This window comes from Cajanus cajan, chromosome 11 (assembly GCF_000230855.2).
Source record: "Cajanus cajan strain Asha chromosome 11, NIPB_CcT2T_4, whole genome shotgun sequence".
NCBI lineage: Eukaryota > Viridiplantae > Streptophyta > Magnoliopsida > Fabales > Fabaceae > Cajanus > Cajanus cajan.
The window spans coordinates 24,692,980-24,765,068 of record NC_138527.1 but is presented as its reverse complement, the minus strand read 5'-3'; the positions used below and the strand labels follow the sequence as shown (position 1 = coordinate 24,765,068).

The window sequence follows — 72,089 nt, the reverse complement described above, 5'->3', positions numbered from 1 at the left end:
CAGCGCCCCTTTCGGGTTCCCTATGACAGATTATTTCTAAAAATAATAGTGCGAAATTACTAAATTACCCCTATTTATTCTAAACAATTATAACTTAACTATCTACATGATGACAGTTAAATATACACACAGAAAGCAGTAAAAGGAAGGTCTTAAGAAGAAACCTTTGAAGCGTGCTTTTATATTCAAGTAAAACTGGGAAGCTTTTTGGCGTTCCCTCGCTCTACAAGCCCGCTCGCTCCCTCCTAGAAAATTTTAACTATGGAAATCCGGAGGATTTCCCTTCGACTCAGTTCGAGACTCAAGCAAAAAGCTCAGAACTCGAGAACTTTGTCGGATCAACTCTCCGAGTGATTTCTAGGCAGAGCACTGCTCAAAAAAACCCAGAATACTCAAGAAGAGGGTTAAAACTCAGTGTAAAAGTGTGGAATGACGTCCAAATGACGTCCTATTTATAGGGATGAGGCGCAATACGGCCCCTGGGTTCAATACGGCCCGTATTGAGTTTTTGTACTTCAATACGGCCGTATTGAATTCAGTACGGCCGTATTGAAGTTCAAGAAATCTCAATACAGCCGTATTGAGTTCAGTGCGGCCGTATTGAAGTTCAAGAAACCTCAATACGGCCGTATTGAGTTCAGTGCGGCCGTATTGTAGTTCAAAATGTTCAATACGGCCGTACTGAACTTTTGGGAGGCCGTATTGGGCTTCATTCCCTCCACTTCCTTATTTTGAGCTATTACAAGACCTCTAGACCTACAGAGAATCCTCCTAGGGCCTTCCATGAGTCCTTCTGGCTGACTTTCCTTCAGTCCTCAAGAGTCTTCAAGCTTTATTTCCGACCCGGACAATTTTTGGGGTCTACAGTCGCCGCTCTGAGGGTGGACCTTGCGAAGATGGCTGCGAAGAAGGCAAGGCTGGAGAAGAAGCTTGAGGAGATTGAGCGAGCTGTCGTGGTTGAGCATAAGAGGGGATTCCTCAAGGCAGCTCGCCAGGCAAGGTTACTTGCACCAGGTTTCGACCTCTCCGCTATGCATGTGGAGAAAGAGGTACACTTTGGGATACTGGTGAAGGAGGACGACCTTCAAGATAGCTCGAGCGACAATGCCTCCACCTAGGCCATCTTTGTAATAGTTTAGTTCATTTTGCTGTGTTTATTGTTGTTTGGATTCATATTTTGAACCGACGAACTTGCTCTGTATATATCATTTTCTTTGAGCTTTTCGACTTACGCTTTTGATGAGTTTATTTGGACCTTTGGTTTTGCGTTCGCGCTGTAGGCTCAGTTTTCGCCTGTTTGTGTTATTCTAAAACACGTTCGTAATTTTCTTTGTATTTTGCGCTTTAGAGTTTGGATTCGACATAGGGCCAGATGATTTGTACCAAGGTTCGAATTCGACCTTTGGTGAAAGCAACATATTTCGCAGTGAGGTTCGAACTCGACCTCAGATTAGAGTAATCCTGCTGAGGTTCAAATTCGACCTCGTCTTGAAGTAAAATGAATCGTATGGAGGTTCGAACTCGACCTTGAGTGGATCACACCAAGGTTCGAACTCGACCTCAGATTAGAGTAATCCTGCCGAGGTTCGAATTCGACCTCGTCTTGAAGTAAAATGAATCGTATGGAGGTTCGAACTCGACCTTGAGTGGATCATACCAAGGTTCGAACTCGACCTCGGACTAGAGTAGAATGAATCATATGAGGGTTCGAACTCGACCTTGAACTTAGAGTGATATGAATTATATCAAGGTTCAAACTCGACCTCGGATTTAAGAGAAACGTATTAAGGTTCGAATTCGACCTTGTTTTTAGGTAAAGTAAAGCGTATCAAGGTTTGTACTCGACCTTGACTAAGAGAGAGATAAGTCGGACCAAGGTTCAAACTCGACCTCGACGTAAAGTAAAATAAATCGCGTTAAGGTTCAAACTCGACCTTGGATTAGCATAAAGCGTCTCATTGTAAAATGATGCAAAATTAAGAGAATATGAATGGAAAAGGATGAGTTATTTTATTGATTGTATATAGGTGCCTCGTTAAAAACCCTCTCAGCCAAAACCCATTTTTCTATTTTTTGGGACAAAAGACTGAGGCGGGAAAAGAGTGCACAGCTCATTCTTACAAGTTTAGCTGAAATAGAATTTAAGGTGTGTGGCATTCCAAGTCCGCGGGATAACTTTGTCGCTGAGTTCTTCTAGCCTGTATGCTCCATTTTCCAAGTCTTCCACAACTCGGAATGGGCCACCCCAGTTGGGTGCAAGCTTTCCGTCCGACGCGTCTCTCCGTGCTTCGCCCAAAAGTCTCCATACCAGGTCGCCAACTCGGAAAGAGCGAGGTCTCACTCGCGTATTGTATCTTCTGGAAGCTCGGATTTTGCAGGCTTCTTCATGAATCTGAGCTTCGTCTCTGAGCTCATCAATCAAGTCGAGGTCAGCTGCTAACTCTTGAGAGTTCTGCTCGCTGTTGAAGACCTGGCGTCGGTGATATGTCTCTCTGATTTCCACTGGGATCATTGCGTCGGCTCCGTAAGTCAGCCTGTAAGGAGTTTCTTGCGTTGTTGATTGGGGTGTGTAATGGTATGCCTAGAGGATGCTGGGAAGTTCGTCAGCCCATTGCCCCTTGGCATTCCCGAGTCGCTTTTTGAGTTCTCGGAGTATCACCTTGTTTGCAGCTTCTGCTTGACCATTAGTTTGCGGATGTTCCACCGAGGTCAGGAGGTGCTTGATTCCGAGTTCCCGAAGGAAGTCATCAAAGCTCTGCGCAATGAACTGTCGACCGTTATCAGTAACAAGGGAATGAGGGATTCCGAACCTGCATATGATGCTCTTCCAGGTGAACTTCCGTATGTTCTCAGTGGTGATCTTAGCAAGTGGACATGCCTCGATCCACTTGGTGAAGTAGTCGATTGCCACCAGGAGGAATTTGAGCTGACCCTTTGTTGGGGGGAATGGTCCTAGGATGTCCATTCCCCACTGGGCGAAAGGCCACGGCGACATCATCTGGTGGAGAGTTTCGGGTGGCTGTCGATGTGTGTTGCCGAACTGTTGGCACTCCTTACATCTTTGTACGTAGGCTTGGAAATCCGACTTCAAAGTAGGCTAGTAGTATCCAGCTCGGAGTACCCTGGTCGCCATTGAGCGTGCCCCGGAATGCATGCCACATATACCTCGATGGATCTCTTCGACGACATAGGCCGCTTGAGGTGCAGTCAAACATTTGAGCAGTGGGGTGGAGATGCCACGCTTGAATAGTTCGTCGCCAACAATTACGAACTTAGCCGACCTGACCCTCATCTTTCGAGCTTCATCCTTATCCTCGGGTAAAGTTCCTTCCTTCAAGTAGTTCCAGATGCCTGTCATCCATCCTTGGTCTTCGCTATTGCTGGTGTTGACGACCTTGTCGTCTAGGCTGGGTGAATGCAGGGTTTCCTGGATGATGGTCCGATGTTGTCCAGGGCGTTTGGTGCTAGCGAGTTTTGATAGGAGGTCAGCCCTGGTGTTCTGTTCTCGCGGTACATGATGTATGGTGAACTCGTCGAAGGACGAGATCTGTTGTGATGCCATATGGAAATACCGTTGCAGGAAAGTATCCTTGGCATGGTATGTTCCGTTGAGCTGCTCTACCATGAGTTTTGAGTCGCTGTTGCAACTCAATCTTCGTACCCCGAGGTCGTGAGCCAGCCTTAGCCCCGCGAGAAGCGCCTCATATTCCGCCTGGTTGTTGGTTACCTTGAAGCTGAACTTGAGGGATTGCTCCAAAGTGACCTGATTTGGTCCTTCCAAGATGATTCCTGCACCACCACCCTTAGAGTTTGAAGACCCGTCAACATGCAAAGTCCATACCTGTGGTTCATCGGCCAAGGTTGGCGTTAGTTCGGCTACGAAGTCGTCCAAGCATTGAGCTTTCAGAGCCCCGCGACTTTCATATTGGATGCCGAACTTAGACAACTTGACTGACCACGCTATCATCTGCCCGGCGAGCTCTAGCTTTCTCAAGATTTGCTTGATGGGGTAGTCGGTCTTGACGACCACTTGGTGGCTCTAGAAGTAAGGTCGGAGACGCTGAGCTGCAGTAACAAGTGCTAGTGCCAGCTTTTCGATCATCTGGTACCGTTTCTCCGTGTCTTGGAGTACGCAGCTGATGAAGTAGATTAGTGTCTGCACTTTCTGGTGCTCTTGTACTATAACCGCGCTGATGGCACTTTCTGCTACGGCCAAGTAGAGGAGGAGTTTGGCTTTGTGATCCGGCCTCTGTAGGATTGGCGGGGTTGTGAGGAAGGTTTTGAAGCTTTTGAAAGCCTCTTCGCACTGGTTCGTCCATTCAAAATTTTGTGACTTACGTAGAAGGGTGAAGATGGGCCCCGCTTTCTCCGCCAGCTTGGGGATAAAACGGGACAAGGAGACCAACCTTCCTGCCAAGCGTTGGACTTCCTTGATAGTTTGAGGGCTCTGCATCTGGATGATGGCTTTGCACTTCTCCGGGTTGGCCTCGATCCCCCTATTAGTGATCATGAATCCGAGGAACTTACCTCCTTGGACGCCGAAGATGCACTTTTCTGGGTTGAGGCGCATGTTGTGCTTCCTGATCTGGCTGAACACCTCGGCCAGGTCGGCAGCATGAGCTTCGGCTGAGGTGGTTTTGACCACCATGTCATCGACATAGATCTCCATGTTCCGTCTGATCTGCTGGTGGAAAACCTTGTCCATCAGCCGCTGGTAGGTGGCCCCTGTGTTTTTGAGACCGAAGGGCATCACTCTGTAGCATTAATTGGCATGATCGGTGATGAATGATGTGTGCACCTCGTCTGGTGGGTACATCATGATCTGGTTGTACCCAGAGTGAGCGTCAAGGAAACTGAGCAGGGCGTGCCCGGATGCTCCATCAACCAGCCTGTCGATGCTCGGCAAGGGGTACGAGTCCTTGGGGCATGCTTTGTTCAGGTCGGTGTAGTCGACGCACATGTGTCACCTCCCCGAGCTCTTTTTTACCAATACCACGTTTGCCAGCCACATGGTGTATCTGACCTCACGGATGAAGTCGGCGTTCAATAACTTTTGCGTCTCGGCGGTGATGGCCTCCCGCCTTTCGCTGCCGACCTTCCTTTTCCTCTCGGCCACTGGCCTTGCCTCCTTGTGGATTGCCAACTTGTGACAGATGAAGTTAGCATCTATACCTGGCATGTCGGCGCTGGACCATGCAAAGAGGTCGGCATTCTTGGAGATTTCAGCTTCGAGCTGTTGCCGTAACTCTGAGTTCAACTGGCTGCTGATTTTTGTACACTGCCCAGGAAGCTTCCCGATCTGTAAGTCATCGAGCTTGTCGATGGGGCCCGGTCGTTCATCATGGGAGTCGACCTCGAGTCGAGGTCAGTGATGTCCACGTGGGTGATGTGAGCCACTGTGGGGGGATTGCTCTGGCAACGCTCGTCGGAAGGAGAAACTTTTAGACTTTTGGCATAGCACTGTCGAGCCGTCTTCTGGTTTTCCTTGACAGAGATGATCTTGTCATCATTCCCTGGGAATTTCATGGTGAGATGTGGGGTAGATACCACTGCTCCGAGTTTGTTCAGCGTCGGCCTTCCAATAATGATGTTGTAGGACGTGTTGGCTTCTACGAGGAGGTATCGGACCATAATCCTCCTTGTGGAGGGAGATGTTCCGAAGGTTGTCAGCAGGTCCACATAACCTAGAGTGTGTACTCGCTCTCCTGCAAAACCGACTAGGGGCTCTGTGTGAGGTTGGATGAGAGAGTGAGGGATATCTAACCTGAGGAACGTCAGCCAATACAGGACGTCAGCCAAGCTCCCTTGGTCGATCAACGTCTTGTGGACCTCCCAATTGGCGACCTCCACGGTGATGACCATTGGATCATCCTGGTTGGGGCTGACGCCAGCGTTGTCGTCGTCAGTGAAGGTGATTGGCGGCGAGCTTTGATGCAAGGCCGAGGTAGCGGAGTGGACATTGTTGATGCTGCACAAATGTCATTTTCGCGCCGAGCTGCTAGAGCCTCCCCCTGCGAAGCCACCTGCAATTGTGTTGATGACACCCCGCAAGGGGGCTGACCCTGTTTCCTGGCTTACCTCAGCCTGCACTGCGCCATCGGTGTTTTGTTGAGAGCTAAAAGGTTGGTCTGTGCGAACTCCTGAACCACGACCTCTGCCTCGTCCTCGTCCATTGTATCCTCCTCGGTGGCCTTGCTGTCGCTGGACATATTGCGCGAGGTGTCCCGCCTGGACGAGTTCCTCTATGCGATCTTTGAGGGTGCGACACTCCTCAGTGGTGTGACCATGATTCCTGTGGTATCGACAGTGCTTGGATTTGTCTACACTGTTGGGGTTGTGTCCTGGTGGTGGCAGGGTGAGTAGGTTGTTGTCGGCGATTGAAAAACCGAGTTCCCCTCTTCCTCGTGTAGGTTACTTGGTTGAGGGGGTTGATCAGAGGGACGCCAAGGGAGCTGAGCACGAATACGCTCATTCTCGGTGCACAGTGCCGCTAGGTCAGCTTCATTAGCGGTACGCATCGCTGCTAGGTCAGTTTCGTTCTTGGCACGCATGTTTTGGAGATCGGCGGTGTGTTGCTACCGCATCTGCTCGACCTGTTCGATCAGTCTCCTCAATGCTGCTTCGTTGTCCATGCTAGTTGTGTGATCTAGGTCATCTGTTGCGCATCTGCTATGGCTTCTGGTGAAAACCATAAGCATGGCCGATAAGAGCTGTCTTGATTGGCCCCACGGTGGGCGCCAAATGTTCTTACCGGAGATCGGTCGTAGGGGACGATCTGCTGGGTAAGATCGACGGGCCTCTTTCACTGGTACGTTTGATGCTCCAAGATGGGGGTGGTACCTAGAAAAGAGACTCTGATGCTAAAGTTAGTATTTGTGGGAGTATTAGTCTTGTATAAGTAATGCACGTACCTTAGTGTGAATTAGGGTTTCGTTGGGCCTTGGGCCTGAGATCAGTTACGATCTTCTTTGGATGTCAAGCTGACGTCACCTAGCGCGTGCCCGAGGTCGCCTCGCGCTAAGATGCCGAGCTCGAGCTCGGTGTAGCGGTACGGATAGTACAAAAGTTAAATGGTTTCATAGTGCACAATGTAACTAGCTCGCATACCTAATTCACTAAGAGAAATCAACCGTTGAAAGATTTTAAGAAACCTCAAAACATGATCAATCATGTCAAAAACACTAATGAATAGAGATTCACTTGGTGAAAATTGGCTTAATAGTAACCCTTGTCTTTGTCTAATTTTCTTCACTTTCTGATTTTTTCTTGGTGAAGGTGAACTTCATTGAGAAAAAATTCGACAGAGAACTTGTGTGCAGCTAAATCATACACAAGAACGAAGATCAATCGTGTTTATTAAAAACCAACAATTTTTTAGAATACAACAAATAAAGGGACAAACTAAGAGATAAAGATGAAACATACTTGTTGGGGTCGTTCGAGTTAAAGCCTGTAAGAATTAATTGAATAGTACAAAGATAGAAGGGCAACTAGATCAAGGAACGTTGTTTTCCTAAGAATATAGAAAAGTTTCGAGGAAGTCAGAAAGTACACATAGACAATACTCGAAAAATAGAGAACAAGGGAAGAGGTTATTAGCAGTTATGGACAGATAAGAAGTTGTGACAGATCATCATGGTAGTTACCAAATAGATGAGCACTAATCGTCCATGAGGAAGTTGTTTCGAGAGTCGAATGAGAAGACATAGGATGAGCGATTATAAGAGGTTACACAAGCAACGTAGTGGACAGCAGTTATACATCCTACGACGAACTTTCATGTAAATAATTGCTTCTGATTATCTCTATAAATAGGAGAAGCAATCTCGTACACGAGGTCGGAAAATCATGCTTGAAAACTCGCATAAACACTTACTGCCTACGCATATGACTTCCGTGCACGAGATCACTGGGTATGATTTCTTGGCCGCATTTTTCTTGCTTTCTAGGATTGTGTTAGTGTAGTTTAGCCTAGGTTGGTAGTTTGTTTTCTTCTCAAGATATTTTACGGATTGTAACTCAACAATTATGTGAATCAGATCATGATTTGTATTGCCAATATATATGTTGTTCACTCAATATACTTGAATGTTTACATGCATGAAAATCGTTTTTTGATACCTATTGATGAATATTTAGAAATTGATGCATGTTGAGTTCAGTGTAATTATCACCTTCTTAAGTGTTTTGACAAAATTCTGGTTACACATACCTAAATTGAAAAACTTTCGCTAATTCGAATAAAAAGAACCCATATACGAAATTCCCCACAAACAATACTATACAAGCATTTATACTAACTCGTACGTCCAATTTGAATCTACCCAATCAAATTTCATTAACTGATCGAAGTTACAAACATATTCTTTCACAAGTTTTTACCAATCGAATTTAAGTAGGTTTTGACTTATTTTTTAAAACAATTGCCTAAATATTCTTTATCATAAAAAATCTTTCTAAACTTCAAAATATCTAAGTACTCATAATTATACTAGAAAAGAAAGAAACATACATTCAGTTGTTCACTTGCGTGATGCTCAACATGTAACACCACCTTCTTTCTTGACAACGTGCCATTGATGCGAGTTACGGAGTTTGTCGACAAACATCGAAGAAGGATGAAGCATTCATTGACTTGTTTTCTAGGCAACCTGGTAATGATTTTGGACCCATTTGCTTAACAAAATTTTTAAAAATATTTATTTAATGAAATAAGTAGTTTTATATTTTTGATGTGTTTTCTAAACTTTTTTTTTTATAATATTTTTTTATCAAATATAGTTTTTCTTTTGCATTTTTTAAGAAGCAATTATATTTATTTCTTAAAAAAGTAATTTTCATAAATCATTCTTCTAAACATTTTTTATTTTATTTTAAACAAACAGACAATGATAGGTTCACAAATTCTGTTCTCATTGGTCCAACTCTCAATTTTATTTTTTTTTAATCTTTTGCAAGAACGATTAATATCTTATACCTCGACAAAAATCACCTGTTGGAGATAAGAATGTTCGCCATGCAGTTTGGTTAATTTTTTTTATTTATTTAAAAATCAATGGAATAATTTAAAAGTCACTCAAATTAAACAGGAAATTCAAGTGTAATCTGAATATATTACAAAATTCAAATCAAATCAAACTAATTTTTAACGATTTAATTTGATTCGAATTCTCTGATTTAAAAAATTTGTTAACATTATGTAATATTAAATTATCTGTTTAAGATTCATACATAAACAATAAAAATAATTCATAATTGTTCATTCTAAAATTCAATTTAATAACTTATCATTATATAAAATACCTTTAAAATCAAATATATTATAGCGTAAGAAAAAAGCTTTTTAAAAATTAACAATTTAGTAGCGTAGAATTCTATAAAACATTTATTTTATATATCAATATCTGATGGAGCTACTTGGAGAAGAATGTTGATTCTTCAAGTTCTCCATGCAAGGACCGAAGAAACTCTTGAGGAAACCTTGGAATGAAGTCCGAAACTCCTTGAAGCAAGCTCCAATGGAGTAGAAGTACTTGAAGTGATTCGGTTACTCTTAGTTTGTTGTAGAAGCTTGAGGAACCAAGTCAAAGGTAGAAGAACCTTTGAGAGAAACCTTAGAGAGAGAGTTCTCTACGGTTTTGGGGACTCTTGAGTGAGAGAGAAATCTGATTTCTATTCTCTAAATGTTCAAAAGTGAGTACATGAGAGGTAATTACAAATATATAGGGAGAGGTAGCTTCTAGGAGAAGCTAACCTTAACCATGGTTAAGCTTAACTTCCCACGGTTTGGAAAGTTTATAGGAGAAGCTAACCTTGACCATGGTTCACTTAAGAACCATGGTAAGGTAAGCTTAACCTACTAAGGTTTAGAAGCTTGCAAGGCAAGCTTCAAAAACCTAGAGGTGTAACTTAGAAATTCGGCCAAGGAGGAAGAAGATGAGCTAGGCGGCTTTGGTTCAAATTGCTCCATGATTTAATTTGAAAATTCTTGATTTGGTTTAGTTAGGTTCATCATATGATGATGAGACCTAGCTAAATCAAATCTATGAAAAATTAGGAGAAAAATGAGTCCAATATGCAAAATTTTGCTTAGGCCCAACTCAGGCCCAATTTCTAAACACACTCCCTAGCTTTGCTAAATGCCACCCCTTTTTCCCTACTGAAAAAATACAAAATGAATGTATCAACTAGGGAGGTTAAATGGAGTTAAACTCTCCAAGTAACCTACCTTAAAAACAATATACAAACACTAGAAAAAGAAAATAAAGTGCCTCACAAATACAAAGACAAAAATAACCTATACAAGAGACTATGTATAAACTGTACAATATACACAAGTAGAACTAGGCCTTCTCTTCATGATAGAGCATTCCAAGTGAAGAATACCTTGGGCTTGACAAGCCCACAAGTCTTCACAAGGTCCAACTCTTCCTGTACTCTTCTAGCCATAGCTCTGGTAACTGGGCCCTTGGCCCATGGTCTATCAATATCATATACTTACATCGTGAGTTTTAGAAGAAGAAAAAAATTACATATTGTTAGGGTCTCTTCGAGAGATTCTCTCATAACTCACTCGAAAAAAGAATAAAAAAAGGTGCTTTCCATAAATAAAGAGCAGGGAGACTATAGGAATGTGCATATTCGAGAGAAAATCGGAATTTATAAAATGGAAAGAGGTTACTAGAGATTTCCCGAGCAGTTTTGGTAGTTACACCAAGGTGGTTACTAAGCTAGCAAGTCGAAGAAATAAAAATCACGTGGGTTGAACGGTTAGGAGAAGTTACATTTAAGTCACGTAATTGGCATAAATATGAGAAGCAAGTCACTTCAAAGGGGTCGAAAAACATCATACTTGCATTCTCAAGCACTCACCGCCTGCGCATATGGCTTCCGTGCATGGAATTGTTGGATATGACAACTTCTTGGCCACATTTTTCTTCTTTTTCTAGGATTGTTTTAGTTTAATATAACTTAGTTTCGTAGTTTATTTTCTTCTCCAGATTACTATACATTGTAACTTGATAATTATGCGAACTGGATGATGATTTGTATTGCCAATTGTACTATCCGTACCGCTATGCCGAGCTCGAGCTCAGCATCTCAGCACGGAGTGACCTCAGACACGCGCTAGGTCACGTCAGCCCGACATCCAAATAGGTCATAAACTGATCTCAGGCCCAAAGCCCAACGAAACCCTAATTCACACAAAGGTACGTGCATTACTTATACGAGACTCATACACCCACAAACACTAACTTTAGCATCGGAGTCTCTTTTGTAGGTACCACCCCCACCTTGGAACAACAAGCGTACCTAGTGAAGGAGGCTCGCCGATCTTACCCAGCAGATCGTCCCCTACGACCGATCTTTGGTAAGAACACCAATATATGTATTGTTTATTTCGTTTATTTGAGTATCTACATGCCTGAAAATTATTGCTTGATAATCATTGATGAAAATCTGGAAACAAGTACTTATTAGTCACTATGTCTCGTATTACACTACTTAATAATTTTATATCAAATATGAATTTTGTAAATTCAACTATTAGATTGAAAATTCATATCACTTTATATGTTTATATCAAAATTTGTTAAAATTGAACAACAACTTGAAGGTAATCCAAGTGTTCATATTTTAGTATATTTTGAAATGTATATATTACGTCAATTTTATTTTATAAGAATGAAGAATCAAATCATCTCGAATTAATACAAAATTTTGTATATACGATTGAAGAATAAAGAACTTACAATCTAACAATTAGTTTTACATAATTCACATTTAATATAAAATTATTAAATAATGTAATACTTAATAAAAATTACGTAGATATTATGATAACGTTCCCCAACTTTATAAAATTGATAGAAATTTGATACTTTTGAAAATTAATTTTCCAAGACAAATACTCGCTAAAACTCTCTTATCACAAGCCTTAATTATCTAAGGTGTACACCAACTACCATCTTTATTAAACCAAACCAAACTACCCACCAATTCTCATCTATATTCAACACACATACTTGGCGCTTATTGCAAATACTCACGTACTTGACGCTTATTGCAAATGCTTCTTTAATAAATATATATCAATTACTACAAATTTAGTAAGAATAGTATTTTCTTTTGAAAATTAATTTTCGAAAGTATTAAACTTCAACATTTCTATAAATTGATTTGTAAAAATTTATTAAACATATTTTAAAAAAAAATTTCAAAACACCTACATATTCTCCAAAACTATGTTTTGACAATTAGTTTTCAACGAAGATATTTTTATGGCAATACAAAAGAGCAAAGGGAAGAAAAAAATAAAAATAAAGTACAAACGAAACCCTATAAAAATATTTTATTTACGAAGAAGTAATAAACCCTTAATAAATCAAGTTAACTAAATAATAATATCTAGCAGCTTCTTGACAAATACACGCAACAGTAGCATAGCTGGACTTTTTTTCTCAAATAATATTTTTTTTAAAAAAAATTACCAAAAAAACATCTATTACACATTATTTACCTAAATAGACGTGTTTATTGTTCACACTCAGAATTCGGTTCCGGGGAACCGAATTCTGAGCAGCGTATTTTTATTTTTATTTTTTTGGTGCTCAGAATTCGATTTTCGGAGAACCGAATTCTGAATAGTGTTTAATTTTTTTTTTTTTCGTTTTAGGCTCAGGAATGTGTCAATTATGCAACTGAAACAGGTCGTTCTGCTTGGAGAACGGTCCATTCTGATCCATTCGTCATGTGTTTATTTTTTTATCTGAAACGGGCCGTTTTGATTGCAGAACGGTCTGTTCTGAATCCAGATTTCCTCTTCCTTAAAAACTAAAACGTAAAAAAAAAAATAAATAAATAACACTGCTCAGAATTCGGTTCCCCGAGAACTGAATTCTGAGTGAGAACAGTAAAAAGATCTATTTAGATAAATAATGTGTAATAGATGTTTTTTTGGTAAATTTTTTTTAAAAAAAATATTATTTGAGAAAAAAATTCGCATAGCTGTAGTACACCAGTAATATTTAGAAAGATGGTCCAACGTTGAAAAAGTGGGACTCACTTCAACGAATCATAGGAAATTGCAGTGTTGCGTCAGCAGCATCAACCTTGTTGTTTAACAGGAAGGTGCAGCAATGCTTTGACGAGGTGATGGACGTGCATGGAAGATTCCCCACTTTCACTCACAGCCTTAACCGCTTCCTCTCTCATTAACTTGGCTCTTCTCTTCTCAGGACTCTCCCCACTCATAACCGCAGCCACCACCCGACCCAACTCATCCGGGTCGGGCACAGAATCCGCCCCGGAACACACCCTCACGGCCACCCCTCTGTCCTCCACCAACATCCTCGCATTCACGAACTGATCCGCCTCCATGGGCCACCCCACCATCGCAACCCCACTCACCATCGCCTCCATCACCGAGTTCCACCCGCAGTGACTCACAAACCCTCCCACAACTCGGTGACTCAGTCTATTGTGCTGAGCGAGCTGAGATATGGGCTCAGCGTGAGTCTACTGAAAATGTCAGCTAGCATCACTGGAGTTCAATCGAGCTTCTTCTATTTGACATGACTTCTTCCCACATGATTACCTATCCAAAAAATCACAAAAAATGAGGATTAAATATGTATAACCCTGTATGTGTAACCAAAGTGTCTTTACTTACAAAAGAGAAGTTAAATTGAGGATTACATAAGTCAAAAGTTAGAAAAGAGTTGAATGTGTTAACAAATTTGGTACTAGAATGTAAGTAAAAATTAACATTATCAATTAACGATTGAAAATATTTGTTGCTATACAAAAAAAACTCGTCGCTATAGTATTGGTCACCTGGCTTATGTGACCAAATCTGCAGTGACTGGTGATGATTATGACAGAAGACTAGGGATGTGTGGAGCGAATGAAGTCATCACCCAATCCAGCAAGCCCATACAAGTTTCCCTTCACATTCTTCTTAACAACTTGCAAATAAACTTCATTATCACTGATAGAGGTAGAAGCAGAGCCCTGTGTGCCTTCATGTATGGCTTGTTGCTTGACCTCATTTAAACGTTGGTTATATTTCTCCTGCACCAAATAAAGTCAAATATTTTTTTGTTTATCCTATTTAAACTCCAAAACAAGCTATATTTATATGAGCATCACCATATAGACATCAACAACATCAATATTCTATTTTTGCGCGTTTGACCCAGTCGTAACCAGGAACGCCCGACTCTGGGCCCCTAGGTGGCGGCGAATCTTTCTTCTCAATAGTGACCCTTCCGGCGGCCACCACCTTGCCACGCGCCTTGCCCCTGGCAGACGCAGAGGATCCGACACCACTTCCACCGGCCATGAAAAAAGAGAAGAAGCAAATAAAAAGGAAGTACCTGGTACTCCTCCTCAGAAAACAACCCTACCAAAGAAGGGACTACCGGAAACGACGACGGCGACGGAAGCGCAAAAGAGAAATGAGGTAAAGGGAACCAAGAAAAGCTCTCGTACTCGAGAAGTCAGAAGAAAGACAGGGAAGAGGCGCGAGAAGAGAGAAAGGCTAAAACTCTCCCCGAAATTCAAAACCGACGCGACACGTGTCAGTTGAAAGGCACACCCGATGACACAGTTATTACAAAACCATCATTAAAAAACCGTCACTGCCCCCAATACGTCAATGAAACGTCTCTAGAGCATGAACAGTCGCGACACGTGGCGAGCCTCCAGCTAGCGTACGCGCAAAGCCACCTCTCCTCTCACGAGCCCGACCTTAACTCTTCGGCCTACGGCCTTCGGAGCTCGGGGGGCTAGTGTACTAACCGCATTTCGCACCCGGGCTCTCAGCCCGGGTTGACATTATAAGGGTCATCCCGAGCACGCGTTGAACAATGTCAGCCCAGAATCCGAACAGATCACGCCCGAGCCCGGAGATCTCGTCCCAGGCCAAAACCGTTCTCCAATTATACCATATTATGTCACAACGTGATCGTATCATATTATATGATATCGTATCATATCATATCTTATCTCAGGCCCAAGACAACCCTAATTCACACAAAGGTATGTGCATTATATATACGAGACTCATACTCATACAAACCCTAACTTTGGCATCGGAGTCTCTTTTGCAGGTACCTCCCCCATCTTGGAGCACCAACAAACACATCAAGCAAAGAAGGCTCACTGATCTTACTGGGCAGACCATCCCTACGGCCAAATTCCGGTAAGAACAGATGACATGTAAGATGCGTAGCCTTTGTTTCTCTTTTATTTTATATAAGAAATCAAGAAATATTTTTTATTAGAAATCAACGCTAAATCGTACTAGAAAAATTAAGCTGAGAAGAGTGTATACTAATAATAATTTCTTAACGAAAATTACAGTTTTAAATTCATAATCTTTGGTCTCAGAATCCAGTTAACATTATTGGTATCTTGCAGCTTCTTGACAAATACACGCAGTAGCAGTACTACAACTAGTAGTAACGTTGAAAAAGTGAAGCAGAGGGTCTCACTTCAACGAATCATAGGAAATTGCAGTGTTGCTTCAGCAGCATCAACCTTGTTGTTTAACAGGAAGGTGCAGCAACGCTTTGACGAGGTGATGGACGTGCATGGAAGATTCCCCACTTTCACTCACAGCCTTAACCGCTTCCTCTCTCATTAACTTGGCCCTTCTCTTCTCAGGACTCTCCCCACTCATAACCGCAGCCACCACCCGACCCAACTCATCCGGGTCGGGCACAGAATCCGCCCCGGAACACACCCTCACGGCCACCCCTCTGTCCTCCACCAACATCCTCGCATTCACGAACTGATCCGCCTCCATGGGCCACCCCACCATCGCAACCCCACTCACCATCGCCTCCATCACCGAGTTCCACCCGCAGTGACTCACAAACCCTCCCACAACTCGGTGACTCAGTATCGCCACCTGTGGGGCCCAGCCCCTAACCACCAACCCCCGACCCGATACCCGATCCGCAAAGCCCTCAGGAACCAAGCCATAGCCTTGCTCTATTTGTTCCTTTGTGGACGCCGTTTTCACAACCCAAAGGAAACGCGTTTGGGATCTCTCCAATCCCAACGCCAAGGCCTCCATTTGATGCTTATTCAACAGCTTCTGACTCCCAAAGCAAACGTACAACACCGAACCTTCTTCTTCCACCCCATCCAGCCACTGCAGCACTTCGGATCCCTTCTCCGGGTCGGACTCCACCCGGTTAGAGCCCAACGGCCCAACCGCGAAGACCCTGGGCTGGCCCAACTTAATGTGATCCAAATAAGGACCTTCCAACGCGCGGAACGTGTTGAAGACAGAGCCCCAGCTGGAGGCGTTGGAAAGGAAACTCTCCTTCACGAACTCCGACTCCGGGTCTGATTCCCTGTAGCGGAGGAACACGGAGGGAAGGTGGTCCCGCTCAAACGACGGCGTTCCCGGGAGTTGGGGGAAGTGGAGGAGTCCGTTTGAGTTGCGAAAGTGTGGATTCTGCCAGCAGTGGTTGAGGACGGTGGTTAGGAAGGCGCCGACGCCGTAAAAGGCGAGTCTGGGGATGGTGAGTTGGGTAGCGAGTTGGTGAGTCCAGCCGAGGAAGAAATCGGAGATGAGGGCCACAGGGGGGTTAGGGTGGGTGGCGAACCAGTGGATGATTTGGGGTTGGAGTTTAGAGAGGGCGTTGATGAAGGGGTAGTTTCCGGTGTTGCCGACCTCACGCACGTTTTCTACGCCGGCGGGGATGTTTGGGTGGGGAGGGAACGGGAGGACGAGCGTGTGGAGCGTGTTTGGATGAGAGGATAAAAGAGGGTTGAGAATTGGAAGGTTTTTTGGGGTGATTACGATGGTGAGGGTTAAGCCTGCAAGGGCTAAGTGATGAGTGAGATCGAGAAGTGCGAGAATGTGACCCTGTGCTGGATATGGGAACACCAGGATGTGAACTTTGGACATGGTGTGTGTTGTGTGCGAATTACAAGATGAGTTCATTCGGAAACAATTTGGACTTCATTTATGACCTACAACGTACTAGTGTCTTGTTCTTCGTCAACGACAGTGGGGACATGCTTCCACGAAATTATTGACCTCTTTTATTATTCAATCAATTGTTGATGCTCAACACTCTTCACTTCTTCTTCACTCCTTTCCCTTGAAATATGTTTTCTGATTTTGAGGAAAAACTTGATAGTTTTTAAATTAGAAAGATTTTAGATCTTTAAACCAAAATTTACTTTTATCATAAGCTTTCCACACATGCTACAAACTTTCTCTTAACATCATTTCCTTTCTTAACCATGCATTTTCTATTTGAATATCATTGAATTAGTATATAGATCAGTAATTAACAATTAATAATTCTAACAAATGATAAACTTTAAAAAAGCCTATTTCAGGACCTAATTATATTTTCTCCAATTTCAGTGTCTATTTCATACATCCTTAATCAAATAATTAAGAATTTAGAATTTTGGATTAGCATTAACCAAATTAATGAAATTACTAACTTGATAAGAGTTATAAAATGACACATGAACTCGCAATTTACAAAGTCAAAGACAACTTGTAAATGGGCAAACACTATGACTTGAACACAAGTAGAGGAGTGATGATTATGATAGAAGACTAGGGACGTGTGGAGCGAATGAAGTCATCACCCAATCTAGCAAGTCCATACAAGTTTCCCTTAACAACTTGCAAATAAACTTCATTATCACTGATAGAGGTAGAAGCAGAGCCCTGTGTGCCTTCATGTATGGCTTGTTGCTTGACCTCATTTAAGCGTTGGTTATATTTCTCCTGCACCAAATAAAGTCAAATATTTTTTTTTTATCCTATTTAAACTCCAAAACAAGCTATATTTATATGAGCATCACCATATAGACATCAACAACATCAATATTCTATTCTTGCTAATAGAAAAAGGGATATGCACAATAATTACATTATACACAAATTAATTGAACCAAATAAAAAATCATAAAGACAAAGGAATATCCATCTCACAAGACAATCATGGCATTACACCTAAAGAATGCAGTTTATTATGTCTCTTTAGGAAAAAATGGAATTTATTACACTCTTTTAAAGAAAAATGAATACTGAGTGAGATATATTGTGACTCAAGCAGTTACGGTGGAAGCATGTTGCTGTCACGATGGAGCCAGCAATCCTTGAACGATGGGTCTCAAAAATCCTTGAACGATGGGTCTCGGAAATCCTTGAACGATGGAGCTAGCATTGCCACGATTTGGGGGTTTAGGTTTTTTGCTACGGGTGAGTTGAAGTTGAGCGTAATAGGTATTTAGGCTCCTGGGGGTATGTACTTGAAACGTTTTACATTTTATTTTTTACTTTTTTTAGAGGGAAAAGTCATAATTATAAGAGGGAAAAGCATTCTTTTAGTATACATTTTGTTTTATTTCAAAGAAAAATATATTTAAGCGGGAAAAAATATGTTAACATAGTAAATTAATTTAAATATTAAATTGATACTTAATATTAATGTTAAATTTTGAAATTATTATTAATATAAAATGAATTTAAATAATTTTATAAAAATGATGAATAAAAATTTATTAATATAATGTTTTTTTAAAATATTTTTATGGTTTATATTTTTAAATTGTCTGAATGTTAATTTTAAAATGAGTTTCATATGTATAAATGTTACTATATTTTTATCTTTTATTTTAAATTTTTATATCTATATTATATTATTAAATTATTTTTTTAATAATATGATGTTTGAAGATAAAAAATTATACAAATAAGAGTACATTACACTTTCGTTCTTTAATATATATATATAAATGTTAATTTATATTATATATTGACGTATATATGAAAGTATAATATACATAAACAATAATTTATGATTAAAGAATATTTTAGAATATTTGTTAAATCAAAAAATTAAAAATATAAGATTACATATAAATTATATTATATATTTACAATCAATAAATTTAACAAAAAAAACAATTGCTTAAGATATGGTATAATTAGCATGCGCTAAAATTACTCAATAAATCAATTACTTAAATTTTGGTATAATTAGCATAGTAAAATTAAAAATTTAAGAAGATGAATTTAAAATAAATAAAAATAAAAGGATAATTAATTATTATATTTTAAGAAAATTGATGTGTCACAATATATTCGGTATAAACTAATAGAATTTTTATTGGGTAAGTACTAGGTTAAGGATTTCATTACAAGAATTTGAAATAATAAAGATATTTTTAATTAGTATTTTGTACTATAAAACCCTAATAAAAAGGTTGTAAAATATTTAATGACTTATTTTAGCATAACAAATATATAAATATAATATTTTTTAAGTATATCTTTAAAAGAGAATTTTATATTTTTCTAACTTTGCTCCTCTTTTCCCCTCTGAAAAACTTATATTTTTCTAACTTTACTAATTTAGTGGTTTTTGTTAATAACATTTATATACTATTTTAGTCTTCTTGAGATCACTTTTTAGTCATAGGATATTTAATTTTTGGGACAAAAAATAATATTTATGTATTATTTCTTTAATTAATTTGAATTATTTGGTTGGTTATCTTATTGCGCATTATAATAGCTTAAGAAACGTTATAGAAGTAAGTTATTGGGCCAATTGATTATAAAATAAATAAATATTTAGAGAAATAAATAATTTTTTTAAATAATTCAATAAAAAATATGATTAATTAATATTTATTCAATAAAAAATAAAAAAAATTAGAATAAGTTAGTGAATATTATCCACAATTTTTTAAATTTTAAACTTAAAAGAAACTTTTAATTTTAAAATTTTGATCTATACATTAAAACTTTTAATTTGAGAAGTAATATTATACGTATGTAATATACTATTCAACTTTTAATTATGAAAGTTAGCTACCTTTGTAGTCTAAATTATAATTTCTATATTGATGGTCCTGGGTTCTAATCTTTATTAGACCATTATTTATCATTTTCTTAATAAAATGAATATTTTCTTGTCATTTAAATATCACGTCATGAAATTCTTTTTAACAATTTAATTGATAAAGAAGACTAACAATATCAAATTATGAAATGTTTTTTTAGCAACTTCAAAGACCAAAATTTCATAATTAAAAAAAGTAGGATAAAACACTATAGGGGACCAAAAGTGTATTTAGTCACACACACACATATATATAGTGTTTAGTTTCTTGGGTTTGCTTAGTGGTTTTTTTTGGTAAAGATAGGAAAGATTACAAAGATGGCCACAATGAGGATTGAACCTAGGTCCTCATGCTTCTAACTACCCCAAGCCCTCCCCACCCAACCACTAGGCTAACCCTAGAAGTTATAGCTTAATGGTTTAGCTACCTTGTGTCTTATTTAAATATAATTTTTAAATTAAAACTTTAGTTTTGTTTTTCTTTTTTAATTTCTTGTTAATGATAGAATAGCGACCGAAAAATTCGGTCGCTAATATTAGAATGTGTTGCGACCGATTTTATATTCAGTTGCTATTATTGGATTTTTTTGCTACTGAATTATATGCGGTCGCTATTAGTCATCAATAGAATTTTTTAGCCACCGAATCATCATCGATTGCTATTTATATCTAAAATTTTAACAATTTGGCCGCTAATTTGGTCGCAAAGCTTAATTATAAAAACTTTTTAAAATAGTGACGGATTCAGCGACCAAATGTCTTGTTACTGATTAATTCGATCGCTAATTCGGTCGCGAATGAAATGTAATGACCAAATATTAAATCGGTTGCTGATTCGGTCGCAGATTAGATACTGATTTTTTCTATCGCTAAATTTGGTCACTATTTTACATTTTTTTTGTAGTGCTACATGCATGTGATGCAAGTAAAACTCATGTACGATTTTCTGGAAGCTAAAACTTAGGTGTATACTCATGTACGATTACTCGAATTTTAATACTCATGTATGGTTGTCCAAAGGTTAAAACTCATGTGCAGTTGTCCGAAAACTAATACTCATGTACAGTTGTCTAAAGGTCAATACTCATGTACAATTTGCTAAAGGTCAGGCAATACTCATGTACAATTGGCCTTAGGCTAATACTATGTGATTGTCCTTAGGCTACTCATGTGTGGTTACCCAAAGACCAATACTTATGAACAATTATAAAACATTTTCTACACATGATACATGTCACATATATAAAGCTCTGTACATCATTTCATCCCATGGACTAATGTCATTCACATAGCACATCATTTTTATGTCAATCTCATGCATACACATCATCATCACATCAATATTTGACATACACATTATCATCTCCTATCACATGCTTGACTCAGTTAAAAATATAGTTCACAAGCACAAACATCTCAAATGCACATAACAATTTATAGCACAATAGTTTATCACACCACATCTCAAACACATAGATGTGTCCCTTAACACTTCTCATATACACATTATAATTACTCTTTAAACTTTCATACAACAAGTCGTAGGACTAAGTCCCTCTTAGTTTGCTCATGGTTTCTAATACTCACCATTATAACTCATAAACTAGTTCTTCTTTTCTTAAGCTTCAAAGACATTGTGTGGTCTAAATGCGAGACTGGGAGTTATACATTTCTATCAAGTTGATATTTATCTTGTTATAAATATAAGACAATTATTTATAACATCTATGTTGACCTCAAAAGTTAATTTTGTCATCTACTATTTTTAAAAATTACAAAATCGTAGCATTTTAACCTAATTCTAATAGCATGACCTCAACTCACTAATTTGATCATAACTTGAGTTCTAGATATCCTTTTTGGGTGATTCCAAAAACATTGGAAATATAACATCTAGGTTGGGTCATGCATGACCAGGTTCTAAAAATCATTAAAAAATTGTTATTTTTTAAATGAAAATGAGACAAAAAATGTCGACGGCGTTCCCGGGAGTTGGGGGAAGTGGATAGGTCCGTTTGAGTTGCGAAAGTGTGGATTCTTCCAGCAGTGGTTGAGGACGGTGGTTAGAAACGCACCGGAGGAGTAAAAGGCGAGTCTGGGGATGGTGAGTTGGGTAGCGAGTTGGTGAGTCCAGCCGAGGAAGAAATCGGAGATGAGGGCCACAGGGGGGTTAGGGTGGGTGGTGATTCTGGTGAACCAGTGGATGATTTGGGGTTGGAGTTTGGAGAGGGCGTTGATGAAGGGGTAGTTTCCGCTGCTGCCGACCTCACGCACATTTTCTGCGCCCGCGGGGATGTTTGGATGGGGAGGGAAGGGGAGTAGGAGCGTGTGGAGCGTGTTTGGATGGGAGGATAAGAGAGGGTTAAGAATTGGAAGGTTTTTTGGGGTGATTACGATGGTGAGGGTTAAGCCTGCAAGGGCTAAGTGATGAGTGAGATCGAGAAGTGGAAGAATGTGACCCTGTGCTGGGAATGGGAACACCAGGATGTGAACTTTGGACATGTTATTCTTCATGCAAGACCAAGAAAACAAATTAGTTTTCGAAATATGGTGCAAGTGTTTATCTCTGTACAATATAACTATTAGAGGATAAGGAAATAGATAAGGTACCTGCTCTTCCAAAGGGATTGAATGCTCTTTTAGTTATCACAAAATCACACATTGGTACCTTTGTTGAAAAAAGTGAGTCATGATGATTGATGACTTCCCACATGACTACTCAAGGTTATTTATGAAATTTCACTTTACTCTCTTTTTCTTTCTTTCATTTCTAAGAGCATCTGTAATGGCTCCCTGTACCACATTACTGTCACATCAGTTCTGGCTTATTTTATGGGTTACTTAAATTTTAGCAAAGTTGTTTGTAGAAGCCTCTCTTCATTTCCAACGAGGAGTTTTTATGTTGCTTCTATAAGATAATTATGTCTAATGTAAAAAATATGTGATATATAAAAGGATTAATAAATAATTAATTAAATAATTAAATACTAAATCATAAATGAGTTTAATGGAGCATTTATGAGAATAATTATTATTTGACGGAAATAACAATCTTTCTACTATGGAGAAAGGTACACACTTTCTTATTATTATGTGAGTATCATGAATTTCAAAGATCCTTTAATTTTCTATAATTGATGTATTAGAAAATCATAAAACTTACATGTGGTATCAGAACCTGATTTTGAAATTAAATGATTCTCCGTGAATGACATGTGTTGTAAAATTGTATAATTTTCCATGAATGTTATATATATACATATATAACAATTTTGCAATGATCCATAAGACATTGTCAAATTAAGAAATTTCAAGCAATTTTTTTTCTCACCGGAAGTGAGATAATTGTACAACAATGAAAAATAAAAGAATATTTTTTCACCATAAGTGAGATAATTGTGCAATAATGAAAATACAAGGATATGTTCTCACCCGAAGTGAGATAATTGTACGACAATAAAAGAAAAGAATATTTTCTTCACCTGAAGTGGGAAAATATTATGAAAAGTGAAAAAGAAAAATGATAGATAAATAAACGAATATTATATAAATGTTATGTTTGATCCTTTGAGTACCACCAGAAGTGGAATAATTCTATCAAGGTCATTGTTGCAATATTATGTTTAATTTTCTGTTTCATGTTGTTTGTTTGGATCATGAATGTAATTCTTAATTTTAAATTATGATTAATATATTAAATTCCACATTATCCAAATCTTAGTGGTAATCGTGTAAGAATTATTTTCTTGAAAGTTTTTTTTTTTTTTTTTTGAAATACCTAAATTTGTATTTCTAATTGGAAAGATTTGATTTTTTTTTAAATCAAATTTTGGAATTAAGTGTACGATGAATTTGTTAGTCACCAAAGTGACCAAATTTTATATTTATTTAATTCTACATTAATGATGATTTAATTCAATTACCCATAGAATAACGGATGCTAAATAAAATAATTTGTTTGTTTATGGGTATATTAAAATTCATTATTATAAGACATTTATGTATCGCCCAAAGGTTGATTAGTTGTTCTCATAATTAATGAATATAATTATGTGTGACTTATGTGTGCTATTAGATTATTTATATATCCAAAGGTATTAGATAATTCTAATTGGTACATGTTTAGTTGCAAAATAATGATTAAATTTATTAGCATCATTATGTTTGTACATTGTATATTGATGTATCACCCAAAGGAAAGCATCAATATACTATTAATTGATATTTGAATATATTATATGTGTAGCATGTATTTTGTCTCAAAACACTCATGTGAAAATTTTTATTATGCAGTATCTGTTCCCAATTCACTAAATTCTCTTGTAGCATCTGTTCCAATTTTTAATGGGCTTAATTTCTCAGACTGGAATGAGCAAGTCCAATTTCACCTCGGTATATTGGATCTAGACCTTGCTATATTGGAAGAGAAGCCTGCTACTATTACTGACTCTAGTAGTAATGAAGAGAAAGCCTATTATAAAGCTTGGGAAAAGTCTAACAGACTCTGCCTAATGTTCATGAGAATGACTGTTACTGACAGTATTAAGACAGCTCTACCCAAAACTGAAAGTGCTAAAGAATTTATGGGTTTTGTGGGAGAGCGCTCTCAAACAGCTGATAAGTCTCTTTCTAGGACACTAATGAGTACATTGACCACCATAAAGTTTGATGGTTCACGTACTATGCATGAGCATGTCATTGAGATGACAAATATTGCAACAAGACTTAAGTCCGTGGGAATGGCTGTGAATGAGAATTTCCTTGTACAATTTATTCTTAACTCATTACTGACTGAGTATGGGCCGTTTCAAATGAGCTATAATATCATGAAAGACAAATGAAATGTGCATGAATTGCATAGTATGTTGGTTCAGGAGGAAACAAGACTTAAGAATCAAGGAAGTCACTCAATTCATTATGTAAGCCACCAAAGGAATCAAGAAGCTGGAAAGAAGTTTGTTAAGAAACATGATAAGGTCAAAAAGCCATTAAAGATTAATGAGGCATCTATGCCAATCCAGAAGAAAGCATCAAAGGGTAATAATTGCCATTTCTGTGGGAAATCTGGACACTTCTAAAAGGATTGCCCAAAACGTAAGGCTTGGTTCGTAAAAAAAGGTAAGCTTAATGCTTATGTATGTTTTGAGTCAAATTTAATTGAAGTTCCCCATAATACATGGTGGATCGATTCTGGATGTATGACTCATATTTCTAATACGATGCAGGGATTCACTACAATCCAAACCATAAGCCCAAATGAGAAGTTCGTCTTCATGGGGAATAGAGTGAAAGTTCCAGTGGAAGCAATCGGGACTTATCGTTTAATCCTTAACACTGGACATCATTTAGATTTATTGGAAACTCTTTATGTACCTAGTTTATCTAGAAATTTAGTTTCATTATCTAAACTTGATGCTATTAGATACTCTTTTACTTTTGGTAATGGATGTTTCAGTTTATTTAAGCATAATCATCTCATTGGTACTGGTATTCTTTGTGATGATTTATATAAATTGAATTTAGATGGTTTGTATGATGAAACCCTCTTAACTCTGCATCATAACATTGGTACTAAACATAGTTTAGTAAATGAACGTCCTGCTTTCTTGTGGCATAGACTTTTAGGTCACATTTCTAGAGAAAGAATGGAAAGATTAATAAAAAATGAAATTCTTCCAAATCTAAATTTTACGGATCTAAATATTTGTGTGAATTGTATTAAAGGAAAACAAACAAAACATACAAAGAAAGGAGCTACAAGAAGCACTCAGCTTCTTGAAATTGTGCATACCGATATATGTGGACCTTTTGATGTCAATTCTTTCGGAAAGGAAAAATACTTCATTACCTTTATAGGTGACTATTCACGTTATGGTTATGTCTATCTATTGCATGAGAAATCTCAAGCAGTCGATGCCTTAGAAATTTACTTGAATGAAGTAGAAAGGCAATTAGACAAAAAAGTGAAAGTTGTAATATCTGATAGAGGTGGTGAGTATTATGGAAGATATAATGAAACTGGGCAACACCCAGGTCCATTTGCTAAACTTCTTCAGAAACATAGCATTTGTGCTCAATATACAATGCCAGGTACATGATGAAGGCTTTTCGCAACCCACCACTTGGCAAGTGAACCAAGTTTCGAAGTAGTATTCAAATATCGTCCTCAGGGATTTGAGTGTTTAGTAATTCTTGCTCTAATAATTTAAATGAGAATGTTGTTATAATTGCAAATGAGTAAAGAAAGAGTAGAACAACACAATAAAATAAACGTAGTAAAGACAATGATTAAGAAACAAGGATTAGTTCAGAAGTACTTGCTAACTCGTAGATCTTCTTAAAATAAATGCGATTCTAATTTCATTATTTCCACGTTCATTAAGTAATCCAACAAGATTCCTCAAGGTTGAATCCTAAAGTCATTAAGCTCAAAACATGATTCCTCTATGTTTTAAGTTTAACACTTCGCATTAAGAACAAAGACTTGAACAATGTGACTAACCAAATCAAGTCTATTCCTAGAACAAGAAATGATTAGGTGCAAGATTCAGTTCGGGTTTTCGAAAACGTTTTCCAACTGGATTCAAAAGCCAAAAATCATACAACGGGTGATCAAGCCGATATAAGCATTAAGGGAAGAATCAAGCGCTGCATTAGCTGTGGCAACTCCTTCAAGCTTAAGGAACCTCCAGCGCTGCAGTTGTGAAGCCACAGCTATGGCTGTGGATCTCTGGAGTTTTTGCTGGGTCCTGGGTACTCCATGGCTTTAGCTTTGAGTTCACAGCTTTAGCTTCAACTCTCTGGAGCTTCAAATTGTATTTCAGATTTCCACAGCTCAAGCTCCAGATCCACAGCTGTAGCTTCAAGTCTCTGGAACAAAAAACGAGCATTCCAGATTTCCACAACTATAGCTGCAGAACCACAGCTATAGCTGCAAGTTTCTGACCTTCACAATTTCTCCCCAGATTTCCACAGCTCGAGCTCCAGATCCACAGCTATGGCTGTGGATCTCTGCCTTCCTAAAAAACCTGCAAAAAATGAGGAAATTCCTTAAGATTTTGCTACTACTCCTCTACTCTTTTAGTATAACTTGATTCTTTAAATAAAGGGGGGTAAATTAACATATATACTATCTACAATTACCAAAAAGAGTACCAAAAGTTGAGTGCAAATCATGCATAAAAGACACTCAACAGTACACCACAACAAAATGGTATATCAGAAAGGCGTAATAGAACATTAATGGATATGGTTAGGAGTATGTTAAGTGTAGACATCCAATCTCGTCCGGAGGCATACAAACAACAGGATAGGACATCAGAGGGCCCAAAAGCCAAATACACTATTTTTAGTGGGCCGGAACGGGCCGTTCCCAAGTCTGGAACGGGCCGTTCTTGAATTGGAACGGGCCTTTCTGAGGCTCCTAAAAGGCCTAAAAATTGTAGGTTGGAACGGGCCGTTCTAGACTAGAACGGGCCGTTCCAAACCAATCAAAGGGCCTAAAAAACTTGACTTGGAACAGGTCGTTCCTAGACCAGAACAGGCCGTTCTCATTTCAGAACGGCCCGTTCTCATTTCAGAATGGGCCGTTCTCATTTCAGAACAGGCCGTTCTGGTTTTCTGGAACTGGTCGTTCTGATTTCAGAATGAGCCGTTCTAGGGTTCAAAATTAATACATAACATTCAGATCTGGAACGGGCCGTTCCGAATCCAAAACGGGCCGTTCCGGCCCACATCTGATGCCTATAAATAAGAAATCTCGGGCACAGTTCAAAGGACCCCAAAAATTTCGTCCAGCACTCCTTAGAGCTCGAAATTTCTTTTTTTTTCTCTCTCTCTCTCTCTTCTATTGTATTTCTTGAGTATTGTGAGACATATGTAGTGTGAAAGGTTGCCACAAAGCACCTAGATTTTCCATATCTGAAGATCTAACAAAGCTTGCCACGAGATATTTTATTTAATCTTCTTCTCTCTATTTTATTTCTTATTTTTAATATACATTGTTATAATAAGAGCAATCACGTAGACGTTTTAGGATCAATCGTGTAATTTAAATTTCAAGCATGTAAATAGTGATTCATAAAGGGGATCTAATATTTAATTTATTATTTTTTATAACATTAACTTCATCATAAGGTACCGATTGAGGGCACTGTAGGGGTGCTTAATACCTTCCCTACACATAACCGACCCCCGAACTCAATTCTAGTTATCAAGGTCATTATTGAAATTTTAAAAACCTTTTCTTTTTCCAATGTTTTGAGTAAAACATTGGTGGCGACTCCAAGAACCTATTTTCAAAACCATTAATTAAGGATTAGTCTGGTGTCCGGGCATTCCTTAATTGATGAGATCTTTAAAGGGATGTCTAAACCATAGGTCGCGAGATCGGAAATTTTCGGGTTGCGACATTAAGTAATTCAACTTTACCCATATATTTGTGGATGTATGCCTTGAAAACTGCCATGTATTTGTTAAACAGGGTTTTTAGTAAGGCAGTTTCAAAGACACCTTTTGAATTGTGGACTGGTAGGACACCTAGTTTAAGGCACCTACATGTTTGGGGTTGTCCGGCAGAAATAAGGATTTATAATCCACAAGAAAAGAAACTGGATGTAAGAACAATCAGTGGATATTTCATTGGTTATCCAGAAAAATCAAAGGGGTATATGTTTTATTATCCTAATCATAATATGAGAATTGTTGAAACTGGAAATGCAAGGTTCATTGAAAATGGTAAAGTTAGTGGGAGTACAATTCCACAGAAAGTGGAAGTCAAAGAAGTTAGAATGCAAGTTCCTTTGACTTATGCCTCTAGCAATAAAGTGTTCCTCTAATTGTTGTGTCAAACAACAATGAAGAAGAACAACACAATAATGAACCCATGATTCATAATGAACCTATTGTAGAACAACCACAAGAAATAGAATTAAGAATGTCACAAAGAGAGAAAAGACCAGCTATTTCAAATGACTATATGGTATATCTACATGAGTTAGAAACTGACTCAAGTATTAATGAGAATGATCCAGTTTCGTTTTCACAAGCTGTAAGTTGTGATAATTCTGAAAAATGGTTAAATGCCATGAAAGAAGAATTAAAATCCATGGAACAAAATGATGGTTGGGACCTTGTAGAATTGTCAGAAGGTTGCAAGAGAGTTGGTTGTAAGTGAGTCTTTAAGACTAAACGTGACTCTGATGGCAACCTTGAAAGGTACAAGGCTAGACTTGTTGCTAAGGATTTTACTAAAAAAGATGGCATTGATTACAAAGAGACTTTTTCATCCGTCTCACGAAAAGATTCCTTTAAAATTATTATGGGAGGATAAAAGAGGGTTGAGAATTGGAAGGTTTTTTGGGGTGATTATGATGGTGAGGGTTAAGCCTGCAAGGGCCAAGTGATGAGTGAGATCGAGAAGTGCGAGAATGTGACCCTATGCTGGATATGGGAACACCAGGATGTGAACTTTGGACATGGTGTGTGTTGTGTGCGAATTACAAGATGAGTTCATTCGGAAACAATTTGGACTTCATTTATGACCTACGAAATGAGCTATAGCGTACTAGTGTCTTGGTCTTCGTCAACGACAGTGGGGACATGCTCCCACGAAATTATTGACCTCTTTTATTATTCAATCAATTGTTGATGATCAACACTGTTCACTTCTTCTTCACTCCTTTCCCTTGAAATATGTTTTCTGATTTTGAGGAAAAACTTGATAGTTTTGAGTAAATAGAAATACAAGTACAATAAGAACTTCTCTAATACTCCCACTAAACCTATAAATAAGGAAAAAAATGTTTAAATTTTCTATTGAAATATAAATAAATTTCAACAAAGTCAACCATATTTAACATTTTTAACCTAAAAATACTCTTAGAATAATAAATGAAAATATTGTATATGAATGACATAAGGATATTTTACATAATATAGTATATATTTTATGTGAAATTAAATATATTTAATGAATTTTTTAATCACGTGAAATTAGTTATTTTTTCTTATATATAAGTTCGAACGCATAAATGATAAATTTTTTACTTATAAACTTATAAGTAATAAAGAGTTGTCAAAAAAATTAATTAAACATGAGTAGATCATTGATAAAAAGTATGTACATTTATTGTTGTCCAGCATAGATAGTTGGACGTTCAAGAGATAAAAAGAAAAGGGAAAAAAAATTATAACCAAACATATTCAATCACTTTTAATACTTTATTTTTATTATATTTAATGTTATTATAATTACATTTTAAATGATCATAGAAAACTAATAATCTTGTTCAGATTTTTGTTACTTTATACCGCTTGTTTTTGGGCCAAAAGTGTTATAATCCTAAAGCCCAACACGCATAGGCTATACAATTTTAATTGAAGGTAAAGAATAATTTTGACCAACATCCACCATTAGTCCTATATACTTCTAATTTAAGGCAAAGAATGATCAATATATAAAACCAACACACATGGCCCAAAATGTCTTCTCTAAATAGGTTACATAACATGTTCACATCTTCCTCCAAGTATATATTATATACTTCTAAGTTCTATCCACCAGCCAACCTAATCCTGAGCACAATACCATGCATTTTCTATTTGAATGTCATTTCATCAGTATATAGACCAGTAATCAACAATCAATAATTCTAACAAATGATAAACTCTGAAAAAGCCTATTTCAAGACCTAATTATATTTTCTCCAATTCCAGTGTCTATTTCATACATCCTTAATCAAACAATTAAGAAGATTGATGTTAACTATGATTAATTCTGCCATATTAATAATACCACCGATCACCATATAAGAATTAGCATCTCGTAAATTTAAGGGGTGCAACAGAGAAAATAACACATAACATGATTATATGCAAACCATGACTTACAATTATGAGTTTTTTAGTTTCTTGTATAAATAAGAGCACACTCAACGAACCTAATTCCTATCTTGTAGGGATCATAATAGCAATTAAGTTAGGCTTAACAGAGCAATTAAGTATTTAGAATTTTGGATTAGCGTTAACCAAATTAATGAAAATACTAACTCGATAAGAGTTGCAAAATGACATATGAACTCGCAATTTACAAAGTCAAAGACAACTTGTGAATGGGCAAACAGCATGTCTTGAACACAAGTAGAGTGGTGAAGTGCAGAAGCATGAAGAGCAACGGAGGGGCTAGAGCAAAGTGAAATGTGAACATCGACACCTTGCATACTCATATTCATACACGTGAATACTAATAGAATAAAAGAATTTTTTCTGAATAAAACTTGATTTGAAATAAATAAATAATTATAAACATTTATAAGTATAGAGCATACATATTTGATTTCAAATTAAAACAAATTCAAAACATAAATGTATCCAAAATAATAACCAAACCATAATGATTGTTCAAAAATAATATGTGAATCCAAGAATTCACATTCTATCAGAGTTTTACCCATAAATACAATAAGGCCTAAGCCTCAATGCTACTAGCATCATCATCTTAATGATCCTTTTGCAAAACATACATAAAAATAACAAGTAGAGTAAGAAAGTGCGATATGTCTCACTTTGCCTCCTGGTGTGAGATAAGGTTAAGAAGCCACACATATAACATAGCATATGACATATACAATTAATATTGAGAATGTAAAAAAAATATATATCAAAATTACCATAACAACAAAGACATATCAAAACACATAATCATGAGCAGTTATAATTTACACACTTAATGCAATTGGATACAAACTTATCTAAATCTACACTACAAAAAAAACACAATTTAGCGACCTACAAAATTGGTCTCTATTTTATATATTTTGGTTGCAATTTGATTCAGCAACCGAATTAGCAACTGTTACATTCTGTTGCTAAAAGCCTGGTCGTTGTTGATAACAACGACCGATTTTTTGCGTCGTCGCTAATTAATGTTAAGTGATTTCTTCCGATATGGCAAGCGAACCAATTGCACAAGTAGTAAGTAGAAGTAATAGTCGTTCTTCCCAAAGGACTTGAGTAATACAATGGCAATATGTGGAATTAAAGCTAATATAGACTAAAGAATGATTTCATATTTGATGGATTGTAATTGTTAAGTTAAAAAGAGCAAATGAACTAAAGTGAACTTTCATCAAACACTTGGAATGCGGTTTTGAAAATTAACTTATATGAATGAAATGTTAGGGTTAGATTTCACCAACTTTAATCTCATGCATAAGAAACATTCCTTCCCATTCAAACATTAATACTATCCCACTAATTTACTCTAGTTCCAATTCCTTGGTTAAAAGAGCCTAAGTTTCATTATGAAATATCAATCCCTTGAATACTTCAATAAATCCACTTGCATTAAGTAAAAGGGCTCCAAACAACAAGTAAATCATGTTCCATTCCTAGACACAAGTTTACTAGGTACCACATTCTCAAACAAGATTAGCAATGATATTCCCACACCAAAAGTAATCACAAATCATGTAATAGTTGTTCATTCCATACAAGCGTTAAGCACAAGAACATGATACTAACATTTGAACGAAGAAGATATATATATATATATTCAAACAAGTTACATGAGAGTCAAGTTGGTTACATCTAACCCCAACAAAGGGGTTTTAGCAATCCATGTCCATGAGATTAGCAAGATACATCAAAAGAGGAAGAATGGAAGAAAACCAATGAGAAACAATGGTGAAGAGGTGAGCCCTAGCTTTTCCCTTTGACCTGTACTTCGCTCCTCCTTTGGTCCCTCCTTCCAGATTATCCCCTTTCGCGCTCAGCCAGAAATTATATCAAGCCATGCAACTCTTTAAGTGACGCGCTCAGCGCGCTACGATACGCGCTTGGCGCATGACGGGAGGCACGTCGAGCGCGTGATTGAACACGCCCAGCGCGATGCCAAATCTCCATCAACTCAGCCTGATCTATTACGCTGAGCGAGCTGAGATATGGGCTCAGCGCGAGTCTACTGAAAATGCCAGCTAGCATCACTGGAGTTCAATCGAGCTTCTTCTCTTTGACATGACTTCTTCCCACATGATTACCTATCCAAAAAATCACAAAATGAGGATTAAATATGTATAACCCTGTATGTGTAACCAAAGTGTCTTTACTTATAAAAGAGAAGTTAAATTGAGGATTACATAAGTCAAAAGTTAGAAAAGAGTTGAATGTGTTAACAAATTTGGTACTAGAATGTAAGTAAAAATTAACATTATCAACTCTCCCAAACTTAGAACTTTGCTTGTCCTCAAGCAAAAGGTAACTTGTTAGTACAAAAAAAATCACTTCATCAACAAAGACAGACTACTTGAGAATGTGGTGCAATTCACTCAAAAATCAGATATGTAAGCTTCCTCTCAAACTTAGTCTCTCGAGGGAAATGAAATTCCCTGCCAAACATCCACTATGGTGCTCACAATGCAAGAATGACAAGGATGTACTTAATTTTTTTACAAAAAACTAACCACCATGGCCAAATAGATGTATTGATCAGCCCACAAATTCAACCTCACTAGGAAAAGTGTTTCACTCAAGCACATCGGTGTTTAGGGAATGTGTTTGTCCCTCTACCAACTCTAATGCCACCCAATTTAACTTTGCTTTTCGTTTCAACAAGTTCAAGAGACTATATTAGCATGCATACATCACAAGGATTCTCTCGAGGTTGTGCAGGAGATCTGGCTAAGGTAAAAATTCAGGTTCTTTGGGTATAAACAATTGTATTGAGCTAGGAGAGCAAATGAATAATCATTGATTCCAACTCCACCCCCTTTCTCTCTAATGAATGATTCCAGCCAGCAATGTACAACTCTGATGTTTTTTTGTTTTGTTTTTTTTTTTTTTGAATGAAGAAGAAGGCATAAAATGAACTAGAGTTTTCTCCTTTTTCTCCAAGCTTACCCTGAAAGTGACTTCCTCCAAACTTGAATTACATCCCAATGATCATACCATTTGCTCTTAATCTCAACATAAGGTGTTAAAGTGGTTTCATCATAAGGTTTAGGATTATAAGAAGGCCAGTATTATGTAAGCTCAAAGGAGGTTTGCAATGGTTGATATTTTCAACAGGGTTGGCTTTTTCTTGGCTTAACAAACTATGGACAATAGGGAACATGATTTTTGATCATTTATACACAAGCAAACAAAGCTCTCAACACAGAAATTCAAGCAAAGTCAATTGAGTGTCAAAAGAACGGTTCTCACAAGAATAAACTCTGAAGCTCTTAATCTCACCCGGTTCAATTTATATAATTCACAGGCTGTCCTACTTTGCCACAGTCCTTAATCACAAGTAAAACAAGCACTTACAACCATGTCATCCAAAACATAAGCACAACCACAATTATCAGTTCAACAGAAATATGCCATTCACTCAAAAGATGTCAAGATTTGAAGCAGCAATAACACAACTGATTCATCATGAAATGCAACACCAATCTCAAGTAAACTGTCAAAGTATCCAAAGTAACTGATATAGGAGAAAATACGATGCAAGAAAAATAAAGATGGAAATAGTAAGAAAAATAGATAAGAACAAAAAATGAGCAGGCCATCCCCCAAAATATGTGGTTGCTCCTCTCCACAAATGCCTCGATCATCAAACGGGCACCGACTCAGAAGACTTCGTGGCCTCGTCATCAATAATAGCATCAGCAGCTGCAATATCAGAAGCGGTAGGCATTTCTTCATCAACTCCAACATCCGTTCCTAAGGAATCAAATGTACTCAAGGGCTCTACTCTAATGGCTTCCTCAGAACTCTGAAGCTCTGGATCCACAGTGTTAGCAGGAATAGGGTCTCTGGCAGCCTCTCTCTCAATCTCTACATCAGGTTGCACCGCTGGTTCTGTATCAGCTGCTCTATCTCCAAAAACTGCTACTGGCTCTCCTCCTCCCTCTTCAGAAATAGCCTGGACCCTAGGCCAAGTAGTGGCATTGTCAAATTCTGCCATAGAGTAGGGGAATTGCAAATCAGGAGCGGTGATAGCAGCAAGGGCCCTAATAGTATCCATAATCATCCGCTGTGCCCAAAAAATCATCTGCATAGTTGTATCAAGAACAACAGGACTAACCACTGTTGCCTGTTGTGATGGGACCTCAGGGACCTAGTGCTTAGGAGGAGGTATCTCGGGGGCCTGTGGAGCCTGGGGCTGAGGAAGAGGTATCTCAAGGGCCTCTGCCTGTGGTGGAACCTCTGGTGCAGCAGTTGGGGCTTCCCCTTCATGAAAGGGAGGAGATAACTAACAATGAGCACTAACATATCTGGCGTCTATAGACTGACGTGGTCGCTCAAATGGCCCCACTGATGTGTCAACTCCTGCCCTCCTGCATAGATGTGTGATCAATGAAGGGTGCCCTAATTTGGCATTGCTGATTGTAGAATCAGCACAACTCTGGATTTCCTCCGCGATAAGGGTTCCCAGATCTATCCTTTTCCCAAAGAGGATGTTGAACAGAATATAGGATCTGTTAAGATGGATATCAGAAGCATGATCAACTGGGGCCAAGTTGGAATGAATCAAAGTCATCCAAATCTTGGCCACTGGCAGGAGGTTAGTCCTCTTTATGTGTAATGGGAGGCCTTGAGTACTCTGGTGAAAATATGCCTCCCTCTCTGCACACTGCCTCCTCAATCTGAGTGTGCCTGATATCAGATGGCATCCTAGTAGTTAAAAACTAAGAGTACTCACAATGCTGTCCAGGCTCAAGAGTAGTGCGGAGAAACTCGTTGATTGTGGCAGGGGTAAAGGAAATGGAATGACCCCTCACATAGCTAGTGTAAGTGGCTGGAGCATCATCATCAATGGTTACTGCATTTGCATAGAACTCCCGAACAATAGCAATGTTAGCTGGTTCTAGATAAGAGCCTAGCCTTTCCCACCTTCTCCTGGTGTACTCAGCTACAAACTCCGAAGCCTTTTCTGGCTTGAGAGACACCCTCCTCTCCATCAAAAATTTCCTTCGCTCCATTGAAGAGAACTGCTTTTCATGTTTTTTCGTGAGGAAACGATCAGAGTACACCTACCCCTTTCTCTTTGAAGGTCTGCTGCTTTGGCCTTCAGAGGGGTTTCTTTTCCACTTGGTTGTCATCCTAACAGATAAGAGAAGTTAATCACCAAAATGTGGAGAATAATACAAAAGAAAATAAACAAAATGGATGGCCGCGCTGAGCGCGTTTAGGAGCGCGCTGAGCTTAGAAGGAAAACAGCCTTTTCTGCCTGAAATGCGCTGGGCGCAATAGCAAACGCACTTAGCGCAAAAGGCATAATGCCTCTCTGCTTGATGAGCGCTTGGCTCAAGGGCAAGCGCGCTGCGCGCATATAACAAAACCACAAAACATACAAATTGTAGTGCACTGAGCGCAAGAGGGAGCGCGTCGTGCGTGCTGCAAGTTATCTTCCATAAAGAAAAAGACGCGCTGAGCGCGTACTCATCCCGCTCAGCGCGCTGTTAACTTTCAAACCCAAAAATTAACTAAAGCAACATGAAAACAAAGAAAAACTGTGCGAGTGGACGAAAATCAATCACCCCACGCAACTAAAACCAAAAAACACTAACAAAGACGAAAATGTACAGAAAAATGAACATTGAAAGCAAAATAAAACAAAAAGCGATTGAGAAACATTACTTGATTGGGCAGATTGAGAGCAAGAATGTGTTATGTAGGCTGAGAAGAAGAAAAAAGTAGTGTAGAAAGGTGTAAAGAGGGTTAGGGTTTTGGCGCGAGAGAGAATGTGAAGGAGAAGAGTGAATGGGTACCAAATGAAGTCCCTTCCCTCTCGCGCCCCTTCAAATTCGTAAAGTACGCGCTCGGCGCGAGTGGGAGTGCACTTAGCGCGTTGGGACGTTTTGAATTCCTCTTAACACAGGAGGATGCGCTGAGCGAGAAAGGATACGCGCTGAGCGCGGTCTTGGCAGAGACTTGTGCCCAAAAACTTGACAAATTGCGCTTGGCGAGCAAGACGTCGCGCTGAGCGCGGTCTTGGCAGAGACTCGTGCCCAAAAACTTGACAGATTGCGCTGAGCGCACTAGGAAACGCGCTTGGCGAGCTCTTGGCAGAGACTTTTGGTAAAAATCTTTACCAATTGCGCTGGGCGAGCAGGGTGGCGCGCTTGGGGCCTTGGAGACAGAGGCTCCCCACTTTTATTCGCTTAGCGTGCTCAGTAGCGCGCTTGGCGCGAAGAAAACAATGAGCTCCAGTGGTGTCCATGCTAGGCGCGATAACCTGCGCACTGTGCGCGAGTTTTAGTTTATCCCAATTTCCCTATGTCCCTAAAACTGAGTTTCTAATCCTTTCCCTTTTGCGAAAAATTGAATCCTACTCTCAAAACTACCTATAATTAGTGCATACAAGATGTATCTATAATGTTTCTCAGTCTAGACTAATACCTACCATCCTAACAATGCAAAACACCAGTCAAACTAACATACATGCAAAACTAGAAGAAAACTTGAACAAATAAAATTTCAGATCATCTGGATTGCCTTCCAGGAAGCGCTTGTTTAGCGTCACGAGCTTGACGACCTTTTTGGTTCACTACGGGTCGCTAAGCTCAAGCTTAGCAATCAGCCTTTCAAAATCTCCACCAAGATAAGGCTTCAATCGCTGCCCATTAACCATCCAACTTCTTTTGGAAGCAAGGTCTTCAATTTCAACTGCTCCATAGGGCTTAACTTCCTTGATAACAAAGGGTCCGGACCATTTAGATCGAAGTTTTCCAGGGAACAATTTCAACCTGGAGTTAAATAAAAGTACGGATTGGCCTGGTCAGAAATACCTCTTTAAGATTTTCTTATCATGATAAGCTTTCACCCGTTCTTTGTACTGCCTTGAGGACTGATAAGCATTGAGTCTCATTTCCTCTAATTCATGAAGCTGTGACTTTCTCTTCTCCCCACAAGACTTCAGGTCAAAATTTAGCAGTTTCAATGCCCAGAAGGCTTTGTGTTCCAGCTCCACCAGGAGGTGACATGCCTTTCCATACACCAAATGGAATGGTGAGAGAGATGTTGGTGTCTTAAAAGCTGTTCTATATGCCCATAAAGCCTCGTCAAGTTTGCTAGCCCAATCTTTTCTAGAAGTGGCAACTGTCTTTTCTAGAATTCTCTTGATTTCTCTATTAGACACTTCTGCTTGCCAATTGGTCTGAGGGTGGTAAGTTGTTGCCACTTTATGTCTCAACCCATAATGTTCTAAGGCCTTCTTGAGCTGAGCATTGCAAAAATGAGATCCTCCATCACTGATCAGAACTCTGGGTGTACCAAACCTGCAGAAAATATTCTTCTTAAGGAATTTGATTACTGTTTTAGCATCCACTTTTTGTGTTGGGATAGCCTCTACCCATCTAGATACATATTCCACTGCCAGAAGGATGTACTCATTGGAAAATGAAGTTGGTAAAGGGCCTATAAAGTCAATCCCCCAGCAATCAAAGACTTCCACTTCTTGAATGTTCTGCAATGGCATCTCATGTCTCTTGGAGATATTTCCACTCCTTTGACAGCTATCACATCTCTGTACATATCCATAGGCATCCTTGAATAAGTTAGGCCAAAAGAACCCAGACTGGAGGACCTTAACTGCTGTCCTTTCCCCATTAAAATGACCCCTGTAAGGTGAGTTGTGGCAATGCCAGAGAATGTCTTTGGCCTCCTCTTTTGTAACACACCGTCTCAACAAATTGTCAGCCCCAATCTTGAACAAATGAGGATCATCCCACACATACAACTTGGCATCATTAATCATTTTTTTTCTTTGGTGCCAATTTAGATCTTCAGGGATGACTCCAGCAGCTTTAAAATTAGCCATGTCTGCAAACCATGGCCTTTCTTGGATTGACAAGAGTTTTTCATCTGGGAATTCCTCTGATAGCTCTGGTTCTAGTGTAGTCACCTCATTGTTCACTAGTCGAGAGAGATGGTCTGCTACATTGTTTTCACAGCCTTTCTTGTCCTTGATTTCTAAATCGAACTCCTACAACAAAAGTATCCACCTTATTAGCCTAGGTTTGGAGTCAGACTTAGTTAACAAATATTTAATTGCAACATGATCAGTGAAAGCAATAATTTTTGAACCAATCAGATACGCTCTGAATTTTTCCAGTGCATATACTATGGCAAGAAGTTCTTTTTCAGTAGTAGCATAATTAGTTTGAGTGTCATTTAAAACTTTACTTGCATAGTGTATTACATGGAAAACTTTCTCTTTTCTTTGACCTAGCACTGCTCCTATAGCATAATCACTGGCATCACACATAAGTTCAAAACCAAACTACCAGTTAGGAGCAGTGATCACTGGTGCAGAAATGAGTTTGTTTTTCAAGGTCTCAAAAGTAGATAAACAATTTGCATCAAATTTAAACGGGGTATCCTTATTTAGCAAGTTGCTCAATAGTTTTGCAATCTTGGAGAAATCCTTGATGAATCTCCTGTAGAACCCAGCATGTCCTAAGAAGCTTCTGATTCCTTTAACGTTGATTGGTGGGGGTAATTTCTCAATGACTTCAATTTTGGCTTTGTCCACCTCAATCCCCCTGCAAGAAATCTTGTGGCCTAAGACAATGCCTTCAGTCACCATGAAGTGACATTTCTCCCAATTGAGCACCAGATTGGTTTCCACACACCGCTTCAGTGCGGTGTCTAAATTGCCCAAGCAAGTATCAAAAGAAGACCCAAAAACTGAGAAGTCATCCATGAAAACTTCAATGCATTTTTCCACCAAGTCAGAGAAGATACCAAGCATGCACTGTTGAAATGTAGCTGGAGCATTACATAACCCAAATGGCATTTTCTTATAAGCAAAAACACCAAAAGGGCATGTGAAGGCTATTTTCTCTTGATCTTCTAGATCCACTGCAATCTGATTATAACCTGAATATCCATCCAGAAAACAATAGTATGCTTGCCCCGCTAACCATTCCAACATTTGATCCATGAAGGGCAAAGGGAAGTGATCTTTTCTTGTGGCTTTGTTCAATTTCCTGTAGTCTATACACATCCTCCAACCTGCGACAGTCCTTGTGGGGATCAATTCATTTTTTTCATTGTGGATTACAGTCATTCCACCCTTCTTGGGAACTACTTGCACAGGACTGACCCACGCACTGTCTGAGATAGGATAGATCATCCCTGCCTCCAACAATTTTTGAACTTCCTTCTTTACAACTTCTTTCATGGTTGGGTTCAAACGCCTTTGAGGTTGAGCCACAGGCCTATAGTCCTGCTCCATGTGAATTTTGTGCATGCAATAAGAGGGACTAATGCCTTTCAAATCAGATAGGGTCCAACCTATGGCTTCTCAATTCAGCTGTAACACCTCAATTAACCTCTTCTCCTCATTGTCAGAAAGGGAGCTACTGATGATGACTGGTTTGTTGTTACCCTCTTCAAGAAAAACATATTTAAGATGTGAAGGCAAAACTTTCAATTCTAACTTTTGCTCTTCAGACCTCAAACTCTCATGCAATTCTTTAAATTTTATATTTCTTTCAGGAACTTCTTTGGTTGAGTTCAAGTTCCTTAAACAAGCCTCAATTTCTTTCTCCTCTTCATCATTCAAAAACTCGAAAGCTTCAATGAGGGCTTTCTCCAAAGAGCTTTGACTATGTATTTGGCTTGAAGCGGCAAAGATCACATCATCAAGTATATCCACCCTCATACAATCATTTTTATCATTGGGGTATTGCATGGCTTCAAAGACATTGAAATTCACTTCCTCATCTTGGACTCTCACTTTTAACTTTCCATCATCCACATCAATAATAACCTTGGCGATTTTCATGAAAGGCCTACCAAGTATTAGAGGAACCACTATATCCTCTTCCATGTCCATTACCACAAAATCCACCGGGAACATGAACTTTTCCACCTTGACCAAAACATCCTCCACCACTCCATGAGGATACTTAATTGATCTATCAGCTAATTGTAATGTCATCCGAGTTGGTCTAGCCTCCAAATCTCCTATCCTTCTCATCATAGACAAGGGCATCAAGTTAATGCTGGCCCCTAAGTCCAACAAGGCTTTACCCACAGGTAGAGCACCTATGGTTACAGGGATCGTGAAACTGCCTGGATCCTTAGATTTCTAGGGTAGGGACTTCTGAATGATTGCACTACAACCGGCCTCCAACTCAATAGTTTCTTCTTCAATGAATCTTCTTTTCTTTGACAATAACTCTTTCATAAATTTAGCATAAGTTGGCATTTTCTCTAAGGCTTCTGAAAATGGAATATTAATTTGCAACCTCTTAAAAATGTCTAGAAACCTTGCAAATTGCCTCTCTTTGTCTTTTCTTGAAGGAGCATGTGGGTATGGAAGATTCTTTGTAGGTGGGGCTTTCCTAACTTCCTTCTTAATCTCTTTTTTCTTTTTCTCTATTTCTCCACTCACTCTCTTATTCTCCACCTCTTCCACTACACTCTCATCATTGTCTTCTGCCCCGCTATTTTCTTTCATCACATTTTCTTGTCTATCATTTTGATTATTCTCTCCAAACTTCTTCCCACTTCTTGTAGACACAACCTTACAATGCTCCTTGGGATTTGTTTGTGTATTAGCGGAGAAAGATCCACTCTACTGGTCTGCTAACTGTTTGGCCAATTGTCCCACTTGCACCTCCAAATTTTTAATTGAAGCATCTATATTCTTTTGGTTTTGAAGGGATAATTGCATAAATTGCTGCAATGTATCTTCTAGTTTGGTAGTTCTTTCATACAACGGTGGGTATTGTTGTTGTGGAGAGTGAAGTCTACTACTTGATGCACCCATGTCTTGTTTCCCTCCAAATTGAGCATTATTATTTCTCCACCCTTGGTTATAAGAACTAGGATAAGGATTGTTAGAGAAATTTTGGCGTCCTTGGTTCCCCATATAGTTGAACTCTTCACCTTGGGAGCCACTAGGAGCTTGACAATTGCCATTGGAATGATCACCTCCACAAAAATCACACCGCATAACTTGTTGAGTTTGGCAAGGATTAGCATGCATGGCTTGGAGTTGTTGAGGTAATTTATCCATTTGTTGATTGAGAGCTTCAATTTGTTGAGTAAGAAGCTTATGTTGGGCTAAGAGGGCGTCTTGAGTGCTTAATTCTAATACTCCCCTCCTTTGTGCTTGACCCCTCCCATGTTGGCTTCGCAAGTCAATAGATGCCATAGACTCAATGATTGTGATAGCTTCATCGGCAGTCTTGAACAAAACAAAGCCACCAAAAGAAGCATCCAAAATCATTTTTGTTTGTGGTTGTAAACCATTGCAAAAAGTCTGAACTTGCATCTCTATATCAAAACCATGATTGGGACACTTCCTAAGCAAAGATTTATATCTCTCCCATGCCTCACATAAGGGTTCATCAACTCCTTGCACAAATGTAGCAATAACGGCCTTGGCCTCCGTATTCTTGGATGGTGGGAAGAAACGAGCCAAAAATTTTGTCTCCACATCCCTCCAACTGGTTAGACTTTGGTTGGGTTGTGACTGGAGCCAAGCCTTGGCCTTCCCAGTAGAGAGAATGGAAATAGCCTCATGAACAGAGCCTCTTCGTCATCTCCAGAAATTTCAACTGAGCCACACAACTCATAGAAGGTGTACAAATGAGTATGTGGGTCTTCATGATCTAAACCGGCAAACTGATGAGAGCTTATGAGTTGCAAGAGAGCTGGCTTCATTTAAGCAATCTTCTCATTCATAGCAGGCCTCACTATGCTAGAGAAATTTCGGGGGCTGGTATAGAGAATAGAATCCCCAATAGTTCTCCTTGGAGGTTGATTAAATGGATTATGATGCTCTTCTTTAGCCATTTCTCCTTCTGCAGCTGGATCGAAATGTTGAGTAGTGATAGTTTGAGAAGATGAAGTTTGGTGGGTGACTTGTTGATTTAGTAGCCTCTGTCTTCTTGTGTTGCTATTGTTTCTCCTAACTGTTTTCTCAATCTCTGGATCACTAAGTAAAGGTTCCGAAGAAATGACCTGTCTTGTTCGGATAGTACCCTGCATACACAGAACACACCAGATACTAGAGCAACAAGTTAGCCCACAAATAAAATAAAATAAAGTAAAATAAAATATTGGCTTACAAGAAAGAAAATTCAAGAATAAAGAATGGAGTCTAGTATAACTATAATTACACAATTGCCTTGTATTGAGACACAGGTCCCTGGCAACAGCGCCAAAAACTTGTTAAACGATTTCTTCCGATATGGCAAGCGAACCAATCGCACAAGTAGTAAGTAGAAGTAATAGTCGTTCTTCCCAAAGGACTTGAGTAATACAATGGCAATATGTGGAATTAAAGCTAATACAGACTAAAGAATGATTTCATATTTGATGGATTGTAATTGTTAAGTTAAAAAGAGCAAATGAACTAAAGTGAACTTTCATCAAACACTTGGAATGCGATTTTGAAAATTAACTTATATGAATGAAATGTTAGGGTTAGACTTCACCAACTTTAATCTCATGCATAAGAAACATTCCTTCCCATTCAAACATTAATGCTATCCCACTAATTTACTCTAGTTCCAATTCTTTGGTTAAAAGAGCCTAAGTTTCATTATAAAATATCAATCCCTTGAATACTTCAATAAATCCACTTGCATTAAGTAAAAGGGCTCCAAACAACAAGTAAATCATGTTCCATTCCTAGACACAAGTTTACTAGGTACCACATTCTCAAACAAGATTACCAATGATATTCCCACACCAAAAGTAATCACAAATCATGTAATAGTTGATCATTCCATACAAGCATTAAGCACAAGAACATGATACTAACATTTGAACGAAGAAGATATATATATATATATTCAAACAAGTTACATGAGAGTCAAGTTGGTTACATCTAACCCCAACAAAGGGGTTTTAGCAATCCATGTCCATGAGATTAGCAAGATACATCAAAAGAGGAAGAATGGAAGAAAACCAATGAGAAACAATGGTGAAGAAGTGAGCCCTAGCTTCTCCCTTTGACCTGTACTTCGCTCCTCCTTTGGTCCCTCCTTCCAGATTATTCCCTTTCGCGCTCAGCCAGAAATTATATCAAGCCACGCAACTCTTTAAGTGACGCGCTCAGAACGCTACGATACGCGCTTGGCGCATGACGGGAGGCGCGCCGGGCGCGTGATTGAACACGCCCATCGCGATGCCAAATCTCCATCAACTCAGCCTGATCTATTGCGCTGAGCGAGCTGAGATATGGGCTCAGCGTGAGTCTACTGAAAATGTCAGCTAGCATCACTGGAGTTCAATCGAGCTTCTTCTATTTGACATGACTTCTTCCCACATGATTACCTATCCAAAAAATCACAAAAAATGAGGATTAAATATGTATAACCCTGTATGTGTAACCAAAGTGTCTTTACTTACAAAAGAGAAGTTAAATTGAGGATTACATAAGTCAAAAGTTAGAAAAGAGTTGAATGTGTTAACAAATTTGGTACTAGAATGTAAGTAAAAATTAACATTATCAATTAACGATTGAAAATATTTGTTGCTATACAAAAAAAACTCGTCGCTATAGTATTGGTCACCTGGCTTATGTGACCAAATCTGCAGTGACTGGTGATGATTATGACAGAAGACTAGGGATGTGTGGAGCGAATGAAGTCATCACCCAATCCAGCAAGCCCATACAAGTTTCCCTTCACATTCTTCTTAACAACTTAAATTCTTCACATTCTTCACCCAATCCAGCAGTGGTTGAGGACGGTGGTTAGGAAGGCGCCGACGCCGTAAAAGGCGAGTCTGGGGATGGTGAGTTGGGTAGCGAGTTGGTGAGTCCAGCCGAGGAAGAAATCGGAGATGAGGGCCACAGGGGGGTTAGGGTGGGTGGCGAACCAGTGGATGATTTGGGGTTGGAGTTTAGAGAGGGCGTTGATGAAGGGGTAGTTTCCGGTGTTGCCGACCTCACGCACGTTTTCTACGCCGGCGGGGATGTTTGGGTGGGGAGGGAACGGGAGGACGAGCGTGTGGAGCGTGTTTGGATGAGAGGATAAAAGAGGGTTGAGAATTGGAAGGTTTTTTGGGGTGATTACGATGGTGAGGGTTAAGCCTGCAAGGGCTAAGTGATGAGTGAGATCGAGAAGTGCGAGAATGTGACCCTGTGCTGGATATGGGAACACCAGGATGTGAACTTTGGACATGGTGTGTGTTGTGTGCGAATTACAAGATGAGTTCATTCGGAAACAATTTGGACTTCATTTATGACCTACAACGTACTAGTGTCTTGTTCTTCGTCAACGACAGTGGGGACATGCTTCCACGAAATTATTGACCTCTTTTATTATTCAATCAATTGTTGATGCTCAACACTCTTCACTTCTTCTTCACTCCTTTCCCTTGAAATATGTTTTCTGATTTTGAGGAAAAACTTGATAGTTTTTAAATTAGAAAGATTTTAGATCTTTAAACCAAAATTTACTTTTATCATAAGCTTTCCACACATGCTACAAACTTTCTCTTAACATCATTTCCTTTCTTAACCATGCATTTTCTATTTGAATATCATTGAATTAGTATATAGATCAGTAATTAACAATTAATAATTCTAACAAATGATAAACTTTAAAAAAGCCTATTTCAGGACCTAATTATATTTTCTCCAATTTCAGTGTCTATTTCATACATCCTTAATCAAATAATTAAGAATTTAGAATTTTGGATTAGCATTAACCAAATTAATGAAACTACTAACTTGATAAGAGTTATAAAATGACACATGAACTCGCAATTTACAAAGTCAAAGACAACTTGTAAATGGGCAAACACTATGACTTGAACACAAGTAGAGGAGTGATGATTATGATAGAAGACTAGGGACGTGTGGAGCGAATGAAGTCATCACCCAATCTAGCAAGTCCATACAAGTTTCCCTTAACAACTTGCAAATAAACTTCATTATCACTGATAGAGGTAGAAGCAGAGCCCTGTGTGCCTTCATGTATGGCTTGTTGCTTGACCTCATTTAAGCGTTGGTTATATTTCTCCTGCACCAAATAAAGTCAAATATTTTTTTTTTATCCTATTTAAACTCCAAAACAAGCTATATTTATATGAGCATCACCATATAGACATCAACAACATCAATATTCTATTCTTGCTAATAGAAAAAGGGATATGCACAATAATTACATTATACACAAATTAATTGAACCAAATAAAAAATCATAAAGACAAAGGAATATCCATCTCACAAGACAATCATGGCATTACACCTAAAGAATGCAGTTTATTATGTCTCTTTAGGAAAAAATGGAATTTATTACACTCTTTTAAAGAAAAATGAATACTGAGTGAGATATATTGTGACTCAAGCAGTTACGGTGGAAGCATGTTGCTGTCACGATGGAGCCAGCAATCCTTGAACGATGGGTCTCAAAAATCCTTGAACGATGGGTCTCGGAAATCCTTGAACGATGGAGCTAGCATTGCCACGATTTGGGGGTTTAGGTTTTTTGCTACGGGTGAGTTGAAGTTGAGCGTAATAGGTATTTAGGCTCCTGGGGGTATGTACTTGAAACGTTTTACATTTTATTTTTTACTTTTTTTAGAGGGAAAAGTCATAATTATAAGAGGAAAAGCATTCTTTTAGTATACATTTTGTTTTATTTCAAAGAAAAATATATTTAAGCGGGAAAAAATATGTTAACATAGTAAATTAATTTAAATATTAAATTGATACTTAATATTAATGTTAAATTTTGAAATTATTATTAATATAAAATGAATTTAAATAATTTTATAAAAATGATGAATAAAAATTTATTAATATAATGTTTTTTTAAAATATTTTTATGGTTTATATTTTTAAATTGTCTGAATGTTAATTTTAAAATGAGTTTCATATGTATAAATGTTACTATATTTTTATCTTTTATTTTAAATTTTTATATCTATATTATATTATTAAATTATTTTTTTAATAATATGATGTTTGAAGATAAAAAATTATACAAATAAGAGTACATTACACTTTCGTTCTTTAATATATATATATAAATGTTAATTTATATTATATATTGACGTATATATGAAAGTATAATATACATAAACAATAATTTATGATTAAAGAATATTTTAGAATATTTGTTAAATCAAAAAATTAAAAATATAAGATTACATATAAATTATATTATATATTTACAATCAATAAATTTAACAAAAAAAACAATTGCTTAAGATATGGTATAATTAGCATGCGCTAAAATTACTCAATAAATCAATTACTTAAATTTTGGTATAATTAGCATAGTAAAATTAAAAATTTAAGAAGATGAATTTAAAATAAATAAAAATAAAAGGATAATTAATTATTATATTTTAAGAAAATTGATGTGTCACAATATATTCGGTATAAACTAATAGAATTTTTATTGGGTAAGTACTAGGTTAAGGATTTCATTACAAGAATTTGAAATAATAAAGATATTTTTAATTAGTATTTTGTACTATAAAACCCTAATAAAAAGGTTGTAAAATATTTAATGACTTATTTTAGCATAACAAATATATAAATATAATATTTTTTAAGTATATCTTTAAAAGAGAATTTTATATTTTTCTAACTTTGCTCCTCTTTTCCCCTCTGAAAAACTTATATTTTTCTAACTTTACTAATTTAGTGGTTTTTGTTAATAACATTTATATACTATTTTAGTCTTCTTGAGATCACTTTTTAGTCATAGGATATTTAATTTTTGGGACAAAAAATAATATTTATGTATTATTTCTTTAATTAATTTGAATTATTTGGTTGGTTATCTTATTGCGCATTATAATAGCTTAAGAAACGTTATAGAAGTAAGTTATTGGGCCAATTGATTATAAAATAAATAAATATTTAGAGAAATAAATAATTTTTTTAAATAATTCAATAAAAAATATGATTAATTAATATTTATTCAATAAAAAATAAAAAAAAATTAGAATAAGTTAGTGAATATTATCCACAATTTTTTAAATTTTAAACTTAAAAGAAACTTTTAATTTTAAAATTTTGATCTATACATTAAAACTTTTAATTTGAGAAGTAATATTATACGTATGTAATATACTATTCAACTTTTAATTATGAAAGTTAGCTACCTTTGTAGTCTAAATTATAATTTCTATATTGATGGTCCTGGGTTCTAATCTTTATTAGACCATTATTTATCATTTTCTTAATAAAATGAATATTTTCTTGTCATTTAAATATCACGTCATGAAATTCTTTTTAACAATTTAATTGATAAAGAAGACTAACAATATCAAATTATGAAATGTTTTTTTAGCAACTTCAAAGACCAAAATTTCATAATTAAAAAAAGTAGGATAAAACACTATAGGGGACCAAAAGTGTATTTAGTCACACACACACATATATATAGTGTTTAGTTTCTTGGGTTTGCTTAGTGGTTTTTTTTGGTAAAGATAGGAAAGATTACAAAGATGGCCACAATGAGGATTGAACCTAGGTCCTCATGCTTCTAACTACCCCAAGCCCTCCTCACCCAACCACTAGGCTAACCCTAGAAGTTATAGCTTAATGGTTTAGCTACCTTGTGTCTTATTTAAATATAATTTTTAAATTAAAACTTTAGTTCTGTTTTTCTTTTTAAATTTCTTGTTAACGATAGAATAGCGACCGAAAAATTCGGTCGCTAATATTAGAATGTGTTGCGACCGATTTTATATTCAGTTGCTATTATTGGATTTTTTTGCTACTGAATTATATGCGGTCGCTATTAGACATCAATAGCATTTTTTAGCCACCGAATCATCATCGATCGTTATTTATATCTAAAATTTTAATAATTTGGCCGCTAATTTGGTCGCAAAGCTTAATTATAAAAACTTTTTAAAATAATGACGGATTCAGCGACCAAATGTCTTGTTACTAATTAATTCGATCGCTAATTCGGTCGCGTACAAAATGTAATGACCAAATATTAAATCGGTTGCTGATTCGGTCGCAGATTAGATACTGATTTTTTCTATCGCTAAATTTGGTCACTATTTTACATTTTTTTTTGTAGTGCTACATGCATGTGATGCAAGTAAAACTCATGTACGATTTTCTGGAAGCTAAAACTTAGGTGTATACTCATGTACGATTACTCGAATTTTAATACTCATGTATGGTTGTCCAAAGGTTAAAACTCATGTGCGGTTGTCCGAAAACTAATACTCATGTACAGTTGTCTAAAGGTCAATACTCATGTACAATTTCCTAAAGGTCAGGCAATACTCATGTACAATTGGCCTTAGGCTAATACTCATGTGATTGTCCTTAGGCTACTCATGTGTGGTTACCCAAAGACCAATACTTATGAACAATTATAAAACATTTTCTACACATGATACATGTCACATATATAAAGCTCTGTACATCATTTCATCCCATGGACTAATGTCATTCACATAGAACATCATTTTTATGTCAATCTCATGCATACACATCATCATCACATCAATCTTTGACATACACATTATCATCTCCTATCACATGCTTGATTAGTTAAAAATATAGTTCACAAGCACAAACATCTCAAATGCACATAACAATTTATAGCACAATAGTTTATCACACCACATCTCAAACACATAGATGTGTCCCTTAACACTTCTCATATAAACATTATAATTACTCTTTAAACTTTCATACAACAAGTCGTAGGACTAAGTCCCTCTTAGTTTGCTCATGGTTTCTAATACTCACCATTATAACTCATAAACTAGTTCTTCTTTTCTTAAGCTTCAAAGACATTGTGTGGTCTAAATGCGAGACTGGGAGTTATACATTTCTATCAAGTTGATATTTATCTTGTTATAAATATAAGACAATTATTTATAACATCTATGTTGACCTCAAAAGTTAATTCTGTCATCTACTATTTTTAAAAATTACAAAATCGTAGCATTTTAACCTAATTCTAATAGCATGACCTCAACTCACTAATTTGATCATAACTTGAGTTCTAGATATCCTTTTTGGGTGATTCCAACAACATTGGAAATATAACATCTAGGTTGGGTCATGCACGACCAGGTTCTAAAAATCCTTAAAAAATTGTTTTTTTTGAATGAAAATGAGACAAAAAATGCCGATGATACTCCTTCTTAGTGGGTTTCACTTTTCGTGGTCCATTTGCTTCTTTTGAGTTCTTTGCTTTGTTCAAGTTCTTTTTCAACGTGGTCCCAAGGGTAAGGGCTTCCCTTCTTGTCGCGTGATCTCATTCCTTCACTTGTTCTATATTTTTTTCTTTGTTGTTACCTCTACAACTTGTTAGTCCCATCCCTTCACTTGCTCTCTATGTTTTTCTTTGTTGTTTCCTTTAAAACCTGTTGTTCTACAACTTTGTTGTTTCTTTGTGTGGTAGTAACACCACTTGTTGCTAAGTTTATGCAGCAACACTAATATTTTTTTGGATGGGATTGGTATATGCATTTGTTGCGGGTTGCATCAATTGTCCCGTGGCGGAGGCTAGGTGGGCCAAGTCACTGTCGAATCATGGCGCTTGGGCTGCTGCGCTCTTAAGTAAAAAGAGTTGCGCCCTGACTATCAGCTATAACTTTTGGCCTAGTGGTAAGCGCTCGATCCAACAATTGGTATCAAAGCCAAGGTCATGAGTTCGATACCCAGCGGGACAATTGCTGAGGGGGAGATTGTTGCGGGTTGCATCAATTGTCCCGTGGCGGAGGCTAGGTGGGCCAAGTCACTGTCGAATCATGGCGCTTGGGCTGCTACGCTCTTAAGTAAAAAGAGTTGCGCCCTGACTATCAGCTATAGCTTTTGGCCTAGTGGTAAGCGCTCGATCCAACAACATTTATTTAGCAACAACATTGGTTCTTTTGGAGGCTTTTGTTGTTGAACTGTGTAGTCATTTCTTTTGGCCTTGGAACTGTTATTATTTGTATAATTGTATCTTTGTTTGTATTGAAGCTTATATGTACTATATATTTATGTATGATTTTATTTTTCCCGTTTCTTTATGTTAAAATGTGCCCAGAGTGCTTTTATATATCTTGTATGTATAGGCATTATGTTTTTATTTATCATACATCTTACAATTTATGATATAATTCAATTGATGATTCAAAAAACAAGTTTTTCGATGCACTATTTATATCCTGATTCAACTATTATGTTTTAAATAATTTTAAATTAAATTTATAGTTAACAATAATGAGTTATTAATTTAGTTTGAATATGTGGATTTTAAGTTAAAACATATTTTTTTAATGATGCAATGCAATTTAGTTTATAATTAAGATTGTAAAACTAAACTTTTTAAAGTTAAATTAAATGGATAATTTAAAATGAACTCAACCGATGGTTTGAAAGATATTAGTATTTATCCTTAGGAAATTGTTATGGTGCCAGTTTGTTTCAGAGGGCTTGGCTGCCTCTTTGGTTATAAGCAAATCACATATTGATACCTGTGTTGAATAAGATGAGTCATGGTCAGCTTTCACAGAACTGGTCAAGGAATAAGTATTTTTCGTTTTAGGCTCAGGAATGTGTCAATTATGCAACTGAAACAGGTCGTTCTGCTTGGAGAACGGTCCATTCTGATCCATTCGTCATGTGTTTATTTTTTTATCTGAAACGGGCCGTTTTGATTGCAGAACGGTCTGTTCTGAATCCAGATTTCCTCTTCCTTAAAAACTAAAACGTAAAAAAAAAAATAAATAAATAACACTGCTCAGAATTCGGTTCCCCGAGAACTGAATTCTGAGTGAGAACAGTAAAAAGATCTATTTAGATAAATAATGTGTAATAGATGTTTTTTTGGTAAATTTTTTTTAAAAAAAATATTATTTGAGAAAAAAATTCGCATAGCTGTAGTACACCAGTAATATTTAGAAAGATGGTCCAACGTTGAAAAAGTGGGACTCACTTCAACGAATCATAGGAAATTGCAGTGTTGCGTCAGCAGCATCAACCTTGTTGTTTAACAGGAAGGTGCAGCAATGCTTTGACGAGGTGATGGACGTGCATGGAAGATTCCCCACTTTCACTCACAGCCTTAACCGCTTCCTCTCTCATTAACTTGGATCTTCTCTTCTCAGGACTCTCCCCACTCATAACCGCAGCCACCACCCGACCCAACTCATCCGGGTCGGGCACAGAATCCGCCCCGGAACACACCCTCACGGCCACCCCTCTGTCCTCCACCAACATCCTCGCATTCACGAACTGATCCGCCTCCATGGGCCACCCCACCATCGCAACCCCACTCACCATCGCCTCCATCACCGAGTTCCACCCGCAGTGACTCACAAACCCTCCCACAACTCGGTGACTCAGTCTATTGTGCTGAGCGAGCTGAGATATGGGCTCAGCGTGAGTCTACTGAAAATGTCAGCTAGCATCACTGGAGTTCGATCGAGCTTCTTCTATTTGACATGACTTCTTCCCACATGATTACCTATCCAAAAAATCACAAAAAATGAGGATTAAATATGTATAACCCTGTATGTGTAACCAAAGTGTCTTTACTTACAAAAGAGAAGTTAAATTGAGGATTACATAAGTCAAAAGTTAGAAAAGAGTTGAATGTGTTAACAAATTTGGTACTAGAATGTAAGTAAAAATTAACATTATCAATTAACGATTGAAAATATTTGTTGCTATACAAAAAAAACTCGTCGCTATAGTATTGGTCACCTGGCTTATGTGACCAAATCTGCAGTGACTGGTGATGATTATGACAGAAGACTAGGGATGTGTGGAGCGAATGAAGTCATCACCCAATCCAGCAAGCCCATACAAGTTTCCCTTCACATTCTTCTTAACAACTTGCAAATAAACTTCATTATCACTGATAGAGGTAGAAGCAGAGCCCTGTGTGCCTTCATGTATGGCTTGTTGCTTGACCTCATTTAAACGTTGGTTATATTTCTCCTGCACCAAATAAAGTCAAATATTTTTTTGTTTATCCTATTTAAACTCCAAAACAAGCTATATTTATATGAGCATCACCATATAGACATCAACAACATCAATATTCTATTTTTGCGCGTTTGACCCAGTCGTAACCAGGAACGCCCGACTCTGGGCCCCTAGGTGGCGGCGAATCTTTCTTCTCAATAGTGACCCTTCCGGCGGCCACCACCTTGCCACGCGCCTTGCCCCTGGCAGACGCAGAGGATCCGACACCACTTCCACCGGCCATGAAAAAAGAGAAGAAGCAAATAAAAAGGAAGTACCTGGTACTCCTCCTCAGAAAACAACCCTACCAAAGAAGGGACTACCGGAAACGACGACGGCGACGGAAGCGCAAAAGAGAAATGAGGTAAAGGGAACCAAGAAAAGCTCTCGTACTCGAGAAGTCAGAAGAAAGACAGGGAAGAGGCGCGAGAAGAGAGAAAGGCTAAAACTCTCCCCGAAATTCAAAACCGACGCGACACGTGTCAGTTGAAAGGCACACCCGATGACACAGTTATTACAAAACCATCATTAAAAAACCGTCACTGCCCCCAATACGTCAATGAAACGTCTCTAGAGCATGAACAGTCGCGACACGTGGCGAGCCTCCAGCTAGCGTACGCGCAAAGCCACCTCTCCTCTCACGAGCCCGACCTTAACTCTTCGGCCTACGGCCTTCGGAGCTCGGGGGGCTAGTGTACTAACCGCATTTCGCACCCGGGCTCTCAGCCCGGGTTGACATTATAAGGGTCATCCCGAGCACGCGTTGAACAATGTCAGCCCAGAATCCGAACAGATCACGCCCGAGCCCGGAGATCTCGTCCCAGGCCAAAACCGTTCTCCAATTATACCATATTATGTCACAACGTGATCGTATCATATTATATGATATCGTATCATATCATATCTTATCTCAGGCCCAAGACAACCCTAATTCACACAAAGGTATGTGCATTATATATACGAGACTCATACTCATACAAACCCTAACTTTGGCATCGGAGTCTCTTTTGCAGGTACCTCCCCCATCTTGGAGCACCAACAAACACATCAAGCAAAGAAGGCTCACTGATCTTACTGGGCAGACCATCCCTACGGCCAAATTCCGGTAAGAACAGATGACATGTAAGATGCGTAGCCTTTGTTTCTCTTTTATTTTATATAAGAAATCAAGAAATATTTTTTATTAGAAATCAACGCTAAATCGTACTAGAAAAATTAAGCTGAGAAGAGTGTATACTAATAATAATTTCTTAACGAAAATTACAGTTTTAAATTCATAATCTTTGGTCTCAGAATCCAGTTAACATTATTGGTATCTTGCAGCTTCTTGACAAATACACGCAGTAGCAGTACTACAACTAGTAGTAACGTTGAAAAAGTGAAGCAGAGGGTCTCACTTCAACGAATCATAGGAAATTGCAGTGTTGCTTCAGCAGCATCAACCTTGTTGTTTAACAGGAAGGTGCAGCAACGCTTTGACGAGGTGATGGACGTGCATGGAAGATTCCCCACTTTCACTCACAGCCTTAACCGCTTCCTCTCTCATTAACTTGGCCCTTCTCTTCTCAGGACTCTCCCCACTCATAACCGCAGCCACCACCCGACCCAACTCATCCGGGTCGGGCACAGAATCCGCCCCGGAACACACCCTCACGGCCACCCCTCTGTCCTCCACCAACATCCTCGCATTCACGAACTGATCCGCCTCCATGGGCCACCCCACCATCGCAACCCCACTCACCATCGCCTCCATCACCGAGTTCCACCCGCAGTGACTCACAAACCCTCCCACAACTCGGTGACTCAGTATCGCCACCTGTGGGGCCCAGCCCCTAACCACCAACCCCCGACCCGATACCCGATCCGCAAAGCCCTCAGGAACCAAGCCATAGCCTTGCTCTATTTGTTCCTTTGTGGACGCCGTTTTCACAACCCAAAGGAAACGCGTTTGGGATCTCTCCAATCCCAACGCCAAGGCCTCCATTTGATGCTTATTCAACAGCTTCTGACTCCCAAAGCAAACGTACAACACCGAACCTTCTTCTTCCACCCCATCCAGCCACTGCAGCACTTCGGATCCCTTCTCCGGGTCGGACTCCACCCGGTTAGAGCCCAACGGCCCAACCGCGAAGACCCTGGGCTGGCCCAACTTAATGTGATCCAAATAAGGACCTTCCAACGCGCGGAACGTGTTGAAGACAGAGCCCCAGCTGGAGGCGTTGGAAAGGAAACTCTCCTTCACGAACTCCGACTCCGGGTCTGATTCCCTGTAGCGGAGGAACACGGAGGGAAGGTGGTCCCGCTCAAACGACGGCGTTCCCGGGAGTTGGGGGAAGTGGAGGAGTCCGTTTGAGTTGCGAAAGTGTGGATTCTGCCAGCAGTGGTTGAGGACGGTGGTTAGGAAGGCGCCGACGCCGTAAAAGGCGAGTCTGGGGATGGTGAGTTGGGTAGCGAGTTGGTGAGTCCAGCCGAGGAAGAAATCGGAGATGAGGGCCACAGGGGGGTTAGGGTGGGTGGCGAACCAGTGGATGATTTGGGGTTGGAGTTTAGAGAGGGCGTTGATGAAGGGGTAGTTTCCGGTGTTGCCGACCTCACGCACGTTTTCTACGCCGGCGGGGATGTTTGGGTGGGGAGGGAACGGGAGGACGAGCGTGTGGAGCGTGTTTGGATGAGAGGATAAAAGAGGGTTGAGAATTGGAAGGTTTTTTGGGGTGATTACGATGGTGAGGGTTAAGCCTGCAAGGGCTAAGTGATGAGTGAGATCGAGAAGTGCGAGAATGTGACCCTGTGCTGGATATGGGAACACCAGGATGTGAACTTTGGACATGGTGTGTGTTGTGTGCGAATTACAAGATGAGTTCATTCGGAAACAATTTGGACTTCATTTATGACCTACAACGTACTAGTGTCTTGTTCTTCGTCAACGACAGTGGGGACATGCTTCCACGAAATTATTGACCTCTTTTATTATTCAATCAATTGTTGATGCTCAACACTCTTCACTTCTTCTTCACTCCTTTCCCTTGAAATATGTTTTCTGATTTTGAGGAAAAACTTGATAGTTTTTAAATTAGAAAGATTTTAGATCTTTAAACCAAAATTTACTTTTATCATAAGCTTTCCACACATGCTACAAACTTTCTCTTAACATCATTTCCTTTCTTAACCATGCATTTTCTATTTGAATATCATTGAATTAGTATATAGATCAGTAATTAACAATTAATAATTCTAACAAATGATAAACTTTAAAAAAGCCTATTTCAGGACCTAATTATATTTTCTCCAATTTCAGTGTCTATTTCATACATCCTTAATCAAATAATTAAGAATTTAGAATTTTGGATTAGCATTAACCAAATTAATGAAATTACTAACTTGATAAGAGTTATAAAATGACACATGAACTCGCAATTTACAAAGTCAAAGACAACTTGTAAATGGGCAAACACTATGACTTGAACACAAGTAGAGGAGTGATGATTATGATAGAAGACTAGGGACGTGTGGAGCGAATGAAGTCATCACCCAATCTAGCAAGTCCATACAAGTTTCCCTTAACAACTTGCAAATAAACTTCATTATCACTGATAGAGGTAGAAGCAGAGCCCTGTGTGCCTTCATGTATGGCTTGTTGCTTGACCTCATTTAAGCGTTGGTTATATTTCTCCTGCACCAAATAAAGTCAAATATTTTTTTTTTATCCTATTTAAACTCCAAAACAAGCTATATTTATATGAGCATCACCATATAGACATCAACAACATCAATATTCTATTCTTGCTAATAGAAAAAGGGATATGCACAATAATTACATTATACACAAATTAATTGAACCAAATAAAAAATCATAAAGACAAAGGAATATCCATCTCACAAGACAATCATGGCATTACACCTAAAGAATGCAGTTTATTATGTCTCTTTAGGAAAAAATGGAATTTATTACACTCTTTTAAAGAAAAATGAATACTGAGTGAGATATATTGTGACTCAAGCAGTTACGGTGGAAGCATGTTGCTGTCACGATGGAGCCAGCAATCCTTGAACGATGGGTCTCAAAAATCCTTGAACGATGGGTCTCGGAAATCCTTGAACGATGGAGCTAGCATTGCCACGATTTGGGGGTTTAGGTTTTTTGCTACGGGTGAGTTGAAGTTGAGCGTAATAGGTATTTAGGCTCCTGGGGGTATGTACTTGAAACGTTTTACATTTTATTTTTTACTTTTTTTAGAGGGAAAAGTCATAATTATAAGAGGGAAAAGCATTCTTTTAGTATACATTTTGTTTTATTTCAAAGAAAAATATATTTAAGCGGGAAAAAATATGTTAACATAGTAAATTAATTTAAATATTAAATTGATACTTAATATTAATGTTAAATTTTGAAATTATTATTAATATAAAATGAATTTAAATAATTTTATAAAAATGATGAATAAAAATTTATTAATATAATGTTTTTTTAAAATATTTTTATGGTTTATATTTTTAAATTGTCTGAATGTTAATTTTAAAATGAGTTTCATATGTATAAATGTTACTATATTTTTATCTTTTATTTTAAATTTTTATATCTATATTATATTATTAAATTATTTTTTTAATAATATGATGTTTGAAGATAAAAAATTATACAAATAAGAGTACATTACACTTTCGTTCTTTAATATATATATATAAATGTTAATTTATATTATATATTGACGTATATATGAAAGTATAATATACATAAACAATAATTTATGATTAAAGAATATTTTAGAATATTTGTTAAATCAAAAAATTAAAAATATAAGATTACATATAAATTATATTATATATTTACAATCAATAAATTTAACAAAAAAAACAATTGCTTAAGATATGGTATAATTAGCATGCGCTAAAATTACTCAATAAATCAATTACTTAAATTTTGGTATAATTAGCATAGTAAAATTAAAAATTTAAGAAGATGAATTTAAAATAAATAAAAATAAAAGGATAATTAATTATTATATTTTAAGAAAATTGATGTGTCACAATATATTCGGTATAAACTAATAGAATTTTTATTGGGTAAGTACTAGGTTAAGGATTTCATTACAAGAATTTGAAATAATAAAGATATTTTTAATTAGTATTTTGTACTATAAAACCCTAATAAAAAGGTTGTAAAATATTTAATGACTTATTTTAGCATAACAAATATATAAATATAATATTTTTTAAGTATATCTTTAAAAGAGAATTTTATATTTTTCTAACTTTGCTCCTCTTTTCCCCTCTGAAAAACTTATATTTTTCTAACTTTACTAATTTAGTGGTTTTTGTTAATAACATTTATATACTATTTTAGTCTTCTTGAGATCACTTTTTAGTCATAGGATATTTAATTTTTGGGACAAAAAATAATATTTATGTATTATTTCTTTAATTAATTTGAATTATTTGGTTGGTTATCTTATTGCGCATTATAATAGCTTAAGAAACGTTATAGAAGTAAGTTATTGGGCCAATTGATTATAAAATAAATAAATATTTAGAGAAATAAATAATTTTTTTAAATAATTCAATAAAAAATATGATTAATTAATATTTATTCAATAAAAAATAAAAAAAATTAGAATAAGTTAGTGAATATTATCCACAATTTTTTAAATTTTAAACTTAAAAGAAACTTTTAATTTTAAAATTTTGATCTATACATTAAAACTTTTAATTTGAGAAGTAATATTATACGTATGTAATATACTATTCAACTTTTAATTATGAAAGTTAGCTACCTTTGTAGTCTAAATTATAATTTCTATATTGATGGTCCTGGGTTCTAATCTTTATTAGACCATTATTTATCATTTTCTTAATAAAATGAATATTTTCTTGTCATTTAAATATCACGTCATGAAATTCTTTTTAACAATTTAATTGATAAAGAAGACTAACAATATCAAATTATGAAATGTTTTTTTAGCAACTTCAAAGACCAAAATTTCATAATTAAAAAAAGTAGGATAAAACACTATAGGGGACCAAAAGTGTATTTAGTCACACACACACATATATATAGTGTTTAGTTTCTTGGGTTTGCTTAGTGGTTTTTTTTGGTAAAGATAGGAAAGATTACAAAGATGGCCACAATGAGGATTGAACCTAGGTCCTCATGCTTCTAACTACCCCAAGCCCTCCCCACCCAACCACTAGGCTAACCCTAGAAGTTATAGCTTAATGGTTTAGCTACCTTGTGTCTTATTTAAATATAATTTTTAAATTAAAACTTTAGTTTTGTTTTTCTTTTTTAATTTCTTGTTAATGATAGAATAGCGACCGAAAAATTCGGTCGCTAATATTAGAATGTGTTGCGACCGATTTTATATTCAGTTGCTATTATTGGATTTTTTTGCTACTGAATTATATGCGGTCGCTATTAGACATCAATAGAATTTTTTAGCCACCGAATCATCATCGATTGCTATTTATATCTAAAATTTTAACAATTTGGCCGCTAATTTGGTCGCAAAGCTTAATTATAAAAACTTTTTAAAATAGTGACGGATTCAGCGACCAAATGTCTTGTTACTGATTAATTCGATCGCTAATTCGGTCGCGAATGAAATGTAATGACCAAATATTAAATCGGTTGCTGATTCGGTCGCAGATTAGATACTGATTTTTTCTATCGCTAAATTTGGTCACTATTTTACATTTTTTTTGTAGTGCTACATGCATGTGATGCAAGTAAAACTCATGTACGATTTTCTGGAAGCTAAAACTTAGGTGTATACTCATGTACGATTACTCGAATTTTAATACTCATGTATGGTTGTCCAAAGGTTAAAACTCATGTGCAGTTGTCCGAAAACTAATACTCATGTACAGTTGTCTAAAGGTCAATACTCATGTACAATTTGCTAAAGGTCAGGCAATACTCATGTACAATTGGCCTTAGGCTAATACTATGTGATTGTCCTTAGGCTACTCATGTGTGGTTACCCAAAGACCAATACTTATGAACAATTATAAAACATTTTCTACACATGATACATGTCACATATATAAAGCTCTGTACATCATTTCATCCCATGGACTAATGTCATTCACATAGCACATCATTTTTATGTCAATCTCATGCATACACATCATCATCACATCAATATTTGACATACACATTATCATCTCCTATCACATGCTTGACTCAGTTAAAAATATAGTTCACAAGCACAAACATCTCAAATGCACATAACAATTTATAGCACAATAGTTTATCACACCACATCTCAAACACATAGATGTGTCCCTTAACACTTCTCATATACACATTATAATTACTCTTTAAACTTTCATACAACAAGTCGTAGGACTAAGTCCCTCTTAGTTTGCTCATGGTTTCTAATACTCACCATTATAACTCATAAACTAGTTCTTCTTTTCTTAAGCTTCAAAGACATTGTGTGGTCTAAATGCGAGACTGGGAGTTATACATTTCTATCAAGTTGATATTTATCTTGTTATAAATATAAGACAATTATTTATAACATCTATGTTGACCTCAAAAGTTAATTTTGTCATCTACTATTTTTAAAAATTACAAAATCGTAGCATTTTAACCTAATTCTAATAGCATGACCTCAACTCACTAATTTGATCATAACTTGAGTTCTAGATATCCTTTTTGGGTGATTCCAAAAACATTGGAAATATAACATCTAGGTTGGGTCATGCATGACCAGGTTCTAAAAATCATTAAAAAATTGTTATTTTTTAAATGAAAATGAGACAAAAAATGTCGATGATACTCCCTCTTAGTGGGTTTCACTTTTCGTGGTCCATTTGCTTCTTTTGAGTTCTTTGCTTTGTTCAAGTTCTTTTTCAACGTGGTCCCAAGGGTAAAGGCTTCCCTTCTTGTCGCGTGATCTCATTCCTTCACTTGTTCTATATTTTTTTCTTTGTTGTTACCTCTACAACTTGTTAGTCCCATCCCTTCACTTGTTCTCTATGTTTTTCTTTGTTGTTTCCTTTAAAACCTGTTGTTCTACAACTTTGTTGTTTCTTTGTGTGGTAGTAACACCACTTGTTGCTAATTTTATGCAGCAACACTAATATTTTTTTGGATGGGATTGGTATATGCATTTATTTAGCAACAACATTGGTTCTTTTGGAGGCTTTTGTTGTTGAACTGTGTAGTCATTTCTTTTGGCCTTGAAACTGTTATTATTTGTATAATTGTATCTTTGTTTGTATTGAAGCTTATATGTACTATATATTTATGTATGATTTTATTTTTCCCGTTTCTTTATGTTAAAATGTGCCTAGAGTGCTTTTATATATCTTGTATGTATAGGCATTATGTTTTTATTTATCATACATCTTACAATTTATGATATAATTCAATTGATGATTCAAAAAACAAGTTTTTCGATGCACTATTTATATCCTGATTCAACTATTATGTTTTAAATAATTTTAAATTAAATTTATAGTTAACAACAACGAGCTATTAATTTAGTTTGAATATGTGGATTTTAAGTTAAAACATATTTTTTTAATGATGCAATGCAATTTAGTTTATAATTAAGATTGTAAAAATAAACTTTTTTAAAGTTAAATTAAATGGATAATTTAAAATGAACTCAACCGATGGTTTGAAAGATATTAGTATTTATCCTTAGGAAATTGTTATGGTGCCAGTTTGTTTCAGAGGGTTTGGTTGCCCCTTTCGTTATAAGCAAATCACATATTGATACCTGTGTTGAATAAGATGAGTCATGGTCAGCTTTCACAAAACTGGTCAAGGGATATTTTTGGAATTTCATTTTGGACTTAACATATTTTTTATTTGATTTAGCTTCGTCATCCTTGTCACCCTCCTCTACGCCCTCCATTTTCCATCTTTCTTGGGCACTAACAATACAAGCACAGCACAGGGACTCAAACTCTTTTACACCCACCCCTTATTCAACAATTCTTGAACTTGGTTCTTAGTTTCTTGGGGATTTATCCTATAGGCTGGTCTATTGGGTAGACTAGCCCCAGGCACAAAATCAATTTAATGTTTTATACCCCTAAAAGGAGGAAGGCCCTTAGGACCATCACTAGGGAATATATCATCAAATTCTTTTAGTAATTGAGAAACTTCAAGAGGTAAAGAACTAGGTTCAATACTTAAATTATGACAATTAAACATACTTCTACAAAGAAGAATGTAAGAAGTCTTTTCAACAAATAGAGTTTTTTTTAAAGTTTCTTATTGAATTCCTTCTATTGGAATAGGTTTCTCTTCCTTCTTCTTCTTTGAAGATTTATGCTTCTTTTCTTTTTTTTTAATCAAGATTTTTTTTCTTCTTCTCTTTTCATTTTCATTTGTACTTGATCCTCTATCACTTGTGAAGGAGACAAAGGATGAAGTACAAACTTCTTTTCTTTATGGGTGAAAGTAATTTCATTGGTAAGGCCATTATGCATGGTTTTCTTATCAAATTGCCATAGCCTTCCCAACAAAACATGGCAAACTTCCATTGGAACTATGTCACAAACCACTTGATCTTCATAGTTACCAATAGAGAACTTGACTTTCACTTGTTTATCTACAATGATATCCCCATCTTCATTAAGCCAATGAAGTTGATATGGTTTAGGATGGGGAATTGGAGTAAGTTCAAGCTTCTCCACCAACCTTGTGCTACAGCAATTGCAACAAGACCCACTATCCACAATGAGAGAACAAGCTTTATCAGAAATTTTGCACCTGGTGTGAAAAATATTCTCTCTTTGTGAAAGGTGAGAATCATGAGGTTGGCTTCCTAGAAGCCTTCTAATCATTAAAAGTTGACCATCATAAGGATATGCTCTTTCAATTGGATGGTCTTCCTCACTTGTTTCACTATCACTTGAAGAGGTAGAACTAGATTCATCAACACTACTATAAATGTCTTGCCCTCTTAAAATCATCACCTTTTTAGTTGGGCATTGAGAAGCTATGTGGCCTCTCCCAAGACATTTAAAGCATTTGATGTCAATAGTCTTACTACTAGAAGTGACAACATTTTTATTTTTATCTTTTTCATTTTCCTTTTCTTTTTCTAAACCCTTGCTAAATTTCTTAGAGGAATCATATTGACCCTCCCTCTTGTAGTCTTTCTTGATATATGAGCTAGATTGAGTTTTGCCTTTGAAAGAATTTTTTCTTAAATTTTGTTGTTCCACCCTTATACAAAGTTGGACCAAATCATCAAGCTCCCTATAAGGGAGTAACTCAACCCTATCTCTTATATCAAAATTAAGACCACTTAGAAATCTAGCAATGGTCAATCTTTCTTCTTCCCTTATCCCAGCCCTCATGAGATACAACTGCATTTTCTGTCTATACTCCTCCACACTCATGTTCTTTTGTTGGAGTCTTTGGAGCTTATCCATAAGCTCCCTACTATAATAAGAAGGTATGTGCCTTCTTCTCATAGCACTCCTCAATTCATTCCAATAAGTAATAGGAGGGTCATTGTGAAGTCTTCTCTCTCTCTCCAAGGATGTCCACCAATACATAGCTTGTCCTTGGAAAGCTAAGGTGGCCGAGGGAACTTTTCTTTCCTCACCTACTTGATGACAAGTGAAGATTTGCTCCACTTTCATCTCCCAATCTAAGTAGGCATCCACATCCTCTTTCCCATGAAAGTAAGGGAGATCAACCCTTGATTCCCTCACTTTAGGTTCCTTAATGACTCTTCTAGGTTTGGGTTGATAATATTCATCTATTTTCAAACTACCCTCATCCTCTTGGCTTGGAGAGTCATTCGAACTCTTGGTTGAACTTTTTGAGGAACTTTTTTGACTTTTTCTTTTGTTAATTTTTTTCAAAAGTTTTTCTTCTTGTTGCTTAATCTTGTTTATCTCTTCCTCAAGAGCAATAAGTTGTACTTCTCTTTAAATTTTTTCTCTTTCTTTTTGAAGTACTTCTTGTTGCTTCCAAAGTTTTAGTGCTTCAACCTCCTTCACAATTCTTGAAAAACTTTTAGGAGATTCAAGATCACTATCACTTTGAGAAATATGACTCATGATTAAGCAATAAGAATTTTATATGCTATGCAAAAGAGATAAAATATTTTTGGTATTTTCTAGGAACAAAAATAGCACTTTGAAGTCTAAGTGTACAAATTGCACTATCAAGGGAGGTGAGCTACTAAGAGCCACTTAATAACCAAGCCTTTTCAAGTGGAAATCACTAAACTCTTTTGTGGTATTTTCAATTTCCCAAAACTTTTCACAAAAAATTGTTTTTGTATGTTTTTCACAATTTGTCTTTGAAGCTAACTAAGCGTGAACAAATAAGGCTACACAACTCTAGACGAATTAAAGTAGTAAAGTAAAACACAAATGAGATCACACAACTTAAAGGAAGCAAGTAAAGCAACTAGTCGGTTTGCCCTAAGTGGAAGCTTGAAACATATGAAATTTCCAAGCCACTTCCACTAGTACTACACGTGAGTAGGCTACCAAGGGATTAGATATACCTGACCAAATTCTTAATACTCCCTCCAAGCTTTACAAATTGATTTAAAAATACAAGAGAATTGGCAAAATTTAAACTAATCTAGAAAGCAAATAATGGCGGCTTTTGTGTCCAAATTAGTGACGGATTTGTTGTCCAATGTTTCTAACACTTGTTTAAGTGTTTCAATCCGCCACTAACCTTTGAATTAAGTTGCTCCTAGACCTGCACAATGAACACAACAAAAATGGTTAATGTAAGCTGCTCACAAGGTGAAAGGAATGGTCACTCTTGTGAAGGTGGTTTAGGAAAAGTTTGGTCACTAAATTAGGTCAAATTTTGTAGTCTTAATGTCCAAATCTTTTCCTTATTTTTGTTGAGTCAATGCTTGATCCTTAAGCAAGGATTTGAGGCCACTTCCAGCACAGAAATTTTAATGAAAGAAAACAAGACAAGCAACAAAAGCACAATTTAAGAAGCTTATACCAAAAATTGAAGATAATGTGTATATGACAAGACTCAAAGATGTCCAACAAATAAAACTGAAAAATAAGACTCCAAAGAAGGCTAGCACTCAGATAGAAAGGTTCCTAGATAAGTACTAGAGTAGATTAACAACAAAAATTTTTTTGAAGGAAATTGAACAAGTATACACAAAGTAGTAGTCTAAAGAAAATTAAGGAATCAAGTGAATTTTCTAGTTTCTACTCTTCTCGGCTTTTTCCTTTTAAAATGTTTTGTATATTTTTTTTTATTCTTTCTTTTTCTGAATTCAAATTAAGATTCCAGAGAAGGTATTTGCCTTTTGTTTTCAAATTTTTCACAATTCCAAGATATAGTAACCGAGACTACAAGTTTGTCAAATTTCAAGTGAAAAATGATGAAACTAGTGCACTAGTTTTTAGGTTTTTGTAATGGATTCTTTTGTTCACTTTTCTCTTCTTTTTTTTTATAACTATTTTGAAACAATAGGCTCTGTATTTTCCTCTATTTTTCAGCCTCTTATACTTTTAAAATTTGAATCCAAAAGAGATAGTGCACTAGAAGTAGGATTAAACACTTGAAATTTTAAGTAACACAAATTTTTTTTTAAGAATTTTCAATAGAAAGTGATTTGAAAACTTAAGTACACAATGGAAACCTAACTCTAAAGAAATTTGCTAGAACTAATAGCAAATTATGAACTCAATAAGGTAAAATAAAAAGCACATATAGGTAGGCAAAAGAGTACACAAACCGAGACCAAAATGTAGACACACAATTCAAAAGAAAACTAGGTTAAACATGTTATTCAAGGAATTTGCAACATATAAGGACTAAACACAAACTTCTAAGACAAAACAAAGATTCAAAACAAAAATTCTAATGCAATGAATGAGGTCCAATCACGGACACATACAAGGAATGGAGAGACTCAAATAAAATCAAAATAAGCACAAGCAAATAGGTCCTAAAACATGTTGATTGTGGAAGAATTCAAATACAACCAAGCAATGGATCTATGGAACAAAATTTGCTTCAAAAAAAGTAGATCCGAAAAGAGACTCAAACAAGACAATTAAAACACAAAGAACACAAGACACACGGACACAAAAAGATGAAGAACACTTATCTCCTTGAAGACCTTGCTCTTGATACCAAAAATGATGGAGAAGGTAGGAGAAGTGGAAGTAGTGCTTCTCCTTAGCTTCACCTTAGCTCGGATCTTCTTCAAAGGAGATGGAAACCGAATTAAGAACACTTGGAATGGATGAAGTTCTCGGATGAATGGAGGCCTAAGCCTTGGATGCAAGTATCCAAGCTCAAGGAGCAATGGATTGCTCACTTCAAAGAAAAGGAAGGAGATAAACTTCCTAGGGTTTTTGAGGTGAACTCTCACGGTGACTTTGAAGAGAAACTCGGCAAGTATTTTCTCTCAAATTTCATTAAACTCAAAGTAAAGTTTACAATGTGTGAATGAGGCATTTAAAGGATCCGGAACAATGCACTTGGCGCCAATGTGAAAGCCTCATATGTGGCGCCAAGTTTTGAATTCAAATTTCAAAAATTTGAATTCAAAACTTAACTCACATGTGGTGACCAGTCACACTTAGAGCTAGGTGCATTTGGCTTTGATTTAGTATGCATTTAGGGTTAATTTTGAGTCATGCATGTTCAGCCAAGGTGGCGTCAAACATGTGACTCAAAATGTAACTTAAATGCATCCTAAATTAAACCTAGTTTAACCTAATCCAATTAAACTACAAATCTTCCTTAAACCCTAATCTAATGACCTAAATACAATGGTCAAGAAAATACAATGAATAGGAAAAATTACAAGAAGAAGAATGAGCTCAATATTGGGTATCAAAAGCCCAAAGCCCATGAAGCCCAATTACAATCCCAAAATACACAAACCCTAATCTATGGTCAAAATACAAGACCAAAATCAAAGTAACTTCCTATTCTAAGAATATGCTATAAAACATGGTGTTCAATCAAGTGTAGTCCAAGTAAGAAGCACCCTAGGCCCACCAAGCCCATTGGGCCCACTAAGCTCTGAAGCTGACAAGTCTTCAAGTAATCTCCTGGCCATGGCTCTAGTGGTTGGGCCTTTAGCCCATGCTCTTCCATCACATGTATTATGGGGAACTTCAGTTAAATTTGACTCAAAACATACATAAGCATTAAGCTTACCTTTTTTTACAAACCAAGCCTTACGTTTTGGGCAATCCCTCTGGAAGTGTCCAGATTTCCCACAGAAATGGCAATTATTACCCTTTTGATGCTTTCTTCTGGATTGGCACAGATGCCTCATTAATCTTTAATGGCTTTTTGCCCTTATCATGTTTCTTAACAAACTTCTTTCCAGCTCCTTGATTCCCTTGGTGGCTTACATAATGAATTGAGTGACTTCCTTGATTCTTAAGTCTCGTTTCCTCCTGAACCAACATACTATGCAATTCATGCACATTTCATTTGTCTTTCATGATATTATAGCTCATTTGAAACGGCCCATACTCAGTCGGTAATGAGTTAAGAATAAATTGTACAAGGAAATTCTCATTCACAACCATTCCCAAGGACTTAAGTCTTGCTGTAATATTTGTCATCTCAATGACATGCTCATGCATAGTACGTGAACCATCAAACTTTATGGTGGTCAATGTACTCATTAGTGTCCTAGAAAGAGACTTATCAGCTGTTTGAGAGTGCTCTCCCACAAAACCCATAAATTCTTTAGCACTTTCAATTTTGGGTAGAGCTGTCTTAATACTGTCAGCAATAGTCATTCTCAGAGTCTATTAGACTTTTCCCAAGCTTTATAATAGGCTTTCTCTTCATTACTACTAGAGTCAGTAATAGTAGCAGGCTTCTCTTCCAATATAGCAAGGTCTAGATCCAATATACCGAGGTGAAATTGGACTTGCTCATTCCAGTCAGAGAAATTAAGCCCATTAAAAATTGGAACAGATGCTACAAGAGAATTTAGTGAATTGGGAACAGATACTGCATAATAAAAATTTTCACATGAGTGTTTTGAGACATAAAATACATGCTACACATATAATATATTCAAATATCAATTAATAGTATATTGATACTCTCATTTGGGTGATACATCAATATACAACGTACAAACATAATGATGCTAATAAATTTAATCATTATTTTGCAACTAAACATGTACCAATTAGAATTATCTAATACCTTTGGATATATAAATAATCTAATAGCACACATAAGTCACACATAATTATATTCATTAATTATGAGAACAACTAATCAACCTTTGGGCGATACATAAATGTCTTATAATAATGAATTTTAATATACCCATAAACAAACAAATTATTTTATTTAGCATCCGTTATTCTATGGGTAATTGAATTAAATCATCATTAATGTAGAATTAAATAAATATAAAATTTGGCCACTAGAATTTTGATAATGTGGAATTTAATATATTAATCATAATTTAAAATTAAGAATTACATTCATGATTCAAACAAACAACATGAAGCGAAAAATTAAACATAATATTGCAACAATGACCTTGATAGAATTATTCCACTTCCAGTGGTACTCAAAGGATCAAACATAACATTTATATAATATTCGTTTATTTATCTATCCTTTTTCTTTTCACTTTTCATAATATTTTCCCACTTCAGGTGAAGAAAATATTCTTTTATTTTATTATCGTACAATTATCTCACTTCGGGTGAGAAAATATCCTTTTATTTTCATTGTTGCACAATTATCTCACTTATGGTGAGAAAAATATTCTTTTATTTTTCATTGCTATACAATTATCTCACTTCCGGTGAGAAAAAAAATTGCTTGAAATTTCTTAATTTGACAATGTCTTATGGATCATTGCAAAATTGTTATATATGTATATATATAACATTCATGGAGAATTATACAATTTTACAACACATGTCATTCACGGAGAATCATTTAATTTCAAAACCAGGTTCTGATACCACATGTAAGTTCTATGATTTTCTAATACATCAATTATAGAAAATTAAAGGATCTTTGAAATTCATGATACTCACATAATAATAAGAAAGTGTGTACCTTTCTCCATAGTAGAAAGATTGTTATTTCCATCAAATAATAATTATTCTCATAAATGCTCCATTAAACTCATTTATGATTTAGTCTTTAATTATTTAATTATTTATTTATTAATCCTTTTATATATCACATATTTTTTACATTAGACATAATTATCTTACAGAAGCAACATGAAAACTCCTCGTTGGAAATGAAGAGAGGCTTTTACAAGCAACTTTGCTAAAATTTAAGTAACCCATAAAATGGGCCAGAGCTGATGTGGCAGTGATGTGGTACAGGAGGTTGCTTATAAGCAACTCCCATTGCAGATGCTTTTAGAAATGAAAGAAAGAAAAAGAGAGTAAAGTGAAATTTCATAAATATCCTTGAGTAGTTATGTGAGAAGTCATCAATCATCATGACTCACTTTTTTCAACAAAGGTACCAATGTGTGATTTTGTGATAACTAAAAGAGCATTCAATCCCTTTGGAAGAGACAGGTACCTTCTCTTTTTCCTTATCGCCTCTAAAAGCACCTCCAATGGGAGGTGCTTACTGTGTTGCTTATTCTTAAGCAACGGTGCTTATTAAAAACCCTCATTGGAGTGATCCTACATGGTAGATGAGTTCCTTAAAAATTTTTCTGTGTTGCTTGTACAAGGCATGGTGCTTAGCACTGAAAAGAGAAATATGATTGGTTAAAATGGATCTACGTGGAATATGGAGTAGAGTTATAAAAAAAAAACAGAAAAAAACATGTTCACCTCAGCTTCGTTCATCCGGGGAGGTTTGCCAACGCCGACCCATGTCGTCGGTCACCATTCGCGCGTCGCCGGCCGCGAGTCGCCAGTGGTGTGTCTTCGCGCGCAACCCCCTAAGCCCGCGAACCTTCCACGCGCGACGACCCTCGCATGATCGTCCGCTTCGCGTGCGACCCAGTCAGCACGTTCGTCTCCTCCGCGCGCGACACCCTCTGAACGACCGACCACCGCATGACCAGAACGCCCGGCTGGCGCACGGATCCGACCAGCCAGACCCCTCCGCCATGGGAGCGCGGCTCCATATGACCAGACCCTCTCCCCTTGCGCGCGCGGTTGCCGACCGGAACCCCCTCTCCTGTGTGCGCGGCTTAGCAAATAAAGAGAAAGAGAGACTTTCTTTGAGAGAAAGAGAGACCGAGGAGAAAGAGAATGAGACGTGAGAGATGTGAGTGAAAAGAAAAGAGAAAGAACCGTTGCAATTTTTTTATTATTGTAATTTTTTATTGTAATTTTTATTATTGTAATTTTTAATAAATTTTTAAAATTGAAATTTTTTTATTGTAATTTTTCTTATTGTAATTTTTGGTATTTTTTTATCATTTTAATTTTTTAATTATGTAATTTGTTTTGTTAATTATTCATATTTATATATTATCTATAATAATTAATTTTATAAAAAAATTATCATAAAGTGTAGTGTGAGGTGTCAAAAAGTGTAGTATGAGTTGTAAAAAAGTAGGGGTGCTTATAAGCAATTTCCATTGGAGCAAAAATTGTAAAAATATAATATGAGTTGCTTATAAATGACGTGGCACAGTAAGACTCATTTAAAGTGGTTGGGAGTTGCTTATATAAGCAACTCCCATTGTAGATGCTCTAATAGTTTTATTGTACTGAGATAAACACTTGCACAATATTTTAAAAACTAATTTGCTTTTCTTGGTCTTGCATAAATATTATGATAGTTGATCCTTTAACAAAGAGATTACCGTCCAAAACATTTATTGAGCATGTTAAAAATATGGGCATTATTGTTAGTAATGATTGTTAAGTATCATGTTTATTTTATATTAAGTGATTGACATTTTGAGCTCATTAATGATATGTTTCTGAGTACCTGTTTTCTATGATTTTATGCATATTTGTGTTAGAGTAATGTAAATAGGTGTTATCTTGAATAAAAATATAAAGTTGGACCAAGTATGTGCTCCTTATTAATGATCATATTAAGAAGAAGACTTGTTTTGTAGTACATGGAAGGGACTATGTCGATTAAACTGATGTACAACCGTCATGACTCAAATTAGTTCATATTTTAAATATGAAATTATGATGAACCCAATGTATAAAATGATTTAACCTTTTTAATGCGCATTATGTTAATTTAATTAATTTATTTATTTTCCCGTTGTGAGAAATGTCACATGAGTCAAGTAGGAGAATGTAAGATAATTATGTCTATGTGAGAAATTTGTGATATATAAAAGGACTAATAAATAAATAATTAAATAATTAAAGACTAAATCATAAATGGGTTTAATGGAGCATTTATGAGAATAATTGTTATTTGATGGAAATAACAATCTTTAGGGGTTATAAATATCCACTTATGTTAGACAAGGTCCACACCCCTGACAGAAAGTATTCTCTCAAACCCTAGCCATCACGAAAGATAGAGAGAGTAGAAAAAAATGTCAAAGGGAGTGAAATCTTGGTTTTCTTCTCAAGAAGATCAAAGCACTCTAAGGATCAAAGGAGTTTTCTACTATGGAGAAAGGTACACACTTTCTTATTATTATGTGAGTATCATGAATTTCAAAGATCCTTTAATTTTCTATAATTGATGTATTAGAAAATCATAGAACTTATAGCTTCAACGACACTGTCGTTATGGTTGCAAAGGCCGATGCCTTCATCTGCAACCTCCTCCACAAGCTCGATACCGTTTGCACCAAGGACGATGTCATGGACATCAATGTCAAGCAAAAATGCACCCTCATCGAGCAGAAGTACCTCAACATCGTCGACGAGTTCTCCATGCTCGAGTCGCACATTGCCAAACTCCAATCCTCCCTCAATCAATGTCGTCGCGAAATGTTTGAGGCACAATCATAGAACCACCATATCCCAGATTCGACAATGGCAATAAGCCTGGGGAGGGAGCGGAGGACCTCTTTCTTGACGCCTTTGTTGACAGCGACAAAAGGAGGCTGAGGAGTAGCAATCATAGAAAGGCGAAGGCGAAGGCGGCAAAGACAACTACAACGCACAATGGAGACAAGGCCAAGGACACTACAAATGAGAGCGTAGAGGAGGGCGACGAGGATGACGAAGCTAAATCAAATAAAAAATATGTTATGTCCAAAATGAAATTCTAAAAATATCCCTTGACCAGTTCTGTGAAAGCTGACCATGACTCATCTTATTCAACACAGGTATCAATATGTGATTTGCTTATAACCAAAGAGGCAGCCAAGCCCTCTGAAACAAACTGGCACCATAACAATTTCCTAAGG

The 72,089-nt window shown here is 36.9% G+C and overlaps 4 protein-coding genes and 1 non-coding gene across 5 annotated transcripts; 1 reads left to right on the top strand and 4 right to left on the bottom strand.

Moving 5' to 3' along the window:
* Positions 1–2,125: 2,125 nt before the first annotated feature.
* LOC145953466 (uncharacterized) lies at positions 2,126–2,512 on the bottom strand. Its single transcript, XM_083067425.1, has one exon. It carries the CDS (start codon positions 2,510–2,512, stop codon positions 2,126–2,128), a length of 387 nt encoding a protein of 128 aa, XP_082923551.1.
* A 585-nt stretch (positions 2,513–3,097) lies between these two features.
* LOC145953465 (uncharacterized) lies at positions 3,098–3,967 on the bottom strand. The gene has a single exon (XM_083067424.1). The coding sequence runs from the start codon at positions 3,965–3,967 to the stop codon at positions 3,098–3,100; it is 870 nt and encodes a 289-aa protein (XP_082923550.1).
* An 11,348-nt stretch (positions 3,968–15,315) lies between these two features.
* Positions 15,316–17,091, bottom strand: LOC145953030 (UDP-glycosyltransferase 89A2-like). Its single transcript, XM_083066408.1, has one exon. The coding sequence runs from the start codon at positions 16,961–16,963 to the stop codon at positions 15,539–15,541; it is 1,425 nt and encodes a 474-aa protein (XP_082922534.1). The 5' UTR covers positions 16,964–17,091; the 3' UTR covers positions 15,316–15,538.
* Positions 17,092–42,178: 25,087 nt separating this feature from the next.
* LOC145953629 (small nucleolar RNA R71) lies at positions 42,179–42,284 on the top strand. The gene has a single exon (XR_014430912.1). It is a non-coding gene; the product is annotated as a small nucleolar RNA R71 (small nucleolar RNA).
* Positions 42,285–54,018: 11,734 nt separating this feature from the next.
* On the bottom strand, positions 54,019–55,794 carry LOC145952995 (UDP-glycosyltransferase 89A2-like). The gene has a single exon (XM_083066205.1). It carries the CDS (start codon positions 55,664–55,666, stop codon positions 54,242–54,244), a length of 1,425 nt encoding a protein of 474 aa, XP_082922331.1. The 5' UTR covers positions 55,667–55,794; the 3' UTR covers positions 54,019–54,241.
* Positions 55,795–72,089: the final 16,295 nt, after the last annotated feature.

Coding starts and splice junctions, on each gene's coding strand:
- LOC145953465 (XM_083067424.1), bottom strand. CDS start 3,967: ATGATAGCGTGGTCAGTCAAGTTGTCTAAGTTCGGCATCCAATATGAA.
- LOC145953466 (XM_083067425.1), bottom strand. CDS start 2,512: ATGATCCCAGTGGAAATCAGAGAGACATATCACCGACGCCAGGTCTTC.
- LOC145952995 (XM_083066205.1), bottom strand. CDS start 55,666: ATGAACTCATCTTGTAATTCGCACACAACACACACCATGTCCAAAGTT.
- LOC145953030 (XM_083066408.1), bottom strand. CDS start 16,963: ATGAACTCATCTTGTAATTCGCACACAACACACACCATGTCCAAAGTT.